This window comes from Nomascus leucogenys, chromosome 12 (assembly GCF_006542625.1).
Source record: "Nomascus leucogenys isolate Asia chromosome 12, Asia_NLE_v1, whole genome shotgun sequence".
Classification (NCBI taxonomy): Eukaryota; Metazoa; Chordata; class Mammalia; order Primates; family Hylobatidae; genus Nomascus; species Nomascus leucogenys.
This window is the reverse complement of record NC_044392.1, coordinates 11761145-11822092: the sequence shown is the minus strand read 5'-3', so window position 1 is coordinate 11822092 and position 60948 is coordinate 11761145. Positions and strand designations below refer to the sequence as shown.

At 43.7% G+C, this 60948-nt stretch overlaps 3 protein-coding genes across 7 annotated transcripts; 1 reads left to right on the top strand and 2 right to left on the bottom strand.

Moving 5' to 3' along the window:
* The first annotated feature begins 3025 nt into the window (after positions 1 to 3025).
* SVBP (small vasohibin binding protein) lies at positions 3026 to 59917 on the top strand. Of its 3 annotated transcripts, XM_030823629.1 has the most exons (4): positions 3026 to 3062; positions 6138 to 6304; positions 49878 to 50027; positions 59452 to 59917. In XM_030823629.1, the coding sequence occupies exons 3-4, from the start codon at positions 49914 to 49916 to the stop codon at positions 59536 to 59538; spliced, it is 201 nt and encodes a 66-aa protein (XP_030679489.1). In that variant the 5' UTR covers positions 3026 to 3062; positions 6138 to 6304; positions 49878 to 49913; the 3' UTR covers positions 59539 to 59917. The 3 variants fall into 3 exon arrangements, with proteins under 3 accessions (XP_030679489.1, XP_003273409.1, XP_030679490.1); XM_003273361.4 differs by lacking the exons at positions 3026 to 3062; positions 6138 to 6304 and adding an exon at positions 48058 to 49273; XM_030823630.1 differs by lacking the exons at positions 3026 to 3062; positions 6138 to 6304 and adding an exon at positions 49190 to 49273 and having other exon boundaries at positions 49853 to 50027.
* Positions 13321 to 19202, bottom strand: ZNF691 (zinc finger protein 691). The gene is made up of 2 exons (XM_004089764.2): positions 19118 to 19202; positions 13321 to 14848 (listed from the first exon to the last, which is right to left on the bottom strand). The coding sequence occupies exon 2, from the start codon at positions 14837 to 14839 to the stop codon at positions 13985 to 13987; it is 855 nt and encodes a 284-aa protein (XP_004089812.1). The 5' UTR covers positions 14840 to 14848; positions 19118 to 19202; the 3' UTR covers positions 13321 to 13984.
* On the bottom strand, positions 20846 to 41701 carry ERMAP (erythroblast membrane associated protein (Scianna blood group)). Of its 3 annotated transcripts, XM_030823628.1 has the most exons (11): positions 40658 to 41701; positions 35565 to 35654; positions 34986 to 35333; positions 30950 to 31066; positions 30341 to 30373; positions 28975 to 29007; positions 27234 to 27254; positions 26102 to 26122; positions 25977 to 26003; positions 25859 to 25885; positions 20846 to 23319 (listed from the first exon to the last, which is right to left on the bottom strand). In XM_030823628.1, the coding sequence occupies exons 2-11, from the start codon at positions 35647 to 35649 to the stop codon at positions 22604 to 22606; spliced, it is 1428 nt and encodes a 475-aa protein (XP_030679488.1). In that variant the 5' UTR covers positions 35650 to 35654; positions 40658 to 41701; the 3' UTR covers positions 20846 to 22603. The 3 variants fall into 3 exon arrangements, with proteins under 3 accessions (XP_030679488.1, XP_030679486.1, XP_030679487.1); XM_030823626.1 differs by lacking the exon at positions 40658 to 41701 and having other exon boundaries at positions 20849 to 23319; positions 35565 to 37348; XM_030823627.1 differs by lacking the exons at positions 26102 to 26122; positions 40658 to 41701 and having other exon boundaries at positions 20849 to 23319; positions 35565 to 37348.
* Positions 59918 to 60948: the final 1031 nt, after the last annotated feature.

The following is a 60948-nucleotide window of genomic DNA, read 5'->3' as shown; positions in this document are numbered from 1 at the left end:
TTTTTTTTGAGATGGAGTCTCTCTCTATCACCCAGGCTGGAGTGCAGTGGCGCGATCTCAGCTCACTGTAGCCTCTGCCTCCCAGGTTCAGGCGATTCTCCTGCCTCAGCCTCCCAAGTAGCTGGGACTACAGGCACATGCCAACACGCCCAGCTAATTTTTTGTATTTTTAGTAGAGACGGGGTTTCAACGCGTTAGCCAGGATGGTCTCCATCTCCTGACCTTGTGATCTGCCCGCCTCAGCCTCCCGAAGTGCTGGGATTACAGGTGTGAGCCACCACGCCCAGCCAATTGAGTTTTTAATGTTGAACCAGGCTTGCATGCCTGGAATAAATCACATTTGGTCAGGTATGTAATTTTTTTTAATGCATCATTGGATTTGCTTTGCTAATATTTTGTTGAGAATTTTTGCATCTATGTTCATGAGAGATATTGGTCTGTAGTTTTCTTTTTAAATTTATTTATTTATTTTAAATTGACAAATCTATTTGTAGTTTTCTTGTAATATATTTGTCTGGTTTTAATATTAGGGTAATGCTGGCCTCATAGAATGAGCTGTTTCTATCTTCTGGAAGATGTTTAGAAAATTGGTATAATTTTTTTCTTAAATGTTTGGTAGAATTCACTAGTGGATCCATCTGAGCCTAGTACTTTTTGTTTGAGGAGTTTATTATTTATTGATTCTGTTTCTTTAACAGATGCAAGCCTGTTTCAGATTGTCTACTTCTTGTGTGAGTTTTAACAGATTGTGTCTTTCAAGGAATTGGTCCATTTCATCCGGGTTGTCAAATCTGTGGGCATAGAGTTGTGCATAATATTCATTTATTATTCTTTTAACATCCATGGGATTTGAATTGATCTCCTCTCTTTCAATATTCGTAATTCACGTCTTTTCTCTTTTTTTCTTAGCTTTGCTAGAAGCTTATGATTTTATTGATTTTTACAAAGAAACAGGTTTTGGTTATGTTGATTTTCACTATTGATTTCCTGTTTTCAATTCATTAATTGCTGATATAATTTTTATTATTTTAATCTGATTGCTTTGAAATTGTGTATAGAATCCTAGGTTTTTGGCTTTTTCTCTTTCAACACTAAGTATTCCACTCCATTATCTTCTTGCTTACTTGATTTCTGAGGAGAAGTTGGATATAATTCTTATTTTTGCTCTTCTATAGGTAAGTGGCTTTTTTTCCTCTGGCTTCTTTCAGAATTTTTTCTTCATCTTTAATTTTCTGCAGCTTGAATATTATATGTCTAGGTGTAGTTTATTTGTTTGTTTGTTTTTGGCATTATTTTGCTTGGTGATTTCTGAGCTTCCTGATCTGTGGTTTGGTGTCTGGCACTAATTTGGTGAAATTCTCAGGCATTATTGCTTCAAATGTTTCTGTTGTTCCTTTCTCTCTTTCTTTTTCAGGTATTCTCATTATGCCTATATTATACTTTTTGTAATTAGATATTCTTTCTCATTTTTTCACATCTTTTTTCTCTTCACTTTCAGTTTTCAAAGTTTCTGTTGACATATCCTCAAGCTCAGAGGTTCTTTTTTCTCCAGCCATGTGCAGTGTACTAATGAGTCCATCGAAAGCCTTCTTCGTTTGTTAGTGGTTTTTTTCTTATCTCTATCATTTCTTTTTTATTCTTTCTTATAATTTTCATCTTTCTCTTTAAATTGTCTATCTGTTTTTGCATGTTATCTACTTTTTCCATTAGAGCTCTTAACGTATTAATCATAGTGAGAGGTGACAATGTGCTAGCAGCCCTCGTTCACTCTCAGCACCTCCTCGGCCTTGGCATCTGCTCTGGCCATGCTTGAGGAGCCCTTCAGCCCACCACTGCACTGTGGGAGCCCCTCTCTGGGCTGGCTGAGGCTGAAGCCGGCTCCCTCTGCTTGAGGGGAGGTGTGCAGGGAGAGTCGCCGGCGGGAACCGGGGCTGCCCGTGGCGCTAGCAGGCCAGCGCGAGTTCCGGGTGGGCGTGGGCTCCAAGCCCAGCAGTCACAGCGGCCGGCCGGCACCTCTGGCCCAGAGCAGTGAGGGGCTTAGCACCCGGGCCAGCAGTTGCGGAGGGGGCGCTGGGTCCCCCAGCACTGCCGGCCCGGGCCGTGCTCGAATTCTCACCAGGCCTCAGCCGCCTCTCTGCAGGGCAGGGTTCAGGACCTGCAGCCCACCATACCTGAGCCCTGTTGCGGTGGGCTCCCGCACAGCGCCAGCCTCACCGATGGGCACCGCCCCCTGCTCCGTGGCGCTCAGTCCCATCTACTGCGCAAGGGCTGAGGAGTGTAGGCGCATGGCATGGGACTGGCAGGCATCTCCGCACCCAGCCCTGGCGCGGGATCCACTGGGCGAAGCCAGCTGGGCTCCTGAGTTGGATGGGGACTTGGAGAACTTTTATGTCTAGCCGGAGGATTGTACGTGCACCAGTCAGCACTCTGTGTCAAGTTCAGGGCTTGTGGATGTACCCATCAGCACTCTGTATCTAGCTAATCTGGTGAGGACTTTGAGAAACTTTATGTCTAGCTGAAGGATTGTAAATACACCAATCAGCACTCTGTGTCTAGCTCAAGGTTTGTAAATGCACCAATCAGTGCTCTGTGTCTAGTTAATCTGGTGGGAATTTGGAGAACTTTTACCTCTAGCTAGAGGATTGTAAATACACCAATCAGCACTCTGTGTCTAGCTCAGGGATTGTAAACGCACCAATCAGCCCCCTGTCAAAACGGACCAATCAGCTCTCTGTAAAACGGACCAATCAGCTCTCTGTAAAATGGACCAATCAACTCTCTGTAAAATGGGCCAATCAGCAGGATGTGGGTGGGGTCAGATAAGGGAATAAAAGCAGGCTGCCCGAGATAGCAGCGGCAACGTGCTGGGGTGCTTTTGTGCAGTGTGGAGGGTTTGTTCTTTTGCTCTTTGCAAAAATGTTGCTGCTGCTCACTCTTTAGGTCCTCACTGCCTATATGAGCTTTAACACTATGAAGGTTTGCAGCTTCACTCCTGAAGCCAGCAAGACCACGAACCCACCGGAAGGAAGAAACAAACGGTGGACACACAACTTTTAAGAATGGTAACAGTCACTGTGAGGGTTCACGGCTTCATTCTTGAAGTCAGTGAGACCAAGAGCCCACCAATTTCGGACACGATAGTAGTCTGGGAATTCCAACATCCCTGCCATGTCTGTGTCTGGTTCTGATGCTTGCGCTATTTGTTCAAGCTGTGGTTTTTTGCCTTTTAGTGTGCCTTCTAATTTTTTTGTTGGAAAAAAATAAGCCATTTTGTACTGGGTAAATGAAACTGTGGTAAATAGGTAAGAGCCTGGGGAACAGAGTGAGACCTATCTCTAAAAAAACAACAAAACCTTAACTGAGCCTGCCTGTAGTCCCAGCTACTTGGGAGGCTCAAGCAGAAGGATCACTTGAGCCCAGGAGTTCGAGGCTACAGCGAGCTATAATTGTGCTATTGCACTCGGCCTGGGCGACAGAGTGAGACTCACTCTGCTTTGGGGAAAAAAAAAAAAAGATACAGATCTTTAGTAATGTAGCAGTGTGGTGTTGCAGGAGGAGAAGTGTTCGACAGTTCTATTATTAGGTCTCAGTCTTTTGGTGAGCCTTTGGGTCTGGACTGTGAACTTCACCAGTGATTCTCAGCTTTTGTTTTTTCCCCTTAGGTGGGGGCAAAACCGCTAGAGGAGACTGAAGTTGAATATCTCCCTTCTCCTACAGGGAAGCCTAGAGGAAGCTGGAGTTGGTATTTCTTTTCCCCCAGGTGGGAGACTACAGCCTGCTGGAGTTGGGTATTTCCCTTCCCCAGGGTAGGTTAGGCTCTGGCAAAATTCTTTCTCCTGAGGGTAGACCTTTTTAAAAACAACAGAATGCTCTGGCATACTGCAAAATGGTTTATTTCCCCTCCCTCTGCCAGAAGCATGAAGGGATTTTTCTCTGAGATTTACTGTGAGGATCTGGTAGAGCTGTGAGAGGTAAAAATAACAGAAGTGTTGGGGCATCTCCATAACTCCATACCCCGGAATGTTTTTTTTTCTTTTGAGACAGGGTCTTGCTCTGTCACCCAGACTGGAGTGCAGTGACATGATCATGGCTCACTGCAGCGTCAACCCCGCTGGGCTCAAGTGATTCTCCTGCCTCAGCCTCTTGAGGAGCTGGGACTGCTGGAGTGCACTACCAAACCCAGCTAAGTTTTAAAGTTTCTAAAGAGACGGGATCTTGCCATGTTGCCTAGCCTGGTCTTAAACTGTTGAGCTCAAGCAATTCTCCCACCTCAGCCTCCCAAAGTGTTGGGATTACAGGTGTGAGCCACCATGCCTGGCCCCTGGTGGAGTTTTTAACTCTCTGAGTTGTCCACGCTGATTCTCCAAAAATTGGGGCAGTTACAGTTTAGGTTTTCCTATTCCTATTTTCAAACCTCCTGTAGAGGCTTCTGCTCATCTATTGCATTTCCAGTAACTTGTGACTGCCTGTATTTTCCTGTCTTTCCAATTTTGGCGGCAGCAATCTGCCTAGTGGTCTCATTCCTCTAACAAATCTAAGAAGAGTTGTTCAGCTTTTGTTTGGTTTTGTTGTTGTTGCTCAGCTTTTTAACTTGTCTAGATGGAGTGTTATCTTCTAAGCTCCTTACATGCTGGACTGGAAACCAAAAATCCTCTCCTTCATTTCTGAAGGACAATTTTCCTGAATATTATTCTTGCTTGGCAGTTTTTCTTTCAGTGCTCTGAATATATCATCCCACTCCCTTCTGTCCTGTAAGGTTTCTGCTGAGAAATCTGCTGATAATTTTATAAGAGCTCCCTTGTACTTCATGAGTCACTTTTCTCTTGCTGCCTTCAGAGCCTCTCTTTGACTTTTGACAGTTTGATTATTATGTGTCTCAGGGATGGCTTCTTTGGATCATACATTGTATCCCATAAGTCCCTTAGGCTTTCTTAACTTTTCTTCATCTTTTTTTCTTTTGTTTCCCCTGACTCAGTAATTTCAAATTACCTGTCTCAAATTTCTTGATTGTTTCTTCTGCTCAGTTAAATCTGTTATGATCCCTTCTAGTGAATTGTTCAATTCAGTTACTGTTTTTTTCAACTCCAGAATTTCCATTTGGTCTTTTTCTTAACAGATTCTGTCTTTTTTTTTTCCAAGACGGAGTCTCACTCTTTCAACCAGGCTGGAGTGCAGTGGCACAATCGCGGCTCACTGCAGGCTCCGCCCCCCAGGGTTCAGGCCATTCTCCTGCCTCAGCCTCCCACGTAGCTGGGACTACAGGTGCCCGCCACCTCGCCTGGCTAATTTTTTGTATTTTTACTGGAGACAGGGTTTCACCGTGTTAGCCAGGATGGTCTCGATCTCCTGACCTCGTGATCCGCCCGCCTCGGCCTCCCAAAGTGCTGGGATTACAGGCGTGAGCCACCGCGCCCAGCCTTTTTTTTTCTTTTTAGAGACAGGGTCTCACTCTATTTCCCAGGCTGGTCTCAAACACCTGGGGTCAGGTAGTCCTCCTGCCTCAGCCTCCCAGAGTGCTGGAATTTCAGGCATGAGCCACTGCACCCGGCCTCTGCGTCTTTGTTGGTATTCTGGTTTTTATGCATCACTTCCTGGTTTCATTTGTCTATCTGATTCTCTTGTAGCCCACTAAGCCTCTTTAAGATGATTATTTTGAATTCGTTGTCAGGTAATTCATAGATCTCTGTTTCTTTAGGGTTCCATTTCTGAGATATTTGGTCCTCTGGACCATGTTTCCCACTATCATCATATGTCTTGTTATTTTTTGCAAGAGTTTATGGATTTGAAAAAATGACCATGTCTTCCAGTTTTAATGGATTGGCTTCATAAAGGGGAAAACCTTAAACAGTCAGGTCAACTAACAGTTTGGGAGAGTAGTCTCAAACCTTTTCTGGAGATATGTATTCTTGGGCTTGTCCCTGTAATTTCCCAATTCAAGAGGTTTGCTGGTGTCTTTTCAGAAGCTTGTAGTCTCTTGCTCTCTCTAGTGTCTGTCTACCGTACTGCAAGTTCTCAGGGTCTACAACAAGCTGTTCATGTCTCTTGGTTCTCAGCAGTCCCCAGGGATTCAGAGTGTGTGTGAGTGTGTGTGTGTATACACATATATAATTTTTTTTTTTTTTTTTTTACTTTGTCAGCACTCAATGTCGGGCAAGACAGAAACCAGTCCCTCAGGGAGCCCCCTGAAAAGCCTGAATGTTGGACGCACATTCTGCCCTTCTGCTTCCCTCTCAAGGTAGAAGCTTCAAGTTGGGCATTTACTCCTGAAAGCACCAAGCTCTACTGGCTTTGGGAAAGGGCTATTGTAAGTTAAATGAAAATGGTTTTTCTTACCTATTTTAATATAGCTGTTCTTGATTTTGAGCTTGCCTCAGGCACTAGTTTCTAGAATTCTCATAAAAGCTTTTTGGACCATATATTAAGTCGGTGTCTATGGAGGAACAAGGTGTGAAATGTCCTATTATGCTGTATTACTGATGTTACTCCTCTCAGGAAGATTAGTTTTTGGAAAGAGTACATGCAGAAAGTAAAGATCGGAATTTGGACATCAATTCCCTTAAAGCTAAATATGTTCACATATTCCTTGGAAAATTTTTTGGACATCCACAGGTATAAATACCCAGTTTGAAGATAACCTTTTTGGAGGATTCAAATTAGTATTCTTCTGGCTGCCTTTGGGATTTTGTTGCCTAAGTCTGCCTTGAATGTGCTCTCAAAATACCTACTTCCTCTACTGGGTCTCTTCCACCCCCAAGCTGGGCACCTGGGTCAGAGGATGTGTCTGGCAGGCTTTGAATGGTATAATGGTTAATTTTATGTGTCAACTTGACTGGGTTAAGGAAGACCCAGATAGCTAGTAAAACATTATTTCTGGGTATGTGTTTAGAGTATTCCCAGAGATTAGCATTTGGGTCAGCATACTGAGTAAAAATGATTCACCCATCCTAGTGTTAGCAGGTATTATCCAACTCACTGAGGGCCCATCTGAGTGGAGTAAAAAGGTAGAGGGAGAATTCTTTCTCTCTCTCTTGAGCTGGGACATCCATTTCCTTCCTTTGGACAGGAGACTAGGCTGGGAAGCCAAAAGTACTGATGGAGTTTCTAATTTTGAAAACTCCTTATGTTTCTGTAATAAGCTTAGGCCTTCAGATTTCAGGAGTCAGAGCAGCAGCCACCTGGGTCTCAGGTCCCCAGCCTTGGATTGGGAGTTATGTCATTGGCTCCCCTGTTTCTCAGGCTTTCAAACTCACACTGAATTTCACTACCATATTTCATGTTTATCCAGTGTGCAGGCAGTATATCATGGGACTTCTTGGCATTCACATGCCCTGGTGCCTTCTTGGAGGCCTGGAATAAGCTATACTTTGACTGTGAAGGCAGTCATCAGCGTGAGATTGGGCTAGGGTATAAACTCTTTCTCGCTCATCTGGGGAGAGGGTAGAAGTCAGGATGACATTTAAGTCACTCCAGGTTAAATTGTAGGACTGAGTTAAATATTGGAATTCCTGTATATATTTAGTGGGGTCTGATGAGAAAGAGCCTCAACACTGACTGATCTGGGAGAGGTCCAATAGGGAAAAAGGCACATGTACCCTGACTATGACTTCAGCTCCACCCACCTCTGTAAGAGGAAATTGTTGGGCAGGTGGAGGAGAGCTAGTCGCGGAACGAAATTGTAAGCCAGACCAGGTGTGAGGAGGGGTGTAATAGAAGGGTTATAAGGTTGGGGAGCAGAGGCTGTGGAAGAATTGGGACCCAACTCAGCCTGGCAAGGAGCAGCCAGGGGAAGAGGAGAGAGGTCAGAGGGGTCAGTGGAAAAGGAGGATTTGGAGGACTCTGAACTTGGGTTGGAGACTGAAGGAACAAACGAGAGAAACAGAAGGAAAATCTGGGACAAGTTACACTGGGAGCAGAGACTAGGGAGGGAGTGAAGTGTAAAAAAGGCCTGGAAGTAAGGCACCTCAGACCATTTGCCCAATTTTTGAAAAAAATTATCTAGGTCTTGTAGGATAGACAAATCGAAAGTGCCATTCTCTGGCCACTTGGAACTATTGTCAAGTTTGTATTGGGGTCAAGCAGTATTACAGAAGAAAATAAGATGTTTAGGTTTTAGGTCAGGTGTTAGTTGAAGGGGTTTTAGGTTTTTAAGAACACAGGCTAAGGGGGAAGAAGGAGGAATGGATGGTGGAAGGTTGCCCATAATGGAGAAGGTAAGTTTAAAGAGGAAGGTAGAGACACGGAGAAATGGAGGTGGGCACCTACCAGGCTTCCAGTAGGCATCCCTGACTGAGTCCTGGGCTGTAATGCGAGTGAGCAGGCAAAGCAGGCGTCCCTGCAATTGACCTGCCACCAAGGGAGTGTGGGTGAATGATCAAGGCAGGCGTCCCCGCTATGATCAGACACCAAGGGAAGACTGTCTTCCCAAATCCATGACCAACGTCAGAGTTTTTGAGTTCATGGATAAAATGTGTCTCCTTTGTCTCTACTAGAGAGGAAAAAGAACTGGAATTGGAAGGATAGGGATATCGAAGGGTAGCAAGAAAGGCTGGAGAAGAGTGAGGAGACCGCTTACCTGATTTGAAATTGGTGAGATGTTCCTTGGGCAGGTCTGAGGACCCGAGGTCATAGGTGGATCTCCTCATGGAGTGAAGGCAAGGATGGGGCCAGTCTCCCAAAGGAGTCCCCCGTCCCGGGTTCTTCGGCATCAAATGTTACGCACATCCTTGTGAAGAGACGACCTAACCAGGCTTTGTGTAAGCAACAAGGCTGTTTATTTTCACTTGGGTGCAAGTGGGCTGAGTCCAAAAAGAGAGTCAGCAAAGGGAGAGAGGGGTGGGGCAGTTTTATAGGATTTGGGTAGGTAGTGGAAAATTAGTTAAAGGTAGTTATCTCTTGTGGGCAGGGGCGGGGGTCACAAGGTGCTCGGTGGGGAGCTCCTGAGACTCATTGTCCAGGGGAGGACTGTCACAAGGTTGATTCATTAGTTAAGGTGGGGCAGGAACAAATCACAATGGTGGAATGTCATCAGTTAAGGCAGGAACTGGCTGTTTCACTTCTTTTGTGGTTTTTCAGTTGCTCCAGGCCATCTGGGTGTATACATGCAGGTCACAGGGGTTATGATGGCTTAGGTTGGGCTCAGAGGCCTGACAGTGAGACCCCCATCTCTAACAAAAATAAATAATTAGGTGCGGTGGCACACATCTGTGGTCCCAGCCACTGAGGTGGCTGAGGTAGGAGGATTGCTTGAGCTCAGGAGATGGAGGCTGCAGTGAGCTGTGATCACACTACTGCACTCCAGCCTGGGCAAGAGGGAGACCTTATCTCAGAAAAACAAACAAAAAACAACGATGCACCATAGTCTTATTGTGGCAATCCAGAGAGAGGGTGGGGAGGCGAGCAGAGATGACAGGATAGGAAGCTACTGACATGCCTTAATGTAACTCCTCACTAAGATTCTCAATCTCTAGAAAGGATTCTAAACTTATCAAAAGAGCTGAGTTCTGTGACAGGACTAATGCGGACAAAATAGAAAAGGTTTGTACAGGTCACAGGAATCTCAGGCAAGAGATTATGAGGTCATAAACCCCAGGAATCTGCAGAAATTGAGTGGAAGGTTTGAACTTTCCCATTTTGTGGAATTGGCAATGCTCTGAGGCAATCATACAGAACTCTCTGTGGATCAGGAGGGTCCTAATTGGCACCTGGTTTACACACAGAGCATGTTTCCAAATCACTCATCCCCCTTTAGTTCATCCTCCACACTAGCCCAAGTGCTTTTCCTGAATAAAGAGTGAATGTTATCACGTCATTTCCCAGCTTTAAAATTCCTTATTGTCCACAGTCCAAAATTTCTTACCCTGGCATCCAACACAAGGGCTTCCTCTCCTCCTCACACAGGGCACAGTATCAAACATTTCATTATTTCCTAAAACACTAAGCCTTCCCTTCCATCTGAAATACTTTTCCTTTCCTCTCTTTTCTCTGCTATAAACACCTATTCATTCAGACCAAATTCAATCATCCTTTCAGATTCCCCTCTCCTGTGAAGTTAACCATTCCCACCTGTGTTCCCCCAGCACCTTGTTCCGCGTGGTTTCGCTTCCTCTGCATTCCTTGCAGGAAGGACTATGTCTTTTTTTTTTTTTTTTTTTTTTTTTTTTTGAGACGGAGTCTCGCTCTGTCGCCCAGGCTGGAGTGCAGTGGTGCGATCTCGGCTCACTGCAAGCTCCGCCTCCCAGGTTCACGCCATTCTCCTGCCTCAGCCTCCTGAGTAGCTGGGACTACAGGTGCCTGCTACCACGCCTGGCTAATTTTTTATATTTTTAGTAGAGACGGGGTTTCACCATATTAGCCAGCATGGTCTCAATCTCCTGACCTCATGATCCGCCCGCCCCAGCCTCTCAAAGTGCTGGGATTACAGGAGTGAGCCACCGCGCCCAGCCAGGAAGGACTATGTCTTACTCACTTCTGGGCCCCACTGTCCAGTATAGGCCAGGTTAAGGCACTCCCCCGGCTTCTACAGCATCCTGGGTACAACTGTAATGGTACCTATCATCCTGCATTGCAACTCTGGATCTGTGTGGCAATCTCCTGCACTAGAAATCAGGGGCCACGTTGTCTTCAATGTTAGTATTACAAGTTACTAAGAGGGACGGAGGAAAAGAGGGAGAGGAAGAAGAAAGAATAGATGGAGTGAGGGAGAAAGGGAAAAAATAAAGTTTAAAAGGAAGTTAGAGAGTGAATAAACAGACTAGTCAGGACTCAAAAGCACTGACTAACACAAACAATCTTAGCATATAAGTTAGGGTCAAAAAAGGGCAAGTGAGCCGGGCACAGTGGCTCACATCTGTAATCCCAGCACTTTGGGAGGCTGAGGCAGGCGGATCGCCTGAGGTCAGGACCAGCCTGGCCAACATGGCAAAACCCCATCTCTAGTAAAAATACAAAAACTAGCCGGGTGTTGTGGCACATGCCTGTAATCCCAGCTACTCGGGAGGTTGAGGTAGGAGAACTGCTTGAACCCGGGAGGCAGAGGTTGCAGTGAGCCAAGATCGCGCCACTGCACTCCAGCCTGGGCAACAGAGTAAGACTCCATCTCACAAAAAAAAAAAAAAAAAAAAGGGACAAGTGAGATTGGCTGGGGAGTTATGTTCCAAGATCAAAGCAGGGGCCTGGTACATTGGTCGTAGGCCCAACTGGCAGCAGACACTCTTATAAAAGTCACAGCGGGGCTGGGCATGGTGGCTCACGCCTGTAATCCCAGCACTTTGGAAGGCCGAGACAGGCGGATCACCTGAGGTCGGGAGTTTGAGACCAGCCTGTCCAACATAGAGAAACCCCGTCTCTACTAAAAATACAAAATTAGCCGGGCATGGTGGCACATGCCTGTAATCCCAGCTACTCGGGAGGCTGAGGCAGGAGAATCGTTTGAACCTGGGAGGTGAAGGTTGCAGTGAGCCGAGATCGCGCCATTGCACTCTAGCCTGGGCAACAAGAATGAAACTCTGTCTCAAAAAAAAAAAACTAAAAGCAAAAAACGTCACAGTGGTTGTCACAAAGTCTCCAAGTCAGGAAGGAGTCAGACCAAGCTTCCCAGACTAAGAGGGGATCTGTAGACCTAGCTTGACAGTGGGTATAATGAAGAGCTTGACCTTGGGATCAGACATACCTGAATTAAGTCCCAACTCTGCCAATAGGTCTGGTCATTTAATCTCACAGAATTTTCTTGCCTTGAACATGGGGACATTACTACCTTACAGGATAGCATGAAGATTAGAGATAAGAGCTGTACGATAATTGGCACTTAGTAGGTATTTAAAAGATGGTGATTTTTATTATTAGGGTGTGTGCCAACTCACACACACAAGTTATGTTTAAAATATATTGTGTGGAGATTTTCAAGGAATCGGAAAATGTGTGTGAAATAAAAGTGCTTGGTAAACAGTAAAGTACCCTATAAATATAAATGAATCATTTGGGGAGTCTTTTATAGTTGGACAAAATACAGGACTTGAATTTGGGCAGTAGTTCAGGTCCTACACTCTGCATTTACTTGCTCTGTAACCTTGGGCAAGTCACTTTCTCTATCAGCCTATTTCTACATATGACAAATGCAGGTCACTCTTAGTTGCTGTGAGAATTCAGAAATGAGTGTAAAGTTCCTAGCACATCTCTTACTGGTGAACGGCAGGGTCCCCATGTTAGGTAAGGTTATGGGTGATGTCAGTTCCAAGCCCGATGCCAGAATCACACTCTGCCAACTGGCTACAAATGAAGAGGGCCCCTCACTCTGGAAGAGCAGGGCCCCAGATTTACAAGAGAGGTAGATAGGGGTCTCTTGTATTTGTTAGAGGAAAACTGGGTGAACACTAAACTTCCATGTAGAAAACACTGAAATCTGCCATGTGGAGCCAGGCCTAAACCAGGAGGACGGGAAACCAGACGTAATCCCTGCTAAGCTGTTCCAGCTTTGGGGACTAAACTATTGCTACTAAAAGCAAAGACTCTCATTATGGGTTTTAAGATTTCTCTCAGCTTATCCCACCCTTCACCCCCTACTCCCTGTCACTGCCATTTTTCCTAGGCACAGAGTAAGTGCTCAATCAATAACATTGAGGGCTAGGTGTGGTGGTGTGCACCTGCAGTCCCAGCTACTCCGGACACTGAGGTGGGAGGATCACTTGAGCCCAGGAGATGAAGGCTGCAGTGAGCTGTGGTCACACCACTGCACTCCAGCCTGGGCGACAGAGCAAGACCCTGTCTCAGAATAAAATAAAGTTGACCTCAAAATAAAATAAAGTTGAAAAGGTTCTCAAGCTTGGTACTGACTTGCCACAGAGCAAATGGTCCAAGGCCATATCAAGAGGCCACACTGGCTTCTACCTCCAGGCAAGTCTCGTAAGTGGCTCCTCCTTCAGAAGCCAAAAGGTAAATATAGTGAAAAGAGCAACAGCTGGCAGTCAGGGAGGCCCAAGTTTGAACTCTGCTCCACAACATACTTGCTGTATGACTTCACAGCAAGTGACTTTATCTTCCCTCACTTCCATGTCCTCTTCTTATTCCTTTGAGGGTTGCTGTGAGAACTACATGAGATAATGAATGTAAATGTGACTGATAGAATTAATCGCATGTAGTGGATGCTCAATTAATGTTAGTTCCTTTCCTTTCCCCCTTCTCCTCAAAGGCCCCAGAAACTCAGTCTGCCTTCCTTTGCTTTTCAGAGCATCTACCCATCTGTCTTAGAATTCAGCTCCCTTCCAGAGTGGGTTCAGTGGGACAATCTCCCCAGCTCCCCACTTCCCAAAATAAGTACACGGGTCCTTTTCATTGAAGGGTTTTACTGCTAATCACTCTGGGGAAAACAGAGGCAGGTTGGGGGAGGGATAACAAGTAACAAACATGGGGGAGTGTGAAGGTCCCTGGGTCATGGCTCCCTGAGGGTTTCCCTTTCATTTCTAAGGCGGGACCTCAGATCTCTTCTCCAGACCAAGGAGGCCTCTTCCATTGACAAGGTCACTCCTCCCAGCCTAGAGATCTAGAAGCAAAGTTGGGGCACAACAGGTGGGAACTAGCAGGACACTGCAGTGCACTCCTACCTAAGCAGTTCACAGACAATTTGGAGAACCTTCAGACAGTGACACCCATCTCATAGGTACTTCCTCAAAGGCCAGGGGGACTGCCGCCTTAATGACATGAGCATGTTCTGAGCCTACCCTATTTCTTTTTCACCCCAAGAAAGTGAAGCCAAGACTGGGTCCTCTGACTTTCCAACATGAGAAATTGGCCTGGAGAGAGGCAAGGGTTTTTACTCCAGAGTCCCTTCTCAGGACTTCCTGAGATCCTGACTTCAGAGGCAATACAAAACCATTCTCCAAAGCGGGATGAAGGGCTCGAGGTCAAGGTAGCAGCAAAAGATGCTAAAGATCTTTCTCCAATAGGTTAGGGTCTCTCGCTCGCTCTCCCTCACTCTAAATGGGGCTCTCCTTCAGCTGGAATCTTTCCCAGCCTGCTCGCCCAAGTGAGTTTTCTGGTGGCGGATGAGATTCGAGCTCCGGGAGAAGTGTTTCCCACACACAGTGCACCGGTAGGGCTTCTCCCCTCTGTGGGTCCGCTGATGTGCTCCAAAGTTGGAGATATCACTGAAGGTCCGCCCACACTCAGTGCACTCATAAGGTCTCTCACCTGTGTGGGTGCGGTGATGCACGCCAAAGCTGGAGCTGTTGCTGAAGCTCTTCCCACACTCACAGCAAATGTAGGGTGCCGGCTCCAGGTGGGTCCGGTGATGCACAGCTAGCGTGGCGCTCTGGCTGAAGCTCTTGCCACAGATGTCACAGCGGTATGGCCGCTTGCCTAGGTGATCTTGCTGGTGCGTGGTGAGGTCTGAGTGCCGCCGAAAGCTCTCCTGACACTTGGGGCATTTGTAGTGTTTCTCTTCCAGGTGGATCCGCTCGTGCCGGATGCGGTTGGAGCTTCTCGAGAAGCTCTTGCCACATTCAGAACACTTGTAAGGCTTCTCACCAGTGTGGATCCGCTGGTGTGCTCTCAGGTTGGAGGTATTATTGAAGGTTTTGCCACACTGGGCACATATAAAGGGCTTCTCATCTGCCTCATGCCTTGGATGAGCAATGGGGTCCCCTAGCTCTCGAGCCGGGACAGTGACTTTCTGCCATGGCTTTTTTGGATGAGTTTCTTGCAGTTCATCCGACAGGCTCTCTTGCCCATGCTCCTTCTCCCCAGGTGAGATCCAAGAACCCTCTGAGTCATCCACTCTCCAAGGCTTACCCCCTTCCCCTTCCTCAGGCAGGTGTGGTTCTGGACTCTGCTCCTTCTCACTGCCCATCTCTGAACCCTGAGAATGAACACAAATGGCCAACACCTTTATTCTTTGGGTTGGGCCAGATCACAGGGAATCTTTTGTTCAGTTTGAAGGGTATACACCTTCCCCATGGGACCATCCATTAGAAATAACTTCAGTCAACTGGAATACTTGGACAGAATACCTTTACTTGCTACCTTTTAAGCGACAAACTTTCAGAGATATTTAAAGCTACCCACCAGAGCAAAAATAAGGCACCGGCTTTGTTCACCACCACCAAGATGATATTTGTGCGATTTGAATAATGTCCCTCTTCTTGAAACCACTAAGCAATGACAATGCAGACTATAATTTGTGGGCAAGTAAAAGAGCTTTCATTTTGGGATAAGTTCAATTTTTCTGCCTAAGTTAACTGTAACTCTTTTTATGTTTAATCCTTTTTGAAAAACCTTCCTTAAAAGTATCCACTTATTTGCCTGCTTTCAAAATGAACAAAAGAAAACCTCTAAATCTTGAGGCTCTCCTAGATGACAAGGCCCAGCTTTGGCTTTTCTTGAGATTTCTGCCACTCTACCCCTCTCCAGACCACACCAGAATCTAGCAAGTAAACATCTGGGTTAATTCCTGGGACCTCCAGGACCTACTGTGGGGCCTGGGCTGTGTTTCTTCTGATCAGTCAGTGCCCTCCACTACATTCTCAAACACCACACAAAGCCCTGCCCATGCCCCCCACCCACACACGCATGCATACACACAAGCAAGCAGAATCACACATACACACCATACACAAAGCCACATTCTCACGTGACACAGTCACACTCACATACCAGACATACTCGGTCACATTCTCATACCACACACACAACAGCCACACACCTACACACCACACACAGCCAAACCTTATCACACCACACACATACACATTACGTACACACTCACACCACATATAGCCACATACCACAGCCACACACATATATAGCTACATACATGTCTACACACATATACCCACATACCACACACAGACACACACATACCAAGTACACACAAAGATAAACACAGACACAGATACACAAACCACACTCCCCACACCCCACCCCAAAACTAAACACATAAGAGTGCCCAGTACAGGTCCTGATTTGTGCAGACATCAGTAAATGTGTGCTAAGCTGCACGGACTCCTTTGGGCTCCTACAGCCAAGGACAAGGAAAGAGTTGGGGGGAGAAGAAGAAAGAGAAGTACCTCTGATGAGAGTGGTAGCATTTCCTCTGGGCCTTGAAGAAATAACGACATTTCAGCAGAGTGGGCTGGTGAACAGAGTGACATGAACAAAGGGATGAGGGAGGGAAGCACAAACTATCATAGGACACTGATGATAGAAAATGAAAGACTGATAATTCCTTCAAGTCTGCAAGTATTTCTGGAAAAAAGAAACACAGAATAAAGAAAGCGGTACTGACTACATTTAGGGTTGGATTACAACTGTGACACATACTATCTTTATCACTCTCTGCAAATTATTCAACCACTCTGAGCCTAAACTCCCTCATCACTAAAATTGTGATACCTACCCACACTACAAGACTTTGTATTAGAAAAAAATGCCTGTAATACTCAGCAGAGTGTGTGACACATGCTGTCATTCAGCAAATGGCAGCTGCTGTTAGAACTGCTGAAGACACTATGTCCAGGCCCTGTGAAGAATACAAGAAAAAGATCTTTTAAATGATCTTGTTAAGAAAAAACTTTTAACTTAAAAATAGCATAAAACTGTATATAACGTTCTAAAAGGTGAAATACAGACAGAACCTCAACTCTTTAAGAACCAGAGATTGACAAGCTTTTTCTGTAAAGGGCCAGATAATATTTAGTAAATATTTATGGCCATGGGATATCTGCTGTAACTGTTCAATTCTGCCACTGTATCATGAATCATGAAAGCAGCCATAGACAAGACTTAAAGGAATGTGTGGCTGTGTTCTAATAAAACTTTATTTAAAGCAACAGGAGGTGAGCTGTAGTTTACCAATCCCTGTTAGTGTTCTTGAAGAATTTAGATAAGAATATGAAAAATAATTGATTTGCTTTCCAAAAATGCAAGTAAACATGAGAAACTATTCCTTGATACTTAGAGACTGTTTCCTAACCATCCTTTAAAAAATTAAAATCACTCCCACACTCCCAGTCCCCCTGCCCCATAGCACATCTTACCTTCTGACATTCTCTTTATGTCTATCATTTATTGTCTGCTTCCCTAAAACATAAGTTCCATGAGAGCTGGTGTCTTTTTTTTTTTTTTTTTTTTAATTTACCAATGTAACCAAAACTTCTAGAGTAGTGGCAGCCATATACAGTAGATCCTTCGTAAGTATTTGTTGAATGAGTTGAATAAAACACCAGCTCTGTCTTCATGGGACACAAGTAACCATGAACTGTCTCACCCACTTTTCCTCAGCAATCTCCTGATTTCTGCCTACTTTCTCCTTTATGCAGTCACAGAATCTTGTGCTTGGCTTATAGTGGTTTGCAACTACTAGTAGAACATGTCTGTTTCTATTAGTAGAGTTTATAAGCAACTTGAGGAAAGGGACTGGGTCATATTAGTAATCTCCTTCTGCAGCATAAAGCTGGGTGCTCAAATGTCTTTTGAATGTATAAGTGACAGGATGTGATCTTAATTCACGCCACCATCCCATCCCCCACCCCCTGCCCTGCTCCCATCTGACCTACAGCTACGGTATCTCTATGCAATGAGCTATTCAGCCTCCACTCACTTCCAAAACTGCTATTCTGAGAACCTATAATTTACCAAGCTCCAGCTCTACCTGGGGCTGGATGCTAGGTCAATGGAAGAGCAAAAGGATTTAGGATTATGATTACCACTCACAGTTCGTGATACAGTGTAGTGAAACAGACGTGAACTCCAGAAATTGTCATACAATGTAGAAGGTTAAGTTCAGGGGACAGGGGCAGGAACTGTGCCTTAGTCACCTTTGTACCCACTCCTCAGTGTCTAACACAGCACCTGGCACATTATTAACTTTTTTAAGCTCATATCAAGTGCAAAGCTGTGGACTACGCACCATATATGAATCATCTAATTTCACTTCACATTATCCTTATTTTAAAGATGAGAAAGCTGAGGCTCAGAGAAATTAAGTATCTTGCCCAAGGGCACACAGCAAGTAAGTGGCAGAACTGGGCCCTATGCCCATCACTTCAAAGTCAGTGCTTTTAACCATTACACTGGTACTGAAGGAAAAAAGGAGAGAAGACGGGAAGGAAGGAAATGAAAACAGTACCACTGAAGTTCACATGATACAGGTATATCTCCCTGATGAGATCAGGGCTGAGCAGTTTCATGGAAGAGTAGGTATTTGACCTAAGATTTGCAGGATGGGTAAGACTGGGACTTGCAGAGACAGAGAGCCAACTACCTACTGAGAAGACAATGCAGCTGAAGTACAGAGGCATTTTCATATCACGCTGCAGAGATCTGGGGGGAAAAGGGGTCTATTGGGCTTTGTCTTCCTGGCGGCGCAGCTGCACAGGGAGAAGCAAGGGTGGAAGGGGCTGAGAAGTGGAGAAGCGGCCAGGTCTAAGAAGTTAAGAGCCAAGAAGATGGGGCTAGTGATCACAGATGATGAAGGTGAAGGGCCTAGTTTAAAGGGAAGGGGCCAAGCCATAGTGCGGTATGGAGGGCCGAAGCTACAGGTCTTTGGGGCCAAGTCAAGGGCTGCAGGGAGGAAGCGGGGAGAGGAGCTATGAAAGACTAAGAGCAAGGTGCTAACAGTGTAGTTGTACAGGGAAGCTAGATAACGGGTCAGAGATAGAGGACGACCAAGGAAGTCAGAGGGTCGCAGGAGATGGTCAGGGAAAAGGGAGCAGAGTCTGCCAGAAGTGTCATAGGGCTGAGTTGTGTGTTGGGGGGCGGGGAGAAGCCAATGGCGGAGGCCCAAGGGGACAAGAGCTGGTTTCAGAGATTGCCGGCGGGTTTGGGGACGGAGGGGTGGGAGAGGAGGAGGGGCTGATCCTGAATGTATGGTCAGCGGCAGGAGGGCTGTATACTCAAACCCAACAGAAGGGCCGGGGAATGGGGTGGGGACAGCCACCTGGCTGCGTGGGCCGGGGGCCAGGGCCGAGGGTCGCGGCGGAGGGACCACAAGGCCCCTTGGCTTCCCACTCGGTCCAGGGAGCAAAGCAGCAGCATCCAAATCCTCGGTGAGAGGGAAGTGGCCGTGTACAGTTTCCCGCGAAGTCGTGTCCGCCTCCCCCCCGCGACCTCGGGCCCAACCCGGACCCACCTCGCTCCCGCCGCTCGGTCAGGGACAGCGCCGCCTCTGTAGGCGAGGGAAGGAGCTGGAGCCGGAGCCGGAACCCAGGGAGGATCCGCCCTACTACTCCAGGATTGGTTTCTTAGGATAATTCTTTATTTCCATTGGCTACAATGACTGCCACAACGCAAGCGACCTGGCGGGACCGCCAATAAGCTTTGACCTCTGGCTGGCATGCTGGGAGTTGTAGTCCTAAGGAAGCGCGTAGACTCAGAGAAAACTTGCGAAGTTTAGAATGGAGCTGAAGAGACTGGATTCCGTCCTAAGGTGGGATTTCTTTCCGTGCTCGCGCGTTCAACCCCAAGTCTCAGGGCCACTTCTCTGGGAAGTTGTAGAATCTGTATAGCTAACCTACACAACCTCCAAGGGGGCACGTACTCAAATTTCCTCCTTTACTTTTGAGTTGGTAACGCTTGACCGCCCTGTAGACGTCCAACGAAGCCTAGAGTCTGGCACCTTACTCAAGGTTTATAACTTAAAATCAAAGGAGGGTAGAGCTGGAAGGGAGTTTAAAGATAAAATAACCCAACCTCCTTATCGGAGAAGCTAAAAGTACCCTGTTCAAGGATCAACCTCCAGGTCTCCCAGCGCCCCTGAGCAGGGATTTTCCCGGGTTCCGCATGCATCCCTAATTAAGCCTGACACTTGTTCATCAATCCAGACACAACAAGATCACCAAAGTATCCAGGACTAGTTTTTGTTCAGGTTTAATTTTTTAAAATAAAGGCTAATGAAATACGTAAACTACAGGCTTCTCGTATCTGCACAATGTTTCAGTGCAAAGAACAAGGAGCATTGCCTTCAGAGCTAGATAAACCAAGTATAAAACTCTGGCTGTACCACCTAGCCATTTGGAGTACCAACTTCCTCCCCCATAAACCCCCTGGCAGAAGTACTGTAAGGATATTATATATACATACATATATATGTATGTATGTTGTATATAGTTGTAAGGTTATAATACATATATTGAGGTTATTTCTTGATGACATTAACATTCAAATCAATAGACTGATATCTATATACATGTATAACACACATGTGTACATTAATGTATACATGTGTATATACATGCATACATGTGAATATGTATTATACATACACATGTATATATGTGTAAACATACACATGCATACATGCTAAATACATGTACATATATACATATACACCTATATAATACAGATATGTATATATACACATACATATATACATGTGTATATGTGTATGTATGCATGTGTGTATATTATATGTATATTCATGTATGTATGTGTATATGTATGTATGTATTCTGCCTCCACAAGCTGACAATGTGAGTTAGTTGTTTTTTTTTTTTTTCTTATTATTATACTTTAAGTTTTAGGGTACATGTGCACAATGTGCAGGTTTGTTACATATGTATCCATGTGCCATGTTGGTGTGCTGCACCCATTAACTCGTCATTTGAGTTAGTTTTAAGATTGGGATATTCAGGAATGCATGTTTGGAACTGAATATGGTTGAGTGAAATATGTGTGCCTGATGAACACTATTTGTTTATAAATTGATAAAATAAAATACTAGAGAGCAGACTCAGGAATAAAACTATGGCTTTAGTATGAACGGTGGCTAAACCTTGCCTTGGGGGACTCAAAGCTCTTTGGAAACCAATCTCTTACCTTCCCCACAACTCCTCATTCGCAATGAAAATAACAGCATACCAAAACACAAATACTAAACTTTTATTGTAAAACTACAAAAGCAAACAAAAAATTCCACTGAGTCACTGTGATAGTTAATCTTATGTATCAACTTAACTGGGTCACAAGATGCCCAGCTATTTGGTCAAACATTATTCTGAGTGTTCCTGTGAGGGTGTTTCTCAATGACATTAACATTCAAATCAGTAGACTGAGTAATGCAGACTGTCCTCCCAAATGTGGGCAGGCCTCGCTGAATCAGTTGAAGGCCTGAATAGAACAAAAGAGCTAACTGCCCTGACTAAGAGAATTCTTCCTGCCTAGTAGCCTTTGGACAGGGCCATCAGCTTTTTCCCTGCCTTCAGACTTGAATTAAACATCATCTCTTCCTTGGTGTCAAGCCTGCTGCCATCAGACTGGAACTAAACCATCAGCTCTCATGGGACTCCATCTTGCTGACTTACCCTGCAGATCTTGGGATTTAACCACCTCCATAATCATGTGAGCCAATTCCTTCTAATAACCACCACCCCCCTACCCCAGTATATATTGATTCTGTTTCTCTGGAAAACCTTGACTAATACAGGAAGTAATGGAGAACTTCTGACAGAAAGATACAGTTTCTGTTGGATAGAACTGTGTATTCATCTGCAAACTGATAACCAGTATCTCCAAGATTAGGCCAGATCACATATGTGGTGTGACTTGAAAATGACTAGGCTTCTGCAATACACACCCAAAAATCAAGGTCATTATTTCATCTTCACACCTAGTCTACCAGCTTCCTATTTGAAATCAATACTCTCCAACCTAAGAGGCTGTTTGCTACACAAATAGTGAAGTATTGCAGTACAATGGTCTTGTGGGGAAAAAGCTTATACGTTGGTGGTTAAAACTGCCACTTTTTCTAGTTGAGCCTCTCTGAATCTCAGAAAGGGTTGGCACAACAGATTGATTCATAAGACAGTCACAACAGACTCAACAGACTGAGCCTCTGAAGGTCTGGGCCAAGGTCAGAGGGCAATATACAGCTGAGTTCTCTGCAGCTGTGCTTCCCAGCTCCCTGATGTGCTCCTGGGGCTTTTCAGGATTATACCAACTGTGTTTAAAGTCGCTGTACCTAGTTATCATCAACAGGCAGATTAGCTTTTGAAAGCATGTACATTAGCTCTGGATATCACCAAACTATGTCGTAAACAGCATCAAGAAAATAGAAAAGGATGGTATGTTTTACTCATCAGCCTTCCCCAACTCATTCCTGAAGAAAGAGGGAAAGAGTGAGTGGTCTAAAACATGCTTGCTTTTAGAAAGCTGACTTTGGGGGGCAGAGGTCAGAACTGAGAGAGAGAAAGAGAGAAAGGCAGTCCTCAATGGGATAAGTAAGAAGTCAGGGACTGGGGGCCATAACTTCTTGACTAAAGCTTGAGGGCAGGATGAGGCAGAGAAAGTGTCTTCTAAATAACCCCTGGAGTAGAGAACTCTTTTCCCTGAACCTGTGCTGTATCTTGGTAACACATATTCAACATCTCCACCTATACCTAAACTGATTGTTTGGTTTCCAGGAATCCTCCCTCCAGGTCACTGGGAACTTCAATTCCTTAGAAGAAATATAAGCTTCAGAACTGAGTCCTGGGAGAAAAGTGGTACAAATAGAAACCACAAAAGGGTCTCAGTTTGGGTTAAGGTGAAGAGATGTTCCATAATCATGGGGTTGGGCCAGGCGACTGAAGTCCAGGGTGCTGGGCTGGATGGTGATGGGAGCAGGTAGTGTGGCATATCCCTAAAAAGAAGGAACCTTGAGCCCCTGAAGGGCTGGGCCAAGGTCAGAAGGCAAAGACAGGATTATATCCTTCAGCTCTGGGGCCTTCGGGGGCAGTAAGGAAGAGTTCACCTTCAGGGACACATCTCCATTAGCATGGCCTTTACCTTCTGGCTTGGGGACAATTGATTCCTCTGATTTGTGTAGTTCTGAACAAATGACTAGAGGTGCTGTGTTTTTTCCTCCATCATGAAGGCAAGGTTCAAAGAAAGGGCGAAGGGGGCCAGAGAAATTGTGGGTGAAAGTAAAGATGTGAGACTTGTCAGTCACATTGTAGAAAGAGATGACTCCTGCTTCATAGTCCAGGAAAATCCCCACACACCGTGGAGGCTCTTTAAGGCGGAAGGGGGTCTGCGGGGATGTGAGAGCTTCATACTCATTCCCACGACTCTGTCGCAGAAGCCAGTGTCCATTGGCAGGTGAGGCAGTAACCTTCCCCTTCCTGCTCACTGACTCACTACATACCCCAAGAATCCATTTGGTCTTGTCTCCTACATACACCTCCCAGTAGTGGCAGCCAGTCGTGAAGTACTCAGAGCCTAGGATGCTGACAACGAAATCAAATCTCTGGGGGTTGTCAGGTACAGGCTGCCGTCTGTCTCCAAGCCTTACACATCTTTGGTCCTCAGAAAGGATGAGTTTGGGATGTGCTGTGTCTGGGTCCAGGGTCACTGCCACTGCAAAGAGACACAGACAGGTGAGGCTTGGAAGCTTAGGTCTTAAGGGATTTGGGGATGGCTTTGGAGGGAAAAAGAATCTTTAGGTCTGCCATCACTGTCATTAGCCCATTTTAGTTCATGGATTCCCGCCCCCACCATGTGTACTGGAACCAAAGAATATTCTTTTTCAAAGAATAGGTCTCCTTGTCGATTACTAAGTAATAGAAGAAAAAGTTCTTCTTCATCTGTCTGTGAAGCTACCTTAATCCTTAGGAAATAACTACCTGCTATGATTTAAGTGTGTCCCTCAAAAGTTCACGTGTTGGAACCTTAATCTCTCATTGCTGCAGTGTTCAGAGGTAGGGCTTAGTGGGAGGTGTTTGGGTCCCTCACAAAGGGATGAATGCAGTTTTCACAAGACTGGGTTTATTTCTCTGGAGAGCGGGTTATGATAAAGCAGGTCAGGGCACTTTGTCTCCTCTCTGCTTTTGCAGGCACTCACTTGCCCTTCTGTTCTTCCAGAAGCAACTATCACCATACTATGAAGTAGCACAAGCCCTTCACCAGATACAGTCGCCCAATCTTGGACCATCCAGCCCCAAGAACCATGAGCTAAATTAACCTCTTTCCTTGATCAATTACTCAGTCTTGGGTATTCTGTTATAGTGATAGAAAACAGAGTAAGACACCATCTTTGTCTTTGATGTTCCAAAATAATCAAATGTGTGATGATAAATACAGGGTTTGTTGTTAGATCCTATAGCCACATAGCATGTTTGAATCCCAGCTCTGCCACATGCTAGTTATGTGATCTTGGGCTTGTTATTCATCTCTGAACCTTGGTTTCCTCATCTGTAAAATGGAAATAGTAACAGAACCTGTGTTGTAGAGCTATTGTGCAGACTTGATGACCTAATGATATAGTGCCTCATTCCTACAGTGAGTGCATCATGTTCATTTTGTCACTTAAAATTATTACTTATAATTATCTGCTTTATTTTATTTTATTTTATTTTATTTTACTTATTTGAGGCAGGGTCTCACTATGTTTCCCAGGATGAAATGCAGTAGGTATTCATGGGCATGCAGTCATAACACACTGTAGCCTTGAATTCCTGGCCTCAGGTGAACCTCCCACTGCAGCCTCCCAAGTAGGTAGGACTAAATTATTATTTTTAAATGTTAATATAGAGAGAAGGAGTCTTCCTTAAAATTGTGGATTATGCATGTCACAGTGAGTCTCCTTCCTTCCCCAAATACAGGAAACAGGTTCTTCTTGGAGAGTTAAGTCCATATAAACCATACGCAGTTGTGGCAATAAGCCAGGCTGTAAATGTGAGACAGAAGGGTTTGTAAGTTCCCAGAATTCCAGCCAAGGTGACCTAGAGTTCTCTCGAGTGGCCAACTCATAATTTGTTGTACTCTGCCTGAAGGAAGATGGTGTGAACAGGAGGAGGATAAAAGCCTAGAAAATTGATAAGGATCCCAAAGCAGTGAAAAAAACAGATCCCATTTGAACAGCAGCAAAAAATCCAAACTATTTAGGAATACATTGAAAGAGAGGTGCAAATCTTTTCATAATGTATATTGTTGAGGCATCTGCTCAACCCATTCCCTTCTTCTCTGAGAATCTCAATCACCACGCCTGAGCAAATTGGTCTGCAGAGAAAGAAGAAAAAGCATATGTGTAGAAAGAGGCAGAAGCAGTGGCTATTTATCTGGTTGTGGGATAGGAAGGACTTCCCAAACCTGAAAGCATGGAAGAGACTACACAAAAAGATGAATGAATTTGACTACATAAAAATAAAACACTTATGCATTAGAAAAATACTATAAGGAAGTCCAAATGAAAAATAATTGGCGACAAGGCCGGGTGCGGTGGCTCACGCCTGTAATCCCAGCACTTTGGGAGGCCGAGGCGGGTGGATCACGAGGTCAGGAGATCGAGACCACAGTGAAACCCCGTCTCTACTAAAAATACAAAAAATTAGCTGGGTGCGGTGGTGGGCACCTGTAGTCCCAGCTACTCGGGAGGCTGAGGCAGGAGAATGGCGTGAACCCGGGAGGTGGAGCTTGCAGTGAGCCCAGATCGCGCCACTGCACTCCAGTCTGGGCGACAGCGAGACTCCGTCTCAAAAAAAAAAAAAAAAAAAAAGAAAAATAATTGGTGACAAATATGACAAAGAGCTAATATACTTTATCTAGAAAGAGTCTTCACAAATCAAAAAATAGCCCAAATAGAACAGGGACAAGTCACACAAAGAAGAAATACAAATAACTGATAAATATAGGAAAAATCTCAAAAATCACAGAAAACCCTTAAGAAGACCAAACCTAATATTTATCAGTGCTCTAAAAGAGGGGATACTTTCTAAATCGAAATATGACCTCAAGATCGATCACAAAGATTTTTTTAATTTGATAGGCAGATACACAGATTTGATTTAAAAATTTTTAAATTATATGCATTCCAGAGGAATGGAACAAAATCTAAGGTTACAAAGCCATAAGGAGGATGTGCTCTGAAATATGGACCTATTTGATTGGTATAACTTACCAAAATGCAACCGGGCTCTTCTCCAGCCTGAAAAACGAGAAAAGGGGATCATTAAAGCACTGGAGACATCAAGAACTCCCGTAGGGTGGTGGTCAAATGTGGAGAAAGTGCATCTCACCTGAGTTTGCTGCAGCTCTTTTCAACTCTATGAAAGAAGAAACAAGGGGAATGAGCTATCACTGCAAATATTAGGGCAACAGGAGATAAGTTGGTACGGAAGTTACAAGAACATGGGAAACTTACTCAGTTCACTCCGGAGTTTCTCTAAAGAATGAAAATGATTTGGCAAATCAGAAGGAGGGCCTCTATGTAGAGGCCCTCCCATAATGCTACGGTCCTATCCCAACCACGAGCAGATAGATACTCAATAGCCATACCCTGGAACTTCCCCAGAAGAGTTTGCAAAAGCAATAGATCCCAGCTGTGGCCCATGGGAGTATCCCCAGAGATACTGCACAGGATCAGCAAATTCCTATGTGAGCCAAACCTTATCTGCAGGCTAAATAAATAACACATCTCACACCTACAGGTAATGACAACATAAATGTATGTAGATGTTGTAGGAAATATTACTTCATTTAAAACTATCACTGAGTATTGGACTTTGTGATCATGTATATTTTCTCAATGTAATAATAATGCATAGATATGTCACATGTCTAGAGATTTATTTTTATTTTTATTTTGAGACGGAGTTTCGCTCTCGTTGCTCAGGCTGGAGTAAAATGGTGCAATCTCGGCTCACTGCAACCTCCGCCTCCCGGGTTCAAGCGATTCTCCTGCCCCAGCCTCCCAAGTAGCTGGGATTACAGGCATGCACCACCACACCCAGCTAATTTTGTATTTTTAATAGAGATGGGGTTTCACAATGATGTCAGGCTGGTCTCTAACTCCTGACCTCAAGTGATCCACCCACCTTGGCCTCCCAAAGTGCTGGAATTACAGGTGTGAGCCACTGCACCTGGCCAGATTTTTTTTTAATGTTAAAAAGAAGTCCTCACACATGAATGATGGAGAAGTACTGCTCCAGCATATTCAGTTCAATGAGGATCCCATCCTCCTGGACCCCATCTAAGGAAATGTCATGCCTGGGTGATAAAAGGGACTTCCAGGTGGCTTCACCTATGGGAGGTGCATCTATCTCTTCTTGGTGAAATGTTTTCCATTTAAAGACTAAAGTAACAGTTGTGCAGGAAAGAGGGGCACAGAATACTTGAGAAAAGAGGCCTTTGAGAGCCAAGAAAGCCCCAGTCCCCACGGCTTGAATTACCAGTACCCCCTCCCTTCTGCTCCAGGAAGTGAAACTGAGATGCTCATCCTAAAGCAAAGGTGTCAGCAGAAGGAGCTTGTGCCATGGATGAGGAGCAGAACTTACTGAGAGCTTTATGGAGTTTTCCTAAAAACCAGAAAGAGAGAGAAGAGTGAGTGATCAGATCCTGCCTCTTTTTCCTCGGAGCTGCGGAAGCCTCATCACTCCACCCCACAAGATTAAAATGATGGTGACGCTTCTATGTCCCTAGTCCAGCTCCGTGTCCCAGAGTTCAGACCCATAAATCTGATGGTGCTGGTGACACTGTCCCAGTGACCCAGCCTGCCCGGGACTTTGGTTCCTCCTTCCCCTTCCCCTCCTTTTCATCTGTCTGGTTTCATTTCTGCTGTCTGCATGAGTGTTTCTATATGTTTGTAACTGCGGTACATGAGTGTATGCACTGCTCTCCTTTTATAGCCCACAGTTTATGGTATCTAAGGTGTAAAACTAGCTAAAGGCCTAGCATGAACTTGTTAATATGGCTTTATTACTCTCTACAGTAACTCCCCTGAGGTTATAAATTTCACAAATTGGAGGACCCAGAAGATTTGGGGACATATGTATATGAGACATGTTTCCGGGGAGTACTTGCGGCTTCTCTGGAGGGCCATGTGGCCAATATTTCCTCCTACCCAGCATTGGCCCTGCCGGACAAGAGAAGTTATACATCCTGAGTCCACCACCAGTCCCTGTGCTAACGGCCGGGCACATGTTAGGCATTAGGCATTAGGCATTGGAGCAATGCAGCCGAATACGACACAGCTCGTAAGGAGCTTATGGTTTATTGTTACCATCTCCATTACTAACAGCTTCCATTTACTGTCTTCTGTGCTTATACTGAAGTAGGTACTGAATGCTCTCAATAATGTGAGGTGCCTAGAATTATTATTGCCATTTTATATGGGGGTAGTCTGAGGTTCAGAGGGACACAAAATTTGCCCAAGGTCTTCCAGCTAGTAAGTGACCAAGGAGGCAGGGTTCAATCTAAGTCTGTCTGACTCCTGAGTCGGATGCCCTCACCCTTACCCCACACTGTTCCCTCCCCGCTTGAGCAGAACAGCCAGTGTCTGCCAGATACACGCCACACTTGCACCGGCTTGGAGGAAATGTAAGGAGGGAAGAGAGGAGACACTGAAATCATTGAATCTGGAGTCATCTGAGCCAGTGACTTGTCTTCCCAGATAGACTTCAACAAGGTGTCCAACTCAGTGGCCCACAGTAAATGTCAAATCAATGAAGACAAAATGGCAATAAGGAAAAGGAGTTCCAGGTACCGTGACAGATTTTTTTTTTTTTAAGGTTGCCTCTTTTAACACTGAAAACAATCAGTAAGGGGAAATTATCTGCATTTTGCTGATGAGGAAACCAAAACCTAAGTGGCAGACCAATGATCTGAGGTGTCACTGACCCCAGAGCCTAAGACCCTTCCTTTGTATCACACCACCTCTCTCTATGCAAAGGTTGTGTGGATTCTTGAAATTCCCATACATCCCATATGACCACATTAATATACTTTTCAATAATATGTAGACTTCTTTTTAAAATGATTGGCGGAAAGGCTAATGAAGGGAGTTTATGGTAATCTAGGCCTATGAATTTTGACCTGGGCACCTCCTCACCCACTGCCACCAGCTCCATAGCCCCTTGACATTGCAAACTAAATTCCAATAATATCAATGGAGGATATATGTGTGCATGTGTGTACAGTATTATAAAAACAGACTTCTAATAATGACTGTCAACATTTACATAGAAAAATAAAGAATGTGTTTTTTGTTCCCTACCCCTTACTCTTTTACATCATTACCTTTTTCTTTAGCATGGTCTGAAAGAAGATTGTCTAGAGAAAGAAAGGAAAAGATAATGAGATTTTTTGCCACTGCCTTGAGGGTCCCTGATTCCTATTGATTTTACCTGCCCTTGGACCTGTCCACCTCTATCTTCACCTCCACCTCCCTGATCCGGTCTCTAATCAACTCTCATTTGGACAACAGAAATGGCAACCCAAATTGTCTCCCACATCCTATCTTACTCCCTCTGGTCTCTACTAAACTCTGCAGCCAGAGAGAATTGTTTCTTTTTTTTTTTTTTTTTTAAGTCTTGCTCTGCCGCCCTGGCTGGATTGCAGTGCACGATCTCGACTCACTGCAACCTCCGTCTCCAGGGTTCAAGCAATTCTCCTGTCTCAGTCTCCTGAGTAGCTGGGATTACGGGCACACACCACCATCCTACACTAATTTTTGTATTTTTAGTAGAGACAGAGTTTCGCCATGTTAGGCTGGGCGTGAACTCCTGACCTCAGGTGTTCCACCCTCTTTAGCCTCCCAAAGTGCTGGGATTACAGGTGTGAGCCACTTCACCTGGCCAAGTTTTTCAAAGCACAATTCCATCTGATATCCCCATTCCTTGCTTTACCACTGCTCTTACGAGAATGACTAAAATCCTGAATGTGACCCACCAGGCCTCAGGGGGCCCAGCCCCGCCTAACTCCCCAGCCTCACCCCTGCCACTTTTCCCCTCGCTCCTGCACCTCCTCAGCTCCCCAGTGAGTGCTGCTTTCCCCAACCATGCTTCTCTCTGAAGCTGTTCTTTCTGCGGTGGCTGGTTTTCCATTCCCTCTTCACTCATGACTTCTAGTCCTTCAGGACAAACTTCACACCCTAAATCCTCAAGCTTGGTTGGATCGTTCTGGTCATAGCCTTCAAAGAACCAGGAGCTTTCTTGTGTAGCGTTTGTACACATTTATTTGTGTAACTATTTAATTCATCTCATTTCCCTGACTACACTGAAAGTTCCAGGAGGGCAAAAACTGTGTCTGCTTTTACTCACTATTGCATCCCCAGAATCTAGTATTGTCCAGGGCATTTGGCAGATAATTATCAAGTATTTGTTGAACAAAAAGAAGCTTCCCTCATGTTCAACCTACTCGACTCCCACAGAATAAAATCAAGCAATGAGCTCACAGGCAAAAATCATTAAACATACAGGAAGGCAAAGCTATTACAAGTAAGAGGCAGTAAAAACTGGAAGCAATGGATTTAGACATTGCCACCATCACCAAGGATAGCAGATAATGGAATTTTCAGGAACAGAATCCAGGTTAGTGGGTACGGGGGCACAGAAATTAACAACAAAAGAAACATCTCCCCTGCCCCCCAGCCAAGAACACTTACCCACCTCCGTCACATGTTCATAGAGAAGCTTCTCTAAAAGAGAGAAAGAAATGTCAGCTCAGCTTAGGAAGGGCTTTTTCTAACAGGCACAAGTGTCCTAAGATGCCCCAAGCTGCCTGAGTAGGACTGACTCCTTGTCACTACAGGTAAGCAGGCATGTGAAAGGATTAGAGAGTCTTCAAACCATCAGATAAGGGCAGGAGTGTTGGATTATGTGACTGTGACTTTCAAAGTCCCTTGCAGCCCTGAGATCTGTGAAATGTGACCATTTTTTATGAGAGTCTTATGCAATGGATATAATTGGATTTCTTTATTAAAAGGCTGTAATTAATTTCTTAGTCAATTAGAAGGCTGGCATAGTCGGTTATTTTCTTATTTTTCAAAGGATGAGAATTTACAGCTCTGCCCAGGGGCCTTTCTGCAGTTTATTGAACTTCCTTTGCAATGTGTGTCCCCAGGGCATGGCTCTACCAGTTTTCTCCCAGCCAACTTGCAGTGTCCCCAACCTATGGACAGGTGTCATGTCTACATCTACTTCCGTCTGGCCCTTTCCCAGAGCAGTCATAGTCCCACTTCCCACCAGCCTGAGCTCCCTTACTGTTTAATTACCTTTTGATCTTCTTTGCTTCCAGATAAGGCAAAGGCACCCCATGATGAGAAGTACGAGGATAGGCAGGATCACAGCCAGAGCCACTGCTGAGGGGGAGAGACTCCCCACAGATGGGGCTGAAACAGAAACCACCAACCACTGACCTCAGGGAGATGTCTAAGAGCTTCTGGCATGCCTCAGATGGCAGGCGGCTCCGGCACATCCCAACTGTCTCCATCACCTCTAGGGAGAGACCTCCGGCCAAGAGGCTCTTTGCTTCTCTTGGTAACTCAAGCCTTGGATGGCATTAAAGATAACTGAGGCTGGGAATGGTGGCTCATGCCTGTAATACCAGCACTTTGGGAGGCAGAGGCAGGAGGATCATCTGAGATCAGGAGTTCAAGACCAGCTGGCCAATGTGGGGAAACTCTGCATCTACTAAAAATACAAAAATTAGCCAGGTGTGGTGGCGGGTGCCTGTAATCCCAGCTATTCAGGAGGCTGAGGCAGGAGAATCCCTTGAACCCAGGAGGCAGAGGTTGCAGTGAGCCGAGGTCACGCCACTGTACTCCAGCCTGGGTGACAAGAGTGAAACTCCGTCTCAAAAAAAAAAAAGATAACTGAGATGTTCCTCTCTGGGGAATGGTTTGGATGGTCCTGCCTCAAGATGATGACTTAAACAAACTTCTTGACCACAATCTCATCCTGCCCTGTAATTCAATGGAAAAATAAGCCAGGGACTTCAAAGGACTGAGGGCACTCTCCTCACTACACACCTCCAGTCTTCCCAGGAACACCTGCCTGTTTACCCCTGCCAATCCCCACTCTGCTATGGAAGAGAAGGCAGCAACTTCTTTGCCCTGAGCACTGTCCACGGGGGCAAAGCAATTTCTATGATGCTACAGCAGTAGGCCTGAAGCCTAGACAGGAGAGAAAGGGGAAAAGAAAGAGGAAATAGAGGAGAGGAAACCAGCAGAAGTGGGCTATGGGTAGAAGTGGTTAAGAGCCTAAGCCGGGGGTATGTCCTTGCTCAATGCTGTGTGACCTGAAGCAGGAGACTGAGCCCCTCCAAGCCCATTGTCCCTCATCTGTAAAATGTGTGCATGACAGGACTCCTTATCTCTTTGAGGTTTGGAGAGATTTAAAGAGGTCAGTCATATAACGTATTCAGTCTCCTAAGTAGCTGGGATTACAGGCACATGCCACCATGCCCGGCTAATTTTTGTATTTTTTTGGTAGAGACAAGGTTTTGCCATGTTGGCCAGGCTGGTCTCCAATTCATTTCAAGGATCGTTAAAAGGTTCAGGCCAGGTGTGGTGACTCACACCTATAATCCTAGCACTTTGGGAGGCTGAAGCAGGAGGATCACTACAGCTCAGGAGTTTCAGACCATCCTGGGCAGCATGGTGAGAACTCATCTTTATTATAAATAAAAAAGAAAAAATAAGTAAAAGGTTTGAACCCTTGGACCCATTAATTCTACTTCCAGAAGCACATTTAAAAAAAAAAAAAAATCAAAATCACTTTCCAAAATATGTTCGAAGATGTTCATTGCACCCTTAATTATAATATAAGGAAAACCTGGAAAGCATCCAGATGCCCAGAAACAGGGCTTTGATTAATTTTATTATTCTATAGCCACATGGTGAAATAATATGCAGCCCTTAAAATCATATTACTTAGGGACATGGGCAAACAAAACAAATGCTCATGACATCATAAGTGGAAAAAATCCTGGGCACAAGAATATACATGCGTAAACATATACATGCTCAGAGATACGTATATACAAAAAAGTCTTGCAAGAAAGATACAAAAATGTTAGCAGCAGCTGTCTCTAATTTAAGCTATTATAGGCCATTTTCCAGTTTCCTTTAAATATTTTGGATTTTTTCAAATTTTCTACAATATACATGCTTTATTCTTAGAATTAAAAAAAATTGAAAATTCCTCAAAAAGTTCCTACTAGGGTGGGAGTTTCCTCTGGAACCACCAGCGCCTTCAAACCTGTTTCCACCCCAGCTTTTACTTGCTATGACCACGGCTGTGGTCTTCTCTTGGCCAAGGGCCATGTTGTGGATGGTTCAGGACACATTCTCCAGTGTGCTGTCCCTGACTCTGCTAGACACTGCTGTTTGGAAGAGCCCAGCTTTTTCCAGAGAGTGGGCCTCTGACAGGGATGGAAGTACCCTGCCTTGAGGTTCTCTCCACTTAGGCCCAGGGCTCTGGGAACCATCCCACCTATCTGCACACCAGCAGGGCCTCCGCCAGGGTGTGGTCCCGGCCAGAGCCCTCTTCCCCCATAGCCTCCTGTGATGAACAGGGGCAGCTGTTAATGGAACTTGAATGTCTGTCCTCTCTCCACCCTCTCCCCACGCTCCTCCCAATGGGATAAGCCAGTCTCTAGCTTTATTCTCAGATATTTAAAAATTCACCCATAGCAATAACTGTATCACATGATTCAGATTCCTTTGGGCACCTCGGTCCCCTTTTAAAATTTACTTTTCAGCCGGGCATGATGGCTTATGCCTGTAATCCCAGCACTTTGGGAGGCTGAGGCGAGTGGATCACCTGAGGTCGGGAGTTCGAGACCAGCCTGACCAACATGAAGAAACCCCGTCTCTACTAAAAATACAAAAATTAGCTGGGCATGGTGGCACACGCCTGTAATCCCAGCTACTCGGGAGGCTGAGACAGGAGACTTGCTTGAACCTGGGAGGCGGAGGTTGTGGTGAGCCCAGATAGCATCATTGCACTCCAACCTGGGCAACGAGAGCAAAACTCCATCTCCAAAAAAAAGAAAAAAGAAAAAAAAAATTAGCCGGCTATGGTGGCGGGCACCAGTAATCCCAACTAACTCAGGAGGCTGAGGCAGGAGAATCACTTGAACCCAGGAGGCGAAGTTGCAGTGAGCCAAGATTGCGCCAATGCACTCCAGCCTGGGCAACAAGAGCAAAACTCCATCTCAAAAAAATAATAATAATAATAATTTTCACCCCAAAGGACTTCAAATTTGGAAAGTCCGTCTACCAACTACTGAGTGTTTTAAAGCGATTGATTCATCCCCACTTCATGGTGTGCAACTTCAAATTATGACCAAAAGATAATCAGCATGTGACCATGTGAAGCCAGTGTCATTCAAGCAAATGCAAAGACATGGTTTGGGTTGGGTTGAGTTGGGTTTGGTTTGGTAGACTGATTTTTTAAAATATTGGTAGACTGATTTTTGGTGGACTGATTTTCGGTAGACTGTTTTTTTTTTTAAATATTGAAGCTAGTTTGAGAACACTCTCAACTGGGTGCAGTGGCTTACACCTGTAATGCCAACACTTTGGGAGGCCAAGCGGGGAGGATTGCTGGACTGGAAACCAGTCTGGGAAACATAGGGAGACCCTGTCTCTACTAAAAGTAAAAAAAAAATTAGCCAGGCATGGTAGTGTACGTGTAGTCCCAGCTACTTGGGAGGCTGAGGTGGCAGGATTACTTGAGCCCAGGTGGTCGAGGCTACAGTGAGCTACGATCGCACCACTGCACTCCAGCCTGCGCAACAGAGCAAGGCCCTATCTCAAAAAAACAAACAAAAAAAAAAAGAGAGAGAGGAAAAAAAAAAACCTATCTCTCCCTTACTAACCCTTTCCGTTCTCAGGAACCCCAGGAAAGGACCCATTAAGTAAAGCCTTATCACAGCAGGGGATCTGTCCCTTGAAGACATTTCTTTACAGCCATGTAATGGGTTCCTTGATAATGGAGCATAGAAAGATGACCCATTATAGGGAGGAAAAGCTATTATCTGAGCTTCCAAGCCCTATTTAGCCAGGACCTGCACTGTACAGTGTTTTCCAAAGTCTGAGTTCCTTCCTTATCAGAAATGCCTGGGCCAGCTTCACAGCCTCAGCTGAGATCAATGGACATGGCTGGGTAAGGCTGAGCCATCCTGGCAAGTAAAAACTACATTGCAGATGAAAGAAAAGTCTAGACATGGAGAGACAAAGTAGGTCCTGATTGAGCTTGTCCAACTGCCACAAATGACCCTGAGCACCTCAAACCCATTCTAACCTGCAACCTGCAGGATCACGGTGTCCTCTTTACTCAGATTTCCAACCTGGATCAGACATCGGTAAGACCCTTGGTCCTCAAGGCGCACGTCAAGGATCTGCAGAGTGACACTTCCCTCTTGGGCATCTCTCACCAGCACCGTCCTCCCCTTATATTCCGGCATCAGATCTTCATCCTGGTCTTTCCCATCCCGGAACACGTGAACAGCCTGGGAGCGCTGCGGGAATGGGGACCGCAGCCACCTCACCTCCTTGGGCACTGTCCCAGGCCAGAGGGAGAGAGGGCAGAGCAGCTCAGCTGTGCCCCCTAGTAGGGCCACGTGGAACTTGCCGGCATCCCCTGCGCGGCCTGGACAAAAAAAGAGACAAGGCCAACTGGGAGGGAGGGCAGGAGAAAGCTTGGGAAGGGATGAGGAAGAGGATATCCTGGGGATGGACAGAGCCCAGGAAGGACTCTGGAAAGGATTGCCAGGGCCGGGGGAACAGAACCCCAAAAGACATGTTTCCAACCAAGCTTCCTTATTCTGGGGACGCCAATATCACATGTACCAGGCAGGGAAAGAGGATCAGAAACTCCTACCTGACACATGCACAGACAGCCAGAGGAAGACGAGAGGGATGAGGCAGCCAGAGAGCCAGGAGCCGGCAGAACTCGCCATCTCCATCCGAACTAGGACAGACAGAGGGAGACAGCACAGGCGGGCTGATGGGCTTGGCGTGACAGAGGGTATAACCCAGGAGCTGAGGCCGAGACGGTGTTGCTGGTGCTCTGGGATCACAAAGGCCGGGGCTCCAATCGCAGCTCTGCTACTTACCTCCTTGTGATATTGTGACCAAACTTCTCTGAGACTGTGTTTCTTCATCTTCAAAATGGGTAAAAGAACTGTGCCTCCTTGTGGGATTATGGTGAGGGGTGAAAGAGGTAAATGCTCACAGAGAGCCTGGCGTGTTAAGTCTGTAAATGCCGTGAGTGAGGATGTCAGTGCAGATGAGATGAGCGAGGATCCAGAACGTATACCCAGAACTAACCAAGGATACACCAGTAATGGCCTCTTTTTATAGTTGGTGTCCAAGGCCAGGCTTGGGAAATGCGTGTTTCAAGCCAATCTTTGCCCAAGATGCAGCCTGGAGGTTTCCCTGACAGCCTTTTCAAGTTTGACTCTTGATAAATAACAGATCAAGGCAGTGAGGTCCCTCCATGTCATCCTGAAGGCACTAATCCTACAAATTCAGGGTCTGGTGCTAGAAAGACCTGGGTTCAAATCTTAGCTCTGCCTATTACTAGCTCTGTGTCCCTAGGAAGGTTACATAACATCTCTGGGCCTCGTGTTCTTAATCTATAAAGGGAAACTGTCCTCACAGATGAGTGTGAGGGTGCAAAGAGATACTGCCTGCCAAGCACTGGCCACAAATGCCTGGCAGAACAAGTGCTCATAAGTGTGTAGTTGTTGTTATTATTACTAAGTGAGGAAAATTATCCCTAGCAGGTTCAGATGACCATGTGCATGAATCACAGGGAGACCCTAAAGGATTTCCTCCTGTAAAGCTCTTTCCCCACCTATTTGCTACTGCCTGAAATTGCTTTAGCAGGAAACAGAAGCTCTCATGCCACAAGTGAGGATAAAGTTTAAAATGTAAATGCTCTAGGAAAAGGCAACTCATCTCTTAAATTCTCTCCAAGGTTCAAATCCTTTCCAAAGAGGAGGCTTTTGTATAAGTCAGCAGGCCCAGTCCCTGAAGGTCATGGAAAAGGTCATGACACACGGAGGAGGTATCAAAGGGAGACTGGGAAACTGAAGATGAAGCTAGCGCTGAACACATTCTCATTTTGAACACCCAATTCTGTTTTCTCACGGCGAAAATCACACTGGTTTAGGGTTGTTCTTGTTTTTCTTTAAATCATATTTTATATAACATACCCCTCTAACCAAATGACCACATAGCACTAGGCCATAGTGAGGTTAGGATCACATTGGGACACATTTTTTTGTGACTGTCCCACCCACTTTCCTATAGGTTACTAGCTACTCAAAAACTGGACAAGAGAAGTTAAGTAAATGAGAAAAGCTCTCTATTTTATCAATTATGGTTGAAGGTGGAAGTAGGGCCCAGGATTCCCTGGAGTTATCCCCAATCCCAAAACCCCTCAACTTTCTAGTGACTCTGAAGCACACCCTGGGTAGACATGCTCAGAGACACCCAGAGCGCCAAGCTAACCCAAGGCTGCCTGAAATCAAATAGGAGGAGACCTCTATGGACCCATATTCCAAGATTCAGACCATCTATGAAGTGGTTAAGAGGGTGAGCTCTAGGCTGGGCATGGTAGCTCCCACCTATAACCCTGCACTTTCAGGAGGCCAAGGCAGGTGGATCACTTGAGCTCAGGAGTTAGAGACTAGCCTGGGCAACATAGTGAGACTCTGTCTCTATAAAAAATAAAAGAAAATTAGCTTGGCATGGTGGCATGCACCTGTAGTCCTAGCTACTCAGGAGGTTGAGGTGGGAGGATTACTTGAGCCTGGGGGGTTGAGGCTAGAGTGAGCTGTGATTGTACCACTGCACTCCAACCTGGGTGACAGAGCAAGACCTTCTCTCAAAAAAAAAAAAAAAAAATTAAAAAAAAGAATGAGCTGTAGAGTCAGCCTGGGTTCAAGTCCTGGCTCTGCCATTTCCTAGCTGGTGGCCTTAGACAGATTAGTTTACTCCTCCAAACCTCCTCTTGCTCACACATGAAATGAAGTTAATAATAGTACCTACCTCATAGATAGCGTTATAGTAAGGATCAAAGAAAATACATGTAAAATGATTTGCACCAGATGCTGGAAATAAAAAGCAAATGAAGTCCTTCTGTTAGATTGTCACTCTATGTAAGAAGTGCTACCAGGTCCTTTATTTCATATTTTCTTACACAGACGTAAGAACCATCCTCCAGGATTTATTCTTCTTTTTTTTTTTGAGACAGAGTTTCGCTCTGTTGCCCAGGCTGGAGTGCAGTGGCAGTGATCTCAGCTCACTGCAAGCTCCGCCTCCCGGGTTCACGCCATTCTCCTGCCTCAGCCTCCCGAGTAGCTGGGACTACAGGCGCCCACCACCACACCCGGCTAATTTTTTGTATTTTTAGTAGAGACGGGGTTTCACCGTGTTAGCCAGGATGGTCTTGATCTCCTGACCTTGTGATCCACCCGCCTCGTCCTCCCAAAGTGCTGGGATTACAGGCGTGAGCCACTGCGCCCAGCCAGGATTTATTCTTCTAATCTAGTTTGCCAGGATAGCCCCTTCCTCCATCTCTTCTAACACATAACATATCAATATTATAGTAGTCAACATCCTATTAATGGCTGTGAAATAACACTAAATCATAAATATGTTTCTAATTATGATATTGCTCTAAATCAATAATAGTTCTTATTTATTGCATTTGTTCTCTATATATATTGTCTTCAGTACTGACAACATCTCTGAAAAGTGGGTAATATTCTCTTTTACACTTAGAACAGGAAAGGCAATTGTACACACTTCAGGGTACCATGCAAGTGAATTGCCAGGATCCTTTCTGGAAGCAGATAGAATGTAAAACATGGATAAACAGATGAATGAATGCATGCCTGCATAGCCCTGTATCATGAGTTACAAAATGAGCAAATGACCACCTCACTTTACAGAGTGATTATCATGGAACTCCTTTACAAAGAAATTTTCCCCAACAAATATAAAATATGATTTACTTCCTAAAGTTCAATGTATATGCCACAGTTTGGGGCTTTTTCTGTCTTACTTATTGTAGGAAAATCTGGAAATGATCCAAAACAAGGACAAAAATTTCAAATCATCTGTAATTCCTCTACCCAAAGATAATGTTTCTACAAATATTCTTTCTATGCGTGTACATAACTTTTTGTAAAACAAACAAACAAACCATGACTGTGCACAGTGGCTCAGCCTGTAATCCCAGCACTTTGAGGTAGAGGTGGGAAGATTGCTTGAGCCCTGGAGTTTGAGATCGGCCTGGGCAACATGGCAAACCCCTGTTGCTACAAAAAATACAAAAATAAATCAGCTGGCTATGGTGGTATGTGCCTATGGTCCCAGCTGCTTGGGAGGCTGAGGTAGGAGGATCACCTGAGCCCAGGAGGTTGAGGCCACAGTGAGCCGTGATCGCACCCCTGCACTCCAGTCTGGACGACAGAGCAAGACACTGTCTTAAATAAATAAATAAATAAATAAATAAATACTTTATATACTGTTTTGATACCTGATATTTTCACCAAGTGCTACATTATGTGCATTTCCCAAAGCAATCAAATCTTCTTTACATGACTTTAGCATTCTATCATGGACATAGAATTTTAGAAATTAGGATATAAGATGTAAAGCTTTAAAATAATTCGATATTGTGGACATTTAGGTTGTTTTCCAATACATCACTATTATAAACATTGCTATAAGTGACAGTGGATTGAGGGCTAGTATCAGACAGCTTAGTCCTAGTCTTGGCTTGGTCCCTTACTGCTCTGTGACTTTGTAACTTTTTTTTTTTTTTTTTTTTTTGAGACAGAGTTTCACTCTGCCGCTAGGCTGGAGTGCAGTGGCACGATCTCAGATCACTGCAACCTCTGCCTCCCAGGTTCAAGCAATTCTCCTGCCTCAGCCTCCCGAGTACCTGGGACTACAGGAGTGCACCACCACGCCCAGCTAAGTTTTGTATTTTTAGTAGAGACAGAGTTTCACCATGTTGGCCAGGATGGTCTCAAACTCCTGACCTTGTGATCTGCCCACCTCGGCCTCCCAAAGTGTTGGGATTACAGGCGTGAGCCACTGCGCCCAGCTGTGACTTTGTAACTTTAAGCAAGTCACTTAGATTCTTAGGCCTTGAGTTTCCCATCTTTAAAGTGGGAAGACTTTTCATTTGCACTGACAAATTGCCCTCCAGAAAGTCATATCGACTTACCAAAGTATCATATGAAATTTCTTGTTTTCCCACAACCTTACCATCACTGGATATTATCATTTTAAAAAAAAATTTGCCAATTTGATGAGTAACAAAATGCCATCTCTCTCTTTTTTTATTTGATGGTGTTTCATTTCAATTTGTATTTCTTTGATTACTCACTGGTTATTTGGACTTGGTCAATTACCTATCTGTAATTTGTTCGTTTTTCTATTGGGACATTTATTTCTTAATGGTTGCAAAATTCTTCATATACTAACCATTTTTTTCCACTACACATGTTGGAAACATTTTCCCCCAGATAGTTATTTACATTTTAAGTTTGAAACAGTTTAATCTTTAAAACTTCTAAATCAGAAAAAAGATTGTAACAGATGTTCTCTTGACAATCCCAAGCAGTTTAATATGACCCTGCAAATCTGCAAATGATCAGTCTAAAAGCATACAGCACAGGTTCCAGCAAATAGTAAGAGCTAAATAAATGTTGGCTGTAATTTAATAATGATGACAATACTACTTAAATAAGAGTCCTTCAACAAAACCCATCCAGCAATCTTGTCATTTGTCTCCTTTTGTGTTTCTTTAGTGATAGCTAACAGCTGCCCCATTTCGCCCTTGAAAATGTTCTTGTGTGTAAGGAGAAAGGGGATTATTTCTCTACTAAACCGGAGGATCCTGAGAAAGTTAAAGGACTAAAAAGCACAAAGAGAGAGGGGAGAACTCACCACCTTCTGGATCAGGGACGCTTGTTCCTCTCACAGGCAAAGCTGGAGTTTGCAAGCTGGGAACACTCCTTCCCCATGCAGAGAGACCAGGGAACAGGCAAGCGCATCAGGAAGGCCTAGGGATGTGGGCCGGGAAAAGTTCATATTTCATGAAATATGAGAGGCCAGGGCTGTCTTTGCCACCACAGAACTCCCTTCTAGCTGCCCCTGTAAACCAGCAAGCCACACCCTGTCTGTCTGTCCCTGATAAAAGAATAGAGCAAAGGGGAGGCTCCCAAAATGAGGGAACCACTGAGTATGACTGACCGGGTATAAGGGACGTTTGCCCCTCCGCTCCCTTTTCCTCCAATGCTGCCAATAGTAATTCCCTTTGATGAGTTTTGATCCTATCACATTCTTTCTGAAAACCTTCCCCCTTTACTTTTCAAATCGGAGTAAATTGGAAGATTGGTTTCAAAGACATCCACCAATTAGCCACCTTCTTTAACTATCTTTATCTCCAGCTACACCCTGACATGTGCCTTCTGATAAGCAAGCTTGCTGTTTTCCAACATGTGATAAACGCTTCCTGCCTGTCTTGCTTTCATAATATCCTTAGCTGTATGTTCATAATCTCCATAATTATATCATTAACAATACATTATACACTTTTATGTCCTTTGAACTTTATAATGGAGCCCATTGTACATAATTCCCAATGATTCCCTTTTTTTATTCAACATTAGCTTCTGAGTCTAGCAGACATCTGTGGTGGCCCACACCATGTCCCCTCAGCCCACCCAATTTTGGTATAGCTGAGACTTACAGGCAAGCTGCTAGCATGTCACCTCATAGGCCATGGCATTTTTTTGCTTGCCTGTCTCAGGGCTTTCTACAAAGCCTTGGAAGGCTGTGCAGCCCAGTTCACCAAAGCTAACACCTTGGAGACATAACAGTGAGGGGAGTCAAGACAAAATGCTCCAGCCTTGCACCTTCAGCTCTGAGCTGTATTCGACATGATTCCTCCGAGTGTTCCCAATGGGACTGAGCACAGTGGTTCATAGTGGTAAGTAGCTCCATACTGCACCTTTTATTGACTTTTCTTCCTTTTTTGCTCACTCCCATTTCTGCTTCCTGGGATTACCTCCTAAATACACTCTTGAACTGAAAGACTTGTCTCACACCTCACACTCTGTTCTGGGGGTGTACAAATTAAGACACTGAAATTAATCCAGGTTGTTTCACAGAGCGCTAGGATATTCATTCACTGCTATATAGTCGACCATTATATAAATCTACCAACAGTTTCTCTCGTCCCTTAATGATAGAAATGTGGGTTGTTTCTGGCCCTTTGCTTTTAAAAATAGTACTGCCTTGAACATTTTTTTTTTTTTTTTTTTTTTTTTTTTTTTGAGACAGAGTCTCGCTCTATCGCCCAGGCTGGAGTGCAGTGGTGCGATCTCGGCTCACTGCAAGCTCCGCCTCCTGGGTTCATGCCATTCTGCCTCAGCCTCCGTAGTAGCTGGGACTACGGCGCCCGCCACCATGTCCAGCTAATTTTTTTTGTATTTTTAGTAGAGACGGGGTTTCACCATGTTAGCCAGGTTGGTCTCGATCTCCTGGCCTTGTGATCCGCCCACCTCAGCCTCCCAAAGTGCTGGGATTACAGGCGTGAGCCACCGCGCCCGGCCTCATGCCCTGAACATTCTTGATAGATATTTCCTGCTCACATGTGCAAGACTTTCTCTAGAGCACCAGTTTTGTGGTCCATGAACCCTTGAAGTCCCTGAGGCCCTATCATCCAGGTTAAAACTATATTCATCATAATAAAGACATTATTTGCCTTTTTCACGGTATTGACATTTTCAAGGACACTGCAAAAGCAACAGTGGGTAAAACAGCTAGCACAAATCAGGAAGTGGCACCAAACTGTAGGAGAAGTTACAAATTTTATTAAATTTCAACTCTTAGATACACATCTTTTTAATACTTTGTGTGACAAAATGGGAAGGATACATAAACAGTTATGCTGCATATCAAAGTATGATGACTTTCTCGAGGAAATAACCTTAAGTGATTGGGTTGTGAGCTGAAGTAATCGCTTGACTCATGGAGCACCACTCTTACCTGAAAGTACAGCTGAAAGACAAAGTACAATTATTCAGACTTGGGTATTTGGCAGGCATTTTCTCCAAAGTGAATAAAGTGCACCTGTCACTTCAGGAAAAGCAACTGACAGTGTTTTTGTTGTCAATGAGAATATTCAATCTTTTGAGCGGAAATTGGAATTTTGGAAAATTTTTATCTGCTGTTATGAGCTTGATACCCTCACAATAGCAAAGGACTTTTCTGATGAGATTGGTATTGGTATTAATAAATGTGATTTTTTGATGTTGTATAATGAAATGTGTCAACATTTAGAAGATCTGCATAACTCAGTGACTCAGCAATTTCCAAATGACCAACGGGTGTGTTGACAAAACCCTGCATGGGTAAAACATTCATTCAAAATGCAAGAAAAAACTGTGAGTGTTGCTGTAATAGAGTATAAAAAGGTCATTGCTATGGTTTCAGATTTCATGTCACAACTAAGCTTTAAAAAACTACCACTTGCTGAGTTTTGGTGTCTTATCAAAGAATATCCATGATTATCTGAAAAAGCTATTGAAATGCTCCTTTTCCAATTGCATACACTTCAACCACAAAACATACTGCAGCAGATTGAAAGATATAGCCGGCTTGAGAATACAGCTGTCTTCTATTAAGCCAGACATCTGAAATATTTATAGCCATTAAAAAGAATAAAATCCCGTCATTCAAAGTGACATGGATGGAACTAGAAAACAGTACGTTAAGTGAAATAAGCCAGGCCCAGAAAGTTAAACACCACATGTTCTCACTCATAGTTAGATGTTAAAAAAAAAGAAAAAGTTAATCTCACAGAAGTGAAAAGCAGAACAGAGGTTACTAGAGGCTGGAGAGGGGAGGGGAGGATAGGGAGAGATTTGTTCAATAACACAAAATTACAGCTAGGTAGGACAACTCCTAGTGTCTTATAGCACTGTAGGATGACCATAGTTAACGATAATATATTATGTAGTTTCAAATAAAGAAGAAAGGATATTGAATGTCCCCAAAACACAGAAATGATCGATGTTTCAGATGAATATGCTAATTACCCTGATCTGATCACTACACATTGCATGTATCAAAATATTACTCTGTACCCCATAAATATGTACCATATGTGTCAATTAAAAATTAATTAGGGCCAGGCGTGGTGGCTCACGCCTGTAATCCCAGCACTTTGGGAGGCTGAGCCAGGCGGGTCACCTGAGGTCAGGAGTTCAAGACCATCCTGGCCAACACTGCGAAATCCTGTCTCTACTAAAAATACAAAAATTACCCAGGCGTGGTGGCACACACTTATAATCCCAGCTACTCAGGAGGCTGAGGCACAAGAATTGCTTGAACCTGGGAGGTGGAGGTTGCAGTGAGCCGAGATCACACCACCACACTCCAGCCTGGGTGAAAGAGTGAGACTTCGTCTAAAAAAAAAAAAAAAATTAATTAATTTTTAAAAAAAGATTTATATAAATATAAAGCAGTGCCACTCTTCTCAGTAATATTTTTGTTTCAAAAAAGTTGCTTTTCATAAATATATGTTTTGTTGTTATGTAATTTATTATTTTTATTTTTAAAGGAAGTAATAATTATATTTAATTTTTCTTAGTTTTCATTTTTTTTTTTTTTTAGAACTAGGGTCTAGCTCTGTTGCCTAGGCTGGAGTGCAAAGGCACAATCACTGCAGCCTTGAACTCCTAGGCTCAAGTGATCCTCTTGCCTCAGCCTCCCTAGTAGCTAGGACTACAGGTGCATGCCACCAAGCCCAGCTATTTTTAAAAACTTTTTTGTAGAGATGGGATCTTACTATGTTGCCCAGGCTGGTCTCAAACTCCTGGCCTAAAGTGATCCTCGCACCTTGGCCTCCCAAAATGCTGGATTACGGGCATGAGCCACCACACCCAGTCAGTTTTAATTTTTAATATGGAAAATTTCAAAAAATATAACTCATATAAACTGAAGCTCTCTGAGGTCCTCAATAATTTTTAAATGTAAGCATTTCTCAGAATATATACCTAGAAGTGGTATTGCCAGGTTATAGATGATACTAAATTGTTTTCCAAAGTAATTGTACCAATTTATAACTTGTCATAATTAATATTTTTACTGCTTTCTCCAGAAGCATTTTATCAGATAGTCTAAATCACATCATAAAATGAGTTTATCTGAAATGTTCTTTTTAGACTTCTAACTCTACAAGTGAGAAAAATAGATACAGACATAGATAAAGATATCACTCATAATCGTAATCTCAGAATCTAGTAATAATTACTGTAATTTTTTTGGTCTATATGCTTCCTGACTTAAAAAGAGAGAGCTCTGGATTTCCAGTTAATTAAACATGTCTCATTGAACACAAATGCTTATCTCTGTTACCTCCCAAAATGATCTAAAACGACAATCTTGGAGTGCAAAAGGAAAAGCCTATAAGGACAAAGAGAACAGGACAGTAAGTAACTGTGCAATAGAGATGTCAATACATTTTTTTAATGAAGGAAAGCAGAGGGCTCACTAGTAATAGATCTAGGAAAAACTGAACTCTAACCCAGGTGCCTGCAGAGGGAGGCAGGATTGGGGGAAACATCAGATAAACGGTTCCTGACATCAACCCTTGACATCAGCAAGAAGAAAGCTGATTCTCAACTAAGAACCTTCCAGGCTTGGGATGGGAGGGACCAGGGCCTGGCTATACTTCCCGGGGTTGTTGCAAGGATTAAATTAGCTAAAACATGCAAAATACTTAAAATAGGGGCTGATGCTCAATGGTAGCTATTAGTGTCTGAGGATAAACTCCAACTTGAAAGCCAGAGACCAAAATAAACGACAGAGACGATCTAGGAAGCAGAAGAAAACAGCAGAAAATTACAATTGGAATCCTCAGAAACATGAAATAAGAGAAGATCCTGAATCCACAACATAACAGCAAGAGGCTACCAAAAAGGAAAGTCGGGGATCAAACAAAAACTCTTGGAAATTAACATTTTTGTAGCAGAAATGAAAAAATTCAATAGAAGAACTAGGGGATACAGCTCAGGAAAATCTCTTGTAAAGTAGAATAAACAAAACCAGGAAATGGAACATGAAGAAAAATTTAAAAACAGGGAAACTGGCTGGGTGCGGCAGCTCATGCCTGTAATCCGAGTACTTTGGGAGGCTGAGGCAGGAGGATCACTTGAAGCCAGGAGTTCAAGACCAGCCTGGCCAACATAGGGAGACCCTGTCTCTATTTGTTTAAAAAAAAAAAAAAGAGAGAAACTGATCACAGAGAACATTTCCCAGAATTGAAGACTTTGTTTCCCAATTGCAAGGGGCCATCAAGTGCTTAGCATAATGAATGAAAAATACTTATAGGACAGTTTATTATGAACGTTCAAAACATCAAGGATAAAGGAAAAAAATCCTAAACAAATTAACAAATTAACAAACAAAATATATGGAAAGTAACACAAGTCAGAATAAATCAGTCTCCTCAAGAGTAGCCACATGAGAAGCTAGATGACAATGAATCAATGCCGTTAAACTTCTGAGGGAAAATAATTTCCAACGTGGAAATCTGTCACTCAAGGATGAAAGAAAATAAAGCCATTTTTAGACAAGCAAGGACTCAAAACTTTACCTTCCATGAACCCTTTCTGGGGAGTTAGTGGAGAACATACTCCTCCAAAACGAGAGAATAAACCAAGAATGGAAAAACATAAGATCCAGAGAGCAGGGGATTTGGCACAGGAGAAACAAGAAGAGAATCCCCAGAATGTGGTTAGGTTCCTAATCCTAGGACAAGAGCTGTGAAGCAAGGCTAAGCAGAGGAGTTTGGAGCAAAGAGAGGATGAGTCTAAGGAGGGATGTTGCCAAGAAAAAAAAAAAGACACCAGTAAATGACCTGGTTCATGTGACCAGATCAAGAGATATTTTATAGCTCTAATGGAGAGTTTGTGAAGGAGTTAACAATAGATGCATAGATAGCTGGGTATGGTGCCTCACATCTGTAGTACCAGCCACTGAGGGGCTGAAGCAGGAGGATCACTTGAGCCCATCTCTAAAAATAAAAAATAAATAATGGATGCATAGATCATTAAGCAAATAAAAATAGATAATTTTTTGACTCTAGAAAAAATGTTATTCAATAAAGTGAATATAATCTTAGTGTAGTATATACCTCAACTGTAAAAATATTCTAGTTATATTACTATAAACTCTTGCTAGTCATTCAACAAACCAGGAAATTCTGCAGCCTGGCCAAGAGTCCACTGGTAGACACAAAAGAGACAGACAAAGCATAAACTCATGGAAAGAATAGAGAGGGGACTTTGATAGTGTTCAGCCTCAACGTTCACTCCCTCCTGGCTCCAACCTTCACTTTCCCAATAAAGAATGTAGAATCCCAGACTGGTATCTCCAGTTCTGTGATTTTCTGGAATCTTGTAATTGCTCACTGGACAATTCTTCTTGCCTATTGCCATTTGAAGCGTAATCTAGCTCTCTCTCTCTCGGTCCCTCTCTCTTGCGCACGCGAGCGCGCACACACACACACACACACTCCTAACTTATCCTCTTCCTCACCCTTTCCCAAACCAACTCATCACACCTTCTCCACTTTCAGCAGTGGCTCAATGGCACCACTACTTTTCCAGTCTTCCATGTGGCTTTCCACTCCTCCATTCCCTATAGCTGGTCTGCATTTAACTGGCTTCTAAAGGTCCTGCCCTGTCTCCAGCTGTAATCTAGTTCATTGCTTATATGAACGTTATAAACCATACCATGTGACACAAATGTAAAATACCAGTACTACATCAAAATTTCTGAAATAGACTCTGACTTGGTTACTTTTATTAATAATAATCAAATCAGTATTTGTATAGGGTTTTTAAAAAGACATTTATTGTACTTTCCTCTGATTGCTAAAGTATAAATGTTTACTGTAGAAATTTTGGAAAAGCTGGGCACAATTGCTCACATCTGTAATCCCAGCACTCTGGGAAGCTGAGGCAGGAGGATCACTTGAGCCCAGGATTTCCAGATCACCCTGGGAAACATAGTGAGACTCCATCTCTACAAAAAATTTTTAAAAAATTAGCCAGGCCTGATGGTGTGTACCTGTAGTCCCAGATACTTTGGAGGCTGAGGTGGGAGGATTGCTTGAGCCCAGCTTACAGGGAGTTATGATCGCACTACTGCACTCCAGCCTGGGTGACACAGCAAGACCCCATCTATTTTTTAAAAATTAAATAAATATAAAACAAACATTGTGCAGCAGATCTCTAGAACTTTTTCACCTTACACACCTAAAATTCTATACCCTTTAAACAATTCCTCTTTTCCCTCTCTCCTAGCCGCTGGCAATCACCATTCTACTTTCTGTTTCTTAGACTTTGATTGCTTTAGATAATTCATACGAATGGAAACATGCAGTATTTGTCTTTTTGGGGGGTTGTGCTCACTTTTAAGGCTTTTGATACCTAGTACTACACTGACCTCCAGAAAGGCTGTTAACGATTTACAGTTTGACTGGAACCATGTGTCCATCTGGGCTGAGTTCATTGCTTGCTTAGCATCTATCAGTTGTTTCAATTCCTGCCAGTTTGATAGAGGAACAAATAGTGGACCCAAATAGGATTTTACTTTGGATAAGGCCATTGTCCTATGAGAATCCTGGCTGAAATACTTGCTCCAGCACTTAGGAGCTGTGTGACCCGGGACAACTCACTTTTCAGTGCTTCTGTTCCCTTATGTGTAAATGGGGATAATAATATACACGTATATATTATACACATTTATTATGAGGAATTAGTTAATAAATGTGAAGCTGTAAGAACAGTGCCTGGAATATAGTAAGCCCAAATGTAAGATAGCTATTATCATTTTTGTCAATCCTTGCTAATGTAATACATGGAAAATTACAGCCAGCTATTTTAATTTACATCTCCTCGGTAATCAGTTGAACGTGAATGTTCTCTGTATTTATACTGGCTATTGGTACTTCTGTCAAGGGTTCCTTTTTCAAAGCACTGTGGCAAACGGGATCTCACTTGATCCTCCCAATAAACTCATGAATGAAGAAGGTGGCAATCATCAATCCCCACTTTTCGAATTAAGAAATTGAAGCTTGGAATTTGAATTCTGAGCAATTCCAATTCCAGGATTCAGATCTCACCCTCTAAAACCTAGTAGCTGTTGCTGAAAATATAACGGGAAAAAGCTTTTGTTAGCCGTAAACACCACCCACCCCGACGTGGCTCCGCCCCTGCCCCGCCCCGGCACCGGCTTGCCCCGCCCCGCCCTCTACGCGGTTTTCCAGACATCCTCTCTGCGCACGCGCGGCCGCTCTTGTGTGTGGAAGCCTCCTGGCGCCTGGCCCTCCGCCCCTCCCCCCCGGCGCGCGGCCCCGCCCAGGACGAGGCGCGGCGGGCGCGCAGCGCTGGGTCCAGTGGTGCGGAGAAGGCGAGGATTACCCTCCCGGAGGCGTTGTCTGCGACTTGGCGGAGGCTCCAACTTCCAGCGGCCCGGTCGGGAAAGGTACAGACTCCCGAGCCCCTCGGTCGGCGGCTTCAGCGGCCGCCATTTTCTCCAGGAGAGAGAAGAGGGCAGGAGGCGGGGGCCGCCCCCTGGGGCCGTGCGGGCCGGGGCGGGGTCGGGGGCCGGGCGTTGGGGGGCGGGCCCGGCTGGCGATGGGGCCCGGCCCCCTGACCTCAGGAGCCGCTGCTGCGGCAGAGTTAGGCCGGCCGCGGTGGGAAAACCCTGGGCGCCCTCTGGGTCTCAGCATCCCATTAGGACGGTTCCGCGCTGGGTGCCGCACGCCGCAGAGTGGGCAACGCTTTCACAGGGGACTTCGCATTTCACCCGCACACAGCAGCTCCTGGAGGGAGGCCAGGAAGACACTGTTAACCCATTTTGCAGACAGAAAACTAAGGCTCAGAGTGGGGAGGAGACTTGTCCAGGGACACCCAGCGAGGTTGTGGCGTTGGGACTCGGTTCCTACTCCGCCACATCCAGCGCCCTTGCCACCAGACCACTCTGCCTCACCTGGCAAAGGATGGGGCGGAGCTAAAGGATTAGAGGAGTAACTGGCAGGGTATTTTTTGTTTTGTTTTTAGGATCCGCCTCTTTGTGTACCACCCAGATCAGAGCCTCCTAAGAAATATCCAGAAGTCAAGCCATGGATCCACCTGCACGTAAAGAAAAAACCAAAGTTAAAGAATCTGTCAGCAGAGTTGAGAAGGCCAAACAGAAATCAGCCCAGCAGGAGCTGAAGCAGAGACAAAGAGCAGAGGTGAGATTAAGGCGGAGGCTCTGTATGCCTGTAGTCTGCTGGTGATGATGCTGGAGTAGAGAAACAGCAGAAAGGAGTTGCCTCCAGGCAGGATGGGTGTTCTCCCAGATTTAGAAGGGAGAACACTGAGGTTCAGAATGGTGAGGTGGCAGCCCAGAATCACATGCCAAGTTAGTGTCAGAACCCCAGTCTGGTGCGGAGCTTTTGTTGTAGAGACCCAAGGGAAGGAAGAAAGGAAAAAAAATGATATGTAAGGGGAAAGAAGGGGTCAGAATGAGAGAGAGCACGCAAGTGTCAGACACCCCCAGTACAGATGTTCTGGATTTGGTGCGGAAAGTAGCTACTCATGCCAGGTAGAGGCCCAAGCTTTAAACTCACCAGTGTGTTCCTTTGTTCTCTCAACGATTACAATCAACTTGAGAATAAAAAGCTTTAAACTTTACCCTGCCAATATTGAGCCACATACAGACATGAGTATTTTATTTTAGTATTTAATGTCAGGGAAAATCTTGCTGGTCTCTTTTTCCCTCTTTGTTTTGTTTATCTGTCTGCTTTGTTCATTTCCTGTCTTACATCCTTTTATCTCCCCATGGACAACTACTTTTTTTTTTACACTTTTACATTCAAATATGTTAATAGATATCCTTGAACAATATACAATAGTATTTTAAATTTTTACATTAATATTCCTGCATTTTATTTTGCATTTTGCTTACATTATGTTTTTTAGAACTATTCATGCCAATATAAGAATCTAGTTTATTCTCATTAATTTTTATAATAGTCTATTTTATGCATCCATTTTACTTAGTATATTTATTCATTCTTACAGGGATGCACATTTAAATTATTTATAGTATTTTTTGCTATTACAAACATTGCTGTAGTGAAAAGCTTTTAGGTGTCTCCTTTGGCACCTGCCTTAGAATTTCTATAGGGTATTTAACTAGAAAAATTACTGGGTACATTCTCAATTTTACTAGACATTGCCACATTGCTTTTTTTTTTTGAGATGGAGTCTCTTTATTTTTTATTTTTATTTTTTATTATACTTTAAGTTCTAGGGTACATGTGCATAACATGCAGGTTTGTTACATACGTATACGTGTGCCATGTTGGTGTGCTGCACCCATTAACTTGTCATTTACATTAGGTATATCTCCTAATGCTTTCCCTCCCCCCTCCCCCTACCCCACAACAGGCCCTGGTGTGTGATGTTCCCCTTCCTGTGTCCAAGTGTTCTCATTGTTCAGTTCCCACCTATGAGTGAGAACATGTGGTGTTTGCTTTTTTGTTCTTACGATAGTTTGCTGAGAATGATGGTTTCCAGCTTCATCCATGTCCCTACAAAGGACATGAACTCATCCTTTTTTATGGCTGCATAGTATTCCATGGTGTATATGTGCCACATTTTCTTAATCCAGTCTATCACTGATGGACATTTGGGTTGGTTCCAAGTCTTTGCTATTGTGAATAGTGCTGCAATAAACATATGTGTGCATGTGCCTTTATAGCAGCATGATTTATAATCCTTTGGGTATATACCCAGTAATGGGATGGCTGGGTCAAATGGTATTTCTAGTTCTAGATCCTTGAGGAATCACCACATTGTCTTCCATAATGGTTGAACTAGTTTACAGTCCCACCAACAGTGTAAAAGTGTTCCTATTTCTCCACATCCTCTCCAGCACCTGTTGTTTCCTGACTTTTTAATGATCGCCATTCTAACTGGTGTGAGATGGTATCTCATTGTGGTTTTGATTTGCATTTCTCTGATGATGAGTCTCTTTTTTTTGAGATGGAGTCTTGCTCTGTCACCCAGGCTGGAGTGCAGTGGCGCGATCTCAGTTCATTGCAACCTCTGCCTCCCCGGTGCAAGCAATTCTCCTGCCTTGGCCTCCTGAGTAGCTGGGATTACAGGCGTGCACTACTGCCTTAGCCTCCCAAAGTGCTGGGATTATAGACGTGAGCCACTGCACTCGGCCGATATTGTCAACTTTTAATTTTTGTTAATCTGATTCATTCATTAAATATTGGCCAGGTGCAGTGGCTCACGCCTGTAATCACGCACTTTGGGAGTCCGAGGCAGGCGGATCATGAGATCAAGAGATTGAGACCATCCTGGCCAACATGGTGAAACCCTGTCTCTACTAAAAATACAAAAATTAGCTGGGTATGGTGGCGTGCGCCTGTAGTCCCAGCTACCTGGGAGGCTGAGGCAGGAGAATTGCTTGAACCCAGGAGACGGAGGTTGCCGAGATTGTGCCACTGCACTCTAGCCTGGGCGACAGAGCTAGACTCTGTCTAAAAAAAAAAAAAAAAAAAAAAATTGAACTGCTAGTATGTGCCAGGCACTGTTCTAGGAATTTGAGTCACATGATGACAAAGCAGAAAAGAATCCTTGCCTTCATGGATCTTGCATTCCAGCAAGGGGAGGCAGTAAACATAATAAGTAAACTTACTAGTGCATTTGAAGTTAATCTGTAAACTGAAATCTACCTTTGGGTTAAGGCAGACCACCTGAGAGCTGTGGTCCTTTACCTTCCCATTCCCACCTGGATCCGGGTCCTCAGGTGATGCGCATTGTGCTTTGGTGAACAGTATGAGGGTTGCTATAAGAAACAGCCCTGAAGCAGGAGAACAGAAGCTACAGATAAGAAAACCATTGACCAGAGAAATGGCGATACAGCCAAGGGAGCTCTCACTGGAGCAACAGAGCTATCTACACTTCCGTGTACAGCAAATGCTCTGGGAAATGGAGAACCAGTTGCCAGCCCATATGTGGTTACCTCACACCTATCAAAAGTGACTGTGGAGAGCACCCCCAATTTGGAAAACCAAATGAAAATGGAGTATCTCTGTTCAGAATGAAAACTTTGAAGAAATTATAAATTTACCCATTGGATTGAAACCATCCAGATTAGATGTCACTAACATTAAGAGCCCAGAAATTCCTTTGAATCCAGTTTTGGCCTTTGATGATGAAGGGACGCTTGGGCCCCTGTCTCAGGTAGATGGTGTTCAAACACAACAGACTGCAGAAGTTAAATGCGTATTTTTTCTGAAGAACCAAAGTCAAAATTTAATGAGAATTTCTATAATTAATGGAATTCCTTTCATGCTATAAAAGAGCATCCCCTCTTCCAGTTTTCTAAAGATTTCTTGACCATCATTTTGAAAAGATTTATTTAAACTAGCTAAAGACAACAGACAGGATAGCTTTCCTAATAATTTTCATCAGTAGAAAAAAAATACTCCTCATTCTTCAGTACTTTAAAATGGCTTTTTCCAGTGTGCTCCTTCTTAGCAAATCAGTATTTTTCTGCATTATTTAAAAGACAAGAGCATTTGGCTATAAAATGATTGACTAGGATAGACTAGGCATGATTTTTTTTCACATAAATAGTTTGGTCTTAAAGCTTAACAGCTTAAAATTGGCAAAAAAAACTTTTGCCTTTTACCATGTAATATTTGAAAAGTAAGTAACTCTTTGCTACAAGTAGAATGAATAGGGAAAAAGTTTAAGCCTGTTTTTTAAAAAATATTATTGTTGGCCGGGCGCGGTGGCTCACGCTTGTAATCCCAGCACTTTGGGAGGCCGAGGCGGGCGGATCACGAGGTCAGGAGATCGAGACCACGGTGAAACCCTGTCTCTACTAAAAATACAAAAAAAAAATTAGCCGGGCGTGGTGGCGGGCGCCTGTAGTCCCAGCTACTTGGAGAGGCTGAGGCAGGAGAATGGCGTGAACCCGGGAGGCGGAGCTTGCAGTGAGCCGAGATCGCGCCACTGCACTCCAGCCTGGGCGACAGAGCGAGACTCCGTCTCAAAAAAAAAAAAAAAAAAAAAAAAAAAAAAAAAAAAAAAAATATATTATTGTAAAGAGCTCTATTTGTAGAGGCAAATTATAGGCAGATTACCAGTTTCTTATAAATACAAACTTGTACATGGACATTCTGCAAACCCAGCTGTCACATTCTTGCAACTACTTTTGCAAAAGCATACTAAAAGGTTTTAAAATGTGAAAAAACATTTTTTCAGAGCAAGAAAATAGTTTACTCTTGTCTTAAATAATGTATAAAGTTTTTCCAGATAAACTAATCAAATAAATTAGAACAATGTGACAACATTGCAAATTTGTCATTAGATGCATTCCTTCTAATGTTACCAGGGGAGGATGTTACTGATGATTCAAGGCTGTTTCTGAGGTCTGTATGTTGCTACTGTCCCCGGTGACGGTGGGACTTACCTCTGTCCTACTTGATCACAAATTATGTTAGGGGGAAATAAAGATTTAATATTTCATTAAATAAAAAAGAAATTTGGTTTTGCTCATTTAAGAGCAACAAGAAAATGGTGGCGTGTTGACTGTGTTTGGCCGCAGGGCACGGACCTTCATGGAAGTCCTCGCTCCGCATGGCATCCGCCAGCTTTTCACCTTTCATTCTTATTCTTCACTTTTGCTGCTGAGCCTAGCTGTACAAATTTTGCGCTTTCATTTGCTAATGTAAATGCAATTTATTTTACCATTTTAGAGACTACTAATGATTAAATGTAGGAGAGGGCACACGTTTTTATGTGGCATGTTAAAAAAGATAAATTTATACCACTGTAATGTGCTGGATTTATTAAAAGAGATTGGTTAAACTGCTAGGTTGAATGAGAGACTTCCTCTATGGTACTCTTTTTTTTTTTTTTAATCCAAGGATATTGTCTTTAGTAACAGCTTGTAACTTGTTAAAACATTAATTTGGGGTTTTTCCCTATTCTTAGTTGTCTGTACACATAGTAATTATGTTAAAATCCGTTTTAAAAAAAAAACAGCCCTATGAAACTGTCCTCTGTGCATATTGTAAGGATAGATGTTGGGCACATTGTTCATGCCCTTATTGACACCCTTCTGTAAAGTTCTACAGGTTAAATTTATTTGTCTGACTTCAAATCTCAGCTCCTCCATAAATCCCAGTTCTTTCCATGTGACGTTGGACAAGATACTTAACCTCTCTGAACCCCCAGTTCATCAGTTCCTCCTTGGTAAAATGAGGAGAACATCTACCTCAGAAGACCATTAAAAGGAATAGAAATACCACGTGTAAAGCCTGTAGTGCAGTACTTGGCAGAGGAAGCATTTGATAAATAGCAGTGATTATGATCAGGAATAATCTTGTGTTTCCAAGCAGGCAGCCTGCTCTTATTGTGTGGACCCTAAATTGAACAACTGCTGAGTTCCTGTTGACTGCTGAAATGCAACGTTGCTGCACTCAAGCAGCAGCTGGCCCCATGCAGCTCTTGAGATGTGCCAGGACCGAGCCAAGCCTACACATGCATAGCCACATGTAGTCCTCACACCAGGGCTCCAAAGCAGGAGTTATTGTGACTCCCATTTAACCTTGGTTAATCCGATATGTCAAATATATGGCCTTGTGAGGTAGGCAGTATTATCCTCACTTTAAAGTGATGTGAGTAGAGTCCTGTAGTTAAAGAGGGGCAGGCCTGTGGTCTAAACATCTTCTGACCTTTGTCTGTTGTTTTTTGCCTTGCCCCCCTACAGCTGCCTTGCTGTTTTTTTCTGTTTGGTTGGTTGGTGTTTTTGTTTTGTTTTGAGACGGAGTCTCGCTCTGTCACCCAGGCTGGAGTGCAGTGGCACAATCTCGACTCAGTGCAACCTCTGCCTCCCAGGTTCAAGCAATTCTCCTGTATCAGCCTCCCGAGTAGCTGGGATTACAGGCACCCGCCACCATGCCTGGCTAATTTTGTATTTTTAGTAGAGATGGATTTTCACCATGTTGGTCAGGCTGGTCTCGAACTCCTGACCTCAAGTGATCCGCACACCTCAGCCTCCCAAAGTGCTGGGATTACACGTGTGAGCCGCCGCACCCATCCTGTTTTTTTTTTTTTTTCTTTAATCTTTATTGCCTGGAATGTAATGCAACAAGACCCTTTGTGGGGAGGAAGAGACAGTTTCTATTCAATTCTGCAGACGCCAGATTCCAGAAAGTTAGATGTGAAGATGCCAGATTCCAGAAAGTTAGATTGTGGGGAGGAAGAGACAGTTTCTATTCAATTCTGCAGACGGCAGATTCCAGAAAGTTAGATGTGAAGTTAGATGTGAAGAAAGTTAGATTCCAGAAGGAGAGATGTGGGAGGTGAATGGGAATGGAAGGCACATTGGCAGTGGAAGCACCGTTTGACACTTGTAGGGTCCGTTTCCTTCTTGACTGAGAGTCATTCTTTGGCCTGGACACCCTGACCCATTGTGAGTCTCCACTTTCTCCTACCATCTTGCCTCCTTGATATGGAGGTCTCCGAGAAGCTATTTAATTTGCGTCTCAGGCCCTAACACAGTAATGTGCAGATTACAAATGCTCAGTAAATACTTACTGAATGAAGCAAGCGGAGGTTTTCAAATATATATGTATATATGTGGGCCCAGGCACAGTGGCTCTCACCTGTAATCCCAGCACTTTGGGAGGCCAAAGTGGGCAGATCACGAGGTCAGGAGATCGAGACCATCCTGGCCAACATCGTGAAATCTCGTCTCTATTAAAATACAAAAAATTAGCCAGGCGTGGTGGTGCACGCCTGTAGTCCCAGCTACTCAGGAGGCTGAGGCAAGGGAATTGCTTGAACCAAGAGGCGGAGGGCGCAATGAGCTGAGATCGGGTCACTGCACTCCAGCCTGGTGACAGAGCAAGACTCTGCTCACAAAAAAATGTGTGTGTGTGTGTGTGTGTTAAAAGTATATTTATATAATGTGTGTGGGGGGCTTAAGAATAAAACACCCAACTATAGAACATGACCAGTAACTGGGAAACTTTGTGTACCCCTTTCCTGGTCATGTACCTCACCCTTCCCACCAGCAGTACCCTCTTTGCTGTATTTTATGCTAATCATTCTTGCTGTTCTACATTAATTTACTGTCTGTGTACCTCTAAATATTTTGTAGTGTAACAATATATTGTTTTGCATGTTTCTGAACTTTCATATATGTTACCATGACTGGCTGTCTTCACTCAGCATTTTTTTAACCATTCAAGTTTATTTATTTTTATTATGGTAAAATATACATAAAATTTACCAGTTTCATCAGCCACATTCTGTGTTTCAAGAATCATTTGCAGTAGTGTTAGTAACTATTTGCATCACTGTGTAGAATTCCATTTTTCTTAAAGATGGCAGGAATCATTCAAGCTTTCCAGTCAGTTTGGATCATTTTACTTTTCCTAGGAATTTGTTTCATTTAGGTTGTCAAATGTGTTGGCACGGAGTTCATAATGTTTCATTTTCATTTCTGTTATGTCAGTAGTTAAGTCTTCTTTCTAGTTCCTAATAATGTTTATTTGTGCCCACTCCCTTTTATGTTGATCTGTCATGTCAGAGGTTTGCAAGGTTTTTTTTAGTATTTTCAAAGAACCATCCTGCAGTCTTGGTGATCCTCTCTGTTGTAGGTTTGGTTGCTTTTTCATTCGTTTCGGCTCTTATTTTGTATTTTCTCTTTGTCCCACTTCTAAGTTTTCATTTTTTCCCCCTTCCTTGTCTTTTCAATTAATCAAGTTATAGCTCGTCTACACACACACACTCTCTTTCATTTTTTTCTTCTACAAATTAGGAAGTTTTGTGATCTGTTTCTGTTCTTAGTGGGTGGATTAATTAAGGATAAAGAAAGATGAGGAATAAGGTGTAGTTACCCTGCCTTTCACCTGAGGATGTCTCTTGCCATCTTCTTTCCAGCACCACTGCCTGCTGTAGACGATATTCCCATGACCTCCTTTCTGGACTGTTGTAACAGATGCCTCCTAAAAGCACAGATAGAATCACATTGCTTATGGCTGGGCACAGTGGCTCACGCCTGTAATCCCAGCACTCTGGGAGGCCGAGGCAGGAGGATCACATGAGGCCAGGAGTTGGAGACCAGTCTGGCCAACATGGTGAAACCTTGTCTCTACTAAAAATACAAAACTTAGCCGGGTTTGGTGGCGGGCACCTGTAATCCCAGCTACTTGGGAGGCTGATGCAGGAGAATTGCTTGAACTTGGGAGGCAGAGGTTGCAGTGAGCTGAGATCATGCCACTGCACTGCAGCCTGGACAACAGAGCAAGACTCTGTCTGAAATATATATATATAGCATATATATATATATATACATACATAGCTTATATATAAGCTATACATACATACGTAGCTTATATATAAGCTATACATACATACGTAGCTTATATATAAGCTATATATACATACGTAGCTTATATATAAGCTATATATACATACGTAGCTTATATATAAGCTATATATACATACGTAGCTTATATATAAGCTATATATACATACATATATATCTATATATATAGGCTTATAGATATAGGCTATATATACTATATAGTATATATACTATTAGTAGTATATACTTTGGGAGGCCAAGGTGGGAGAGTTTGTCATGTCAGAGGTTTGCAAGTATACCATATACTATATATAGTATATATACACTATTAGTGTATATATAGCTCTATAGTGTATATAGCTTATATATATATATATATATAATATATATATATAAGCTATATACACTATAGAGCTATATATACACTAATAGTGTATATACCATTATTATATATATGTATACACTTTGGGAGGCTGAGGCGGGAGGATCTGTCATGTCAGAGGTTTGCAAGTATAGTGTATATATATTAGTATATATAAGCTATATATAGTATATATATAGCTTATATATTATATACTCTACTTATAACTTATATAAACTATATTACTATACACAGTATATATATGCTATATATATATTCACATTGCTCCCCTGCACACTTATCTTTGCTGGCTCTCCAGAATCTGCCAGATAAAATCCAGATTCCTTGGCATGACATTTAAGACCCCAACATAATTTTCTTGCTTTCTCCAGCTCCCCAACCCCTACTCTATAATATCCTTTATATTGGCATACTTGAAGTTTCCAGAACAGACTCTATACTTTTCCATTACATTTATTTACACATAATATCCTCCCCCACCACCTGTCATGTCTCATGATAGATTTTAAGCTGAGATGGCCAATTTGCAGCCTTACAGAACTAGACCAGAAGATTATTTGTGGATAAATCTGATCTTCCTATATGTAACTTCTACTTCACTGGTTCCTCAATCTGAATTGGCCACATGCTTGCTGAAGAGACTTGTTTTCTTCTTAAGGGATCCTACTAATCCCTTAAAGACCAAATCAAGCCACCTGCATCACTGCTGCTGTCTTGATTCTCCAGATGGAACTAATATCTAACTTTCCTATTCCCAGAGCACTGTCCCTGCATTACCACTACTGGTGAAATTCTGGTATCTTCAGAAGGCACCACCTGTTATGTCAGAAGATGTGTTGTGCAGCTGCTTCCATGGCTAACAGAGGTATCTCTTTCTCTCATTCAGATCTATGCCCTCAACAGAGTCATGACAGAACTGGAGCAGCAGCAGTTTGATGAGTTCTGTAAACAGATGCAGCCTCCTGGAGAATGAGGCCCCAGGTTCAAACCAGATGGGATCCTGAGAGCTTTGTTTGAGAGGGTGTTGCCAGTTTTAAGCTGAGATGGCCCATTTGGAGCCTTACAGAACTAGACCAGAAGACATTTGTGGATAAATCTGAACTCACTTCCTGTGTGTAACTTGTACTTCACTGGTTCCTTCAATTTGAATTGGCCGCATGCCTGCTGAAGAGACTTGTTTTCTTCTTCTAAGACAGTGGTTTTGTTTTTTGGGTTTTTAAAACACACACACACACACACACACACACACACACACACAAAAAACACTTTTTCTATTGTTTGAGAAAAATCAGTGTTTCTCATGAAACTCTATATCTTCTCCAAAAATACAAATAAAATACTAATAAAATGTTCATTTGCTCATACTTTAGCAAGTGCCTAGCCATAGAAAATGGAGTACAAAGTAATGTAATAGGTAAGAAAAGTTGAGGTGAGCAGAAGGCACCCTCTCTCCTTCAGGAGCTTGGCAGAGAGGAGAGAAAGAACATGACTGCTTCCAGTTTTCATTCTTCCTGGGGCTAAAACTTTGCAGACCCTGCCGATCTCTAGTTTCTAGGCACACAGATAGAAATATGTGACCCCTTTATTCCCAGATGAGTCACTAGTCAGGGTTAGAGGCCTGAAGCTAGGATTCCCTCACCGGTGATGTGGAGAGCTAGCAGCAGGCTTGCATTAACAGCAAGAGGGGAGTGCAGGTGCTTTTTGTTTTGGTGGCTTATCAGACCTAGAAAGGGATTTATGATGGAAATATTCAGACGTCCCTCGGAAACCAGCCACCAGCCCTCCACCATTCAACTGCCATTTTTAGGTGTAGAAATGTAAGGTTGTTTCTGCTGCTGACATTTGTATCAAGAATGGTAGTTCATACCTTGAATGCTTAGCTGTAGAGTTGTTTTAATGCTGAGCAAAAGAAGAGATTGTTCTTCCAGGATATTTCATTTCAGAAATTCCTTGGGAGTAGGGGGAGGAGGACTTAAGAGAGCTGAAAAAATACCACACAGATGGGGCAAAGAGCCAGACACTGCCACCTGCTTTCCTCTAAGCTGGAAATGCTGGAAACACCTCAAGCTGTCCCTGTCTCCTCTGTCTCCCTGCTGCCTCTGAAGTCACTGAGAATACTTTTCCATTGCTCTGGCATATTTTAGGAGTAAACTGGGGAGTTAATGGGATGTTAAACATTCTACCACTGTGGAGAATGTGTTTTTAGAGCCCAATTTATAATTAAGGATAATCTCTACATAGATTATCTCCACAAATGGTAATTAGGTTCTGTAGCATCCTGCTAAATTTGGTTGAATGGAGTTTTGTGTTTTCAGAGAAGTAGGGGGTTGGGGGGAGCTGTCCCTGTAAACATACAGAAATACTGTCATATGCTAAAAAGAGC

Coding starts and splice junctions, on each gene's coding strand:
- ERMAP (XM_030823626.1), bottom strand. CDS start 35,847: ATGAAGAAACACAGTCTCAGAGAAGTTTGGTCACAATATCACAAGGAG. Junction 31,067..34,985: donor CGTGATCCTGCAGGTTGCAG/GTTAGAATGGGT, acceptor TTTCTGTTTCAG/CCCCATCTGTGGGGAGTCTC. Junction 26,123..27,233: donor AAAACTCCATAAAGCTCTCA/GTAAGTTCTGCT, acceptor TTCATTCTTTAG/AGAAACTCCGGAGTGAACTG.
- ZNF691 (XM_004089764.2), bottom strand. CDS start 14,839: ATGGGCAGTGAGAAGGAGCAGAGTCCAGAACCACACCTGCCTGAGGAA.
- SVBP (XM_030823629.1), top strand. CDS start 49,914: ATGGATCCACCTGCACGTAAAGAAAAAACCAAAGTTAAAGAATCTGTC. Junction 50,028..59,451: donor AGCAGAGACAAAGAGCAGAG/GTGAGATTAAGG, acceptor TCTCTCATTCAG/ATCTATGCCCTCAACAGAGT.